This window comes from Sapajus apella, unplaced genomic scaffold (genome assembly GCF_009761245.1).
Source record: "Sapajus apella isolate SASKATOON/1434 unplaced genomic scaffold, GSC_monkey_1.0 scaffold32, whole genome shotgun sequence".
NCBI lineage: Eukaryota > Metazoa > Chordata > Mammalia > Primates > Cebidae > Sapajus > Sapajus apella.
Window position 1 is genome coordinate 10,253,378 of NW_022436972.1, and position 68,230 is coordinate 10,321,607.

The window sequence follows — 68,230 nt, forward strand, 5'->3', positions numbered from 1 at the left end:
GACCCTTGGTATGGAAGGATCTTGAAATCAAATAAATTTCAACCCCTACAAAACCTAGATCTGCCGCTGTCCAACAGCAACAAGGATTTCTTTGGAAGGAAAATCTGTTTCAAAGAATCTTTTTAATTGAAAAGTTCTGAGTTTCATTAGCTTCACCAAAGCCCATTGATGTAATTTGTGTATATGTGGGCAAATGATCTGCATAAATCATCATTTGTATATTGGGGTTTAATGAAGTGAACACTAAGCTTTAGAGGCAAAGGAGGGCCCGAATTTAGATGCAGCATCATGGACCCTCATAACAACAGGTGGATCATTGTAATATAAATGGCCAAGCAGATGTGAATTCCCGTTTCATTACCAGGCAGGCTACTCCTACCAGGTCTACATGAGGTTTTGCATCAGCAAGTAAAAGTCAGGGCAAAAGGCATGATCTATCCCCAAATCTCTCAGCAAAAGCTGTGTTCAGCGTGTCTGAGAAAATTTGGCAGCCAGTGCACAGCACGATGAATATGTGGCACAAAGATTCAAACCAGCTTAAGAAAAAAAAAAATCAAAGAATTGCAGGGAGTTCTTTACACTAGGTTTCCTACTGACTCTATTCTGCTGAGATAATGCTTCACAACTTTAACATAGGCCTGGTTCTGATTCACTGAAACTTGTAAAACAAACAACAGGAAGGGGGACAATTGAACAACAACATTTCTTTAACTTATAATTTCATGACTTATGAACATGCCCTGTGTTGTAGAAAATTCACCTTTAACAACAAGGGCACAGCAATCTACCAGTGTTGTTAGATTGGAGTATGTGGTTCTTAAAAATTATTTTAAACTAAGTTCTATCTTCTGCATGAATTATATTTAAATACTTTAAATATTTTTATAAAATTATTCACATAATTTAATAAGTCAGAAGACAATCTCTTCTTTTTTTTTTTTTTTCCAGACTGGAGTGCAGTGGCGCAATCTCGGCTCACTGCAACCTCCGCCTCTGGGGTTCAAGCAATTCTCCTGCCTCAGCCTCCCGGATAGCTGGGACTACAGGTGCACGCCACCACACCCAGCTAATTTTTTTGTATTTTTAGTAGAGACGGGGCTTCACCATGTTGGCCAGGATGATCTCGATCTCTTGACCTCATTATCCGCCTGCCTCAGCGTCCCAAAGTGCTGGGATTACAGGCTTGAGCCACCGCGCCTGGTCGACAATCTCTTCTTAAAAAAGAAGAAAGCCTAGTTACACGCCACAAGATAGATGAACTTGGAGGACATTATGCCAAGCGAAATTAGCCAGTCACAGAAGGACAAATAGTACTCCATGATTCCACTTACATGAGGCTTCAAACATAGTCTAACTCATAGAAACAAAGAATAGAATCTTGGTTGCCAGGGATGCAGGAAGGGAGAAAGAAAGAGTTGCTTATCAACACGTATAAAATTTCATTGACACAAGATGATCGTTCTAGAGACCAGCTGTCTCATACTGTACCTATAATGATACTGCAGTGTACACTTAAAATCTGCTAAGAGGGCAGATCTCATCCTAGATGTTCTTTCCACAATAAAATAAAACAAAATGAAGAAGGAGAAGGAGGAGTGGGAGGAGGAGTTGGCAGTGACAATCACTTCCAAGAAAGAGTACAATTAGTTGTTCAGTCTGACAAATAAAGGCATTGGTAATTGGTGGAGGGCAGGTAGGGGCTGGAGGGTGACGAAGATAAAGATCAATGGTAAAGCTTGTGACAGATTAATTGACCTTCTCAGGAAAAATTGGCTAAGAGCCAATACCTTAGGACAGTGGTTAGTTACTCCAAGTATGGGCCATGAATCTCTGAAGGTCCCTGAGACACAATGGGATTATTAAAACTCGGAAGTATTTTCATAATAATTCTAAGACATTATTTGCCTTTTTCATTGTGTTGACATGTGAATTGACAGTGCAAAAGCAATGATGGGGAAAACCCTTGGTGGCTCAGCACATTTCACGGCAGAGGTCCCAACTATACTAGTGATCAGCAACCTAGTACAATGAATACTGCACTTCACTGTCTCTCACTTGAAGGGGGGAAAAGCCAGAGAAGAGCTGCACTTTAGAATGTCCTTGATGAACCAATATAAATTGTTGATTTTTTAAAATATCAGCTCTTGCGTATACATCTTTTTTATATTTTGTTTGACAAAACGGAACTAGGCAAAAAAGCACTTCTACTTCAAACTCAAGTATGATGGTTATCTCAAGGAAAAGTGCTTGTAAGATTGAGTTGTGGGCTGACCAGCCATTTTATTCAGAGAATAACACTTTTACTTGAATCAATGAAGAACCAACTTTATTTAGACTTGGGGATTTGGCAGACATTTTTTCCACAATGAACCAAGTGAGACTGACTATCACTTCAAGGAAAACAACTGACAGTACTTGCTGCCAATGATAAAATTCAAGCCTTCAAGTGAAAATTAGAATTTTAGAAAAATTGTATCTGCCGCTCTAAGCTTGATACCTGTCCAATACTCAAAATTTTTCCGATGAAATTAGTAGTAGTATTAACAAATATAATATTTTGTATTGTATAACGAAATGTGCCAACATTTAGAACATCTACACAGTTCAGTAAATCAATATTCCAAGTGACCAATACATGATGCTGTGAAAACATACATGGGTGAAACCTCCATTCAAAGTACAAGATAGGCTAATAAATTCTAATGTAACCAAATTTGAAAAGTTCACTGGTATGGTTTCAGATTTCGCAATGCAACTCACCTTTTAAAAACACCATTTGGTATAGTTCCTAAAAATAGCCATACTTTTCTGAAAAGGTTATTAAGATATTCCTCTTTCCAACAGTGTGAGGCTGGTATTTCTCAATATACGTCAATCAAAATGACATGTCACAGAAGATTGGTGGCTTTAAATTTTGCCCACAGGTTCTTTGACAATCCTCAAAAAGTAGAATCCAATTTCTTGACTTTGAGTGCAGGCCAAAATTAATGACTCACTTCCAGTGAATATAATGTGGTAGAAGTAACCATGTGTCATTTAAAAATAGGTCACTAAAGGTATTGTGACTTCTTGTGTTCCTTCTCTTGGAGAGCTCTAGAGAAAACCACTGCCATGTTATGGGAGAAAGTTGAGAACCATAGCCTTAGGAAAAAGGTCAAAAGAACAGGCCAAATGTCTGGATTCTGACAATATGAGGTAAAGGTTCCCTTTAGATACCATCAAGATTCAACTACTGTCCAACCAACATCAGGCTTCTCAGGGGTCATGGATTATGTATTACATCAGGAGTTGGCTAAATCTGGCCCACCATCTGCTTTTGTAAATAAAGTTTTATCGGAACAAAGCCAGGTCCATCTGCTTACAAAATGTTTATGGCTGCTTTTGACTATAATAGCAGAGCTGAAGACTTGTCACAGAAATTATATGGCATATGATTTGCAAAGCCTAAAGTATATATTATCTGGCCATTTACAGGTTAAGTTTGCTTACCCCTGTATTATATCAATGGTCTTCAATTTGCACTGTTTCTATTATTTTTTCCCAATAAAATTCCAAGGGTTGGCTTTTTTCAGGGATAAGACACTTTCCTTTCACTCCCTCTTATTTTCCCCCAATCAACACCATGTATATGTAATCAATGCCAGAAGGGCGGCAGGATAATATTTTGGGATATTAATTTGAATGGTTTTCCTTCCATTTTACTTCTTTACTCTTTTCCCTCTTTCTAGCAGGCATAAGGTCATGGCCTCGTGAGAAAGGTATTAAGGAACATTGCAGAGGTACCTACAGCATTCTGTGTGCTAAATGCCTGCATATTTAGAGAAGAAACTTTCATAACCACTTGGAGAGGCAGAGAGGGAAGGGTGTGTCATTGCCCAATCCTACACCTCTGCCTAGACTAATTTTCTCATAACCTATAGAAAGAGCTCTGTGCACAGAGTTGAAGACAGCAAATATGTCCCAAGCACAGAAATGAAATAGCCCAAGACCCAGACCTGAAGAAGGTGAGCAAGCAGAGATAATGACATATGGTGGGCATCCTATTAGGATAAGTCATGAGGACCAGATGGGCATTCTTAGCACTATGTAAGATGTAGGAATTTGTGCAATCTCCAAGAAGTGGTGGGGAAGAGGGAAGAGAATCCCTAGAAAGACTGAAGTTAATTGACTGAAAGAGGACTCAGAGTCAGAAATTAAGTAGAATTATAAAAAATAAAGAATGTATTTTCTGCTTATTCCAGTTTACAGTCTGAGATGTTTATTATATAAGCATCACTGGCCAGCTGAAGGCCTTCATTCATTTCTTTATCCATTTAGTTAATAATTATTGACCATCTACTACATGCTAGGCACTGGAGATATAGACATGCTCCCTGTTCTCATGAAATTTATGGTTGATATAGATAAGACAGGTTAAACAAACACAATATGAAGATCTAATCATGGTAAGTACTATTCCAAAACATACCTAAGTGTGCATGTACACGCACACACATGCACGTGCATGCGTGCGCGCACACACACATGCACAACTAGAGAGGTAACCAAGTTCTGAAGCTAGAGCCTATCCCAAGAATAGTCCCTGACAGCTGCTAGTTTCACTCTATGCAGAGACAGAGCAGGTTTGGGGTCTGTTAGAAGTGAAGAATCACAACTGAAACTCTACTCATAAACTCTCTACTGTCCCAGTAAAAGGCCAGTCAGTAAAATTCTACCTGTGGCAAAAGGGAGACTGCAAGGAAATGTGTCTGTTTCCACTACCTCTCTGGGTGGGGAAAAGAACAATCCTCCCTGAAAACTCCTAAGTACAAAATTGCCCTTGCAGGTTTGGGGTAGGGATCTACACAATCGATTGTAACACAGGAAACAATAATTTAACAAGTTAGTTTAGAGTGACTCTAATCTGGAAGAAATAAAATCAAACCCTCTCTCGAGGAATGAACTCTCAACCAAATCCTTTAGGTTTCCCTAAAAGGAAGTAAGGCTCTGTGAGTAAAATTCAGCATGAATGAGAAAAAGTTAAAGTATACCCTCAAGTAATTTGGATGTTGAAATTATCTCATATATGTGGAAAATAAGTGTGCTTAAAATGCTTACAGATTGATACATGATGCAGCAATTTCATTTCTTGGCATATATCCAAAAGTCTTGAAAGCCAAGACCTGAACAGTATTTGTACACCCATTTTCATAGTATCGTTACCCACAGTAGTTAAAACATGGAAGCAAACCAAGAGTCTACCAACAGATGAATATATAAGCAAAATGTGCTAGATACACACAGTGAAATATTATTCATCCTTAAAAAGAAAGGAAATTCTGACACATACTATAACATCATGAACCTTGAGAACATTGTGCTAAGTGAAATTAGCCAGTCACAAAAAGACAAGGATTGTGTGATTCCATTTACATGAGGTAGTTAGAGTGGTCAAAATCATTCAGAAAATAGAATCATGGTGGCCAAAAGCTAAGGATGAGTGGGGAATGGAGTATTATTGTTTAATGAATATTGTTTAATGTTTCCAGTTTGTAAAATTTAAAAAGCGGTAGATAGACGGTGGGAATGACAGCACAACAATGTGAATATATTCATTTTTTAAATTATTTTTATTTTTGACACATTATTGTACATATTTATGGGTAAAATGTGACATTTTGACACATGTATACATTGTGTAATGGTCATATCAGGATAATTAGCATATCCATCACCTCAAACATTTCACATTCCTTTGTGGTGGTAACATCCAAAATTCTAGCTTCTAGCTATTTTGAGATACACAATACCTTACTGTTAAGTATAGTTACCCTGCTGTGTAATTGAACACCAGAACTCATTCTTTCTTTCTAATTGTAACTTTGTACCCACAACAATGTGGATGAACTTAAAGGACCTTAAGCTAAGTGAAATAAGCCAGACACAGAAAGTACTGCATGTTATCACTTACATGTGTAGTTAATATGTATTTAATACCACTGAAGTGTTAACTTAAAAATGGTTTAGATGGTAAGTGTTATGTTACGTGTATTTTAACACAAAAAAAAAACTTTTTAATATATTATTAAGCTTTAATGACATTTAAAAATGATTAGATAATGCAAAAGCAGGGTGGTCTTTAATTAATTGCCTCTTTTTTCTATAAATGTTTAATTCATTTTTTTCCCTTTTTTTTAAAATTATACTTTAAGTTCTGGGGTACATGTGCAGATCTTGCAGGATTGTTACACAGGTACACTCATGCCATGGTGGTTTGCTGCCTCCATCCCCCCGTCACCTACATCAGGCATTTCTTCCAATGTTATCCCTCCCCAACCCCCCTACCTCCTGCTGCCCCTACAGTAGCTCCCCAGCCCCCAACAAGCCCCAGTGTGTGACGTTCCCCTCCCTGTGTTCATGTGTTCTCACTATTGTTTAACACCACTTATGAGTGAGAACATGCAGTGATTGGTTTTTGTTCTTGTGTCAGTTTGCTGAGAATGATGGTTTCCAAATTCATCCATGTTCCTACAAAGGACATAAACTCATCAATTTTTATGGCTGCATAGTATTCCATGTTGTATATGTGCCACATTTTCTTTATTCACTCTATGATTGATGGGCATTTGGGTTGGCTCCAGGTCTTCACTATTGTAAACAGTGCCATAATGAACATACACACACATGTGTCTTTATAATAGAATGATTTATAATCCTTTGGGTATATACCTAGTAATGGGATTTCTGGGTCAAATGGAATTTCTATTTCTAGATCCTTGAGGAATTGCCATACTGCCTTCCACAATGGTTGAACTAATGTACACTCCCAGGAACAGTGTGAAAGTGTTCCTATTTCCCCACATCCTCTCCAGCATCTGTTGTCTGCAGACTTTTTAATGATCACCATTCTAACCGGCATGAGATAGTATCTTAATGTGATTTTGATTTGCATTTCTCTAATGACCAGTGATGATGAGCATTTCTTCATATGTTTGTTGGCCTCATAAATGTCTTCTTTTGAAAAGTATCTGTTCATATCCTTTGCCCACTTTTGGATGGGATTGTTTGTTTTTTTCTTGTAAATCTGCTTTAGTTCTTTGTAGATTCTAGCTATTAGCCCTTTGTCAGATGAGTAGATTGCAAAAAATTTTTCTCAATCTGTTGGTTGCCAGTTCATGCTAATGATTGTTTCCTTTGCTGTGCAGAAGCTCTGGAATTTAATTAGAGCCCATTTGTCTATTTTGGCTTCTGCTGCCATTACTTTAGGTGTTTTAGTCATGAAGTCCCTGCCTACACCTACATCCTGAATGGTGGTATTGCCTAGGTTTTCTTCTAGTGTTTTTATGGTGTTAGGTCTTATGTTTAAATCTTTAATCCACCTGAAGTTAAGTTTTGTGTAAGGTGAAAGGAAGGGGTCCAGTTTCAGCTTTCTGCAAATGGCTAGCCAGTTTTCCCAACACCATTTATTAAACAGGGAATTATTTCCCCATTGCTTGTTTTTATCAGGTTTGTCAAAGATCAGATGGTTGTAGATGTGTGGTATTAGTTCCGAGGCCTCAGCTCTGTTCCATTGGTCTATATCTCTGTTTTGGTACCAGTACCATGCTGTTTTGATTACTGTAGCCTTGTAGTATAATTTGAACTCAAGTAGCATGATGCCTCCAGCTTTGTTCTTTTTGCGTAGGATTGTCTTGGCTATGTGGGCTCTCTTTTGGTCCCATATGAAGTTTAAGGTGTTTTTTTCCAGTTCTCTGAAGAAGGTCAATGTTAGCTTGATGGGGATAACATTGAATCTATAAATTACTCTGTGCAGTATGGCTATTTTCACAATATTGAATATTGAACCTTCCTAACTATGAGCATGGAATGTTTTTCCATCTGTTTGTGTCCTGTCTTATTTCCTTGAGCAGTGATGTGTAGTTCTCCTTGAAGAGGTCCTTCACATCCTTTGTTAGTTGTATTCCTAGATATTTTATTCTCTTTGTGGCAATTGTGAATGGGAGTTCACTCATGATTTGGCTCTCTGTTTTTCTGTTATTGGTGTATAGGAATGCTTGTGATTTTTGCACATTGATTTTGTATCCTGAGACTTTGCTGAAGTTGCTTATCAGTTTCAGGAGATTTTGGGCTGAGACAATGGGGTCTTCTAAAAAAACAATCATGTCATCTGCAAATAGAGACAATTTGACTTCCTCTTTTCCTAATTGAATACCCTTTATTTCTTTTTCTTGCCTGATTGCTCTGGCTAGAACTTCCAGGACTATGTTGAATAGGAATCGCGAGAGAGAGCCTCCTTTTCTAGTGCCAAATTTCAAAGGGAATGCTTCCAGTTTTTGCCCATTCAGTATGATATTGGCTGTGGATTTGTTGTAAATAGCCTTTATTATTTTCAGATATGGTCCATTGATACCTAGTTTATTGAGAGTTTTTAGCATAAAGGGCTGTTGAATTTTGTCAAAGGCCTTCTCTGCATCTGTTGAGATGATCATGTGGTTTTTGTCTTTGGTTCTGTTTATATGATGGGTTACGTTTATAGATATGCATATGTTGGACCAGCGTTGCATCCCTGGATGACGCCTACTTGATCATGATGGACAGCTTTTTCATGTGCTGTTGCATTTGGTTTGCCAGTATTTTACTGAAGTTTTTGCATCAATGTTCATTATGGATATTGGCCTGAAGTTTTCTTTTTAGTTGTGTCTCTGCCAGGTTTTGGTATCAAGATGATGTTGGTGTCATAAAATGAGTTAGGGAGGATTCCCTCTTTTTGTATTGTTTGGAATAGTTTTAGAAGGAGTGGTACCAGCTTATCTTTGTACATCTAGTAGAATTCAGGTGTGAACTCATCTGGACCTGGACTTTTGGTTGGTAGGCTATTAATTGCTGCCTCAGCTTCAGACCTTGTTATTGATCTATTCAGGGATTCATCTTCTTCCTGGTTTAGTCTTGGGAGGGGGTAAGTGTCCAGGAATTTATCCATTTCTTCTAGATGTACTGGTTTATTTGTAAAGATACTGAAGAATTTTAGACCTTTGGTCAAGTGTATAGTTTAAAAATTTAAGAGCAATCACAAAAATAATAGAAATTGAGAGTAGTATCATATCTTTCACATAGTAGTAGAGAAAAAAAATCATTTAAAAATCTCATTCCAAAAGAAGTCAAGAAAGGAGAAAAAAAACAAGTAACATTAAGTATGCACATGATAAAATAGTAGAAATTATTCCAGATATACCAATTATCATGTTAAATGTAAGTACATCAAACTCTCCAATTTAAAAGGCAAACAATGTCAACTAGACAAGAGTGTTACAAGAGAAATACCCAAAACATAAGGATGCAGAAACGCTCAAAGTAAAGGAGTGGAAATCATTGTATTAAATAAACAATAGCCCAGATAAGAAAATAGACTTTAAGACAAAATCATTATTAGAAATTAAAGAGTAATTATACAATAATTAAAAGTGAAAATTCGCCAAGGTGATAGCCAATTCTAAATTTATTTGTGACCTAACGGCATGGTCACAAATATACAAAAGCTAAATTTCCCAGATTTACCACAAGAAATTGGCAATATACTATTATCACAGAGGATGACTCCTTTCTCAAAAATTGATCAAGGCAGAAAATTAGTAAGTATACAGAAGATCTTATTTTAAAATGCAATTAACAAGTTTGCTTAAATTCATGGACATCCTACCAATGAGAACACACATTCTTCTTATCTATGAAACATTTTCAAAAATTGGCCAGTTATTAGGTCACAAAACAGCACGTGAAACATTCAAGGAATCAGTATCCAAAAGGCCATTTCTCTCCCTGTAATTTGGAAATCAATAATAAAATAACTTTTAAAAAATTATTTATTTGGAAATTTTAAAAAATATCTTTCTAAAAAAATCAAAGTTATAATAATGAATGTTTTAATAGCTGGAACTACACAATAATAAGAATTAAAAGAGGACAATGTGAATTCTGCTTCTGGGTTGACGTTGTAGATGTACTCTTCCCTAATTCTGCTAAGGACAGTTGAAATTCCTCGCCAGGTCCATGGCTCAAGCCTGTAATCCCAGCACTTTGGGAGGCCAAGGTGGGAAGATCACCTAAGGTCAGGATTTTGAGACCAGCCTGACCAACATGGTAAAACCCCATCTCTACTAAAAATACAAAATTAGCTAGGCATGGTGGCAATGCCTATAATCCCAGCTACTTGGGAGTCTGAGGCAGAAGAATCTCTTGAACCTGAGGGGTGGAGGTTGCAGTGAGTGGCAATTGCACCATTGCACTTTAGCCTGGGCACCAAGAGCAAAACTCCATCTCAAAAAAAAAAAAAAAAAAGATCTTGGACATTATGTATAAAACAACAGACACATGAAGCGACCGTGAAATAGAAAATGGTGAAACAACTAGGGAATCTCAGAACTCAAGGAACAACATTGTCATGTACTCCCTGGCTTTTCTTTTGCTTCATAAACCTTAAACTGTGTACTGGAGAAGCCAAACACATGGAAATGCTGTGGGGCACATAAGCAAACAAATAATTAAGACCTATTTTCTCCAGCCACAGGACTGGGAAAAGGAGCAACCCAGCAAGATGAAAACTTTTAGACAAAAACCACTCTATGTGAACCAAACACCACAAGAACAACCTCTCTGTGTGATTTTTCAACTTATGAATCTATAGTTACTTTAAAATGAAAAGGTTTTTTTTAAATGATGATGATGTAATAGTAAGTAGCTGAGTGGCTAATTTATTTTAGAGGTCAGAGAAGCACTCTCTGAGAAGATGGCATTTTGGTTGAGACGTGAATATCAAAAATTGAGGCAGAGGAAACATTGAGAGAAAAGTCCTAAAGGTGGAAGTGAGTTTGGTGTGTTCTTGAAAAAGAAAAGTGAATTTGGTCTGTTCTAGGTTGAAAAGTACAGGAAGAGTGGGAATGTGATACAAGACAGGTAGAGACGTAAGAAAGAGACCAAGTCATAGAGTGATTTATGTATCTAATTAAAAGCCATTTAAGCAATTGAATGATATATTCTGATTTAAGTTATTAAAAGGTTTTAATAACTTAATCATGCAAATAACTTTAATTTTTTAATCCTGCAAATTTTTATTGGAAAAGAATTGTTGTCCAGCCAAGCTGCAAGCGGCGGAACTAAGGAGTCCCATGAGTTGGTGAGAGATGGTGGTAGCTTAACATATGAGGTAACCATGGAAAAATTATGAATATGTTTTGAAGATAGAATAGATTTCTAAAAATACAAATTAGATGTAAGAAATTTAAAAAAAAAAAAAAGAGCAGACAGAGGGGAAACTGCTCAGTTGTAGTTTAAGAACTGGGTAGATGATCATGCATTACCTGAGACTGTGAATACAGGACAGTATACAGACCTGGGCTTGGGAGTGGGCAATGGAAGTTCAGAGATCTGTGCTGACCAAGTTAGATTTAAGATTGGATATATAAATGGAGGTGCTGGGTAGGGCCTTCTGGGGAGGAGTCCTATTTGATATATAGATTAGAGACTTATTAGCATAAAAATGGTATTTCAATCACAGGATAAATTCTCCCAAAGCAGAAGTCCGTTGACAGAAAAGAAAGAGGAATTAAGACTGAACCAGGGAGAATTCCTAACTTAGAGGTCAAGATGAGCAGAAGAAACACAAAGGAGATTGAGAAAAAGTGGCCAGCAAAGTGGAAGAAAAACCAGGAGACTGTAGTGTCACCTCTTCTAAAAGGAAGAGGTGATCAATGGGTCATGAGTGAAAAACAGAGAAGCGGTCATTGGATTTGGCGATATGGAAGCTATCATTGTCCTTCAGGAAAGGAGTCTCCATGGAGTGGTATGAAGGAAGTCTATTTGGAGTGGACTGGGTCAACAATGTAAGGTAAGGAAATAAAGCCATGAGTATAGAAAACCCATTTTTGAAGTTTAGCCATGAAGGAAAGTGGAGAGATGGGAAGGGCAAGATATGGAAATGAGAATAAGAATTTTTTTTAGATAGAATACACAAAAGCAGGCTAATTAAGCTAATGAGAATGGTACTATATAAAGAGATACTGGCGATGATCCAGGTGAGAGGGGATTACTGCAAAGACAATGTTTTTAAGAAGCTGAGAGAGAATGAGACCCAGAGCATAAGAGGAAGTGTTGGACTTCAACCATAGTAACAAGAGGGAAGGAAGACTACGGCTGCAAGTGCAGGCTGCTAGAGGGAAGATGAGACAGTTCTTATTTTATCTCAACCGCTTTCTCAAGGAAGTATGAGGTAAGGTTGTAAGTTACAAGTTGAGACATGGAAGAAGTGGCATAGGAGTTTTGAGGGGGAGAAAAGAAAGTGTGAAGTAGTTGTTTAGAAGTGAGAACTTGAACATTGCAGAGAAGACCAGAGGATTGCTAGGCAGCATGGTGCACCCTTCCAAGTGCTGTGATCATGGACCCAACATGAAACCGGTCAGCCTGGCCTCCTGTTCCTTTCTAGCAATACGCAGCTACCTGAGTGCAGGCATGATGCCGGCAGGTGTATGGGTTTAAGTGGAGTTGAACTGATGAGCTGGTTGCCAGATGAGTATGATGACAGGAGAGAAGAACGAAGGACTCAAAGGTGTTTGGAAGAGAGTGACTACAGCGTTGCGTGGTCTTCAAACTCTTGCTTGCATAGCTCCTAAAAATAGTTTTGAAAAACTATGTACCCACACATTTTAAGATAACATCTAAATTTTTCATTGTAAGTCTAAATGTGATATATTTTTGACACACAGTACACTTTTATATCTCACTTTTTAAAAAATGTAACCAATGAATTTAAATACCATATAATTTTGGTACCTACCATCATCCATTTAAAAATACATTTAGAAGTGCTTCTTAAATTGAAATTTTACATCTTTTCTTTCTATTTGAACCTGTACTTTCCACCCCCACAACTAAATTCTACAATATATTTTTGTACTCATAAGATTTTTATTTATCATTCTCACACATTCCTCTGCAACAAAAATATGTATATAAACTAAAGTTCAATGTAATTTTTATATTTTCCATGAGCATAAGCCTCTAAGTGTTGAAAATTGTATTCTAGACTGACTTACTATTGCAATTATGATTGATATACAAGTGACTAAAATAAACTTTATACATCCAAACTTTTATCAAAACAAATATATTAAATATTTTTGATAAGTAACTATTAAACATAAAAATAAACATTTTATTGTAAGTTTTTCTCTTAATACATATGAACAGTTAAGATAAGTGAGGATACCTTTTGCCAGTTAATTATTTCATCCATGGGAAAAGTTACTTATTTCTAGATTAAGTCATAGAAAATATAGACCATCAGTTATATATTTTTATTGTAACATATGTGCTGAGAAGCCTTTTTCTCATACCTATGTAGATAAAAGTAGAAAAACATTTTAGAGCAATGTCACTCAACTCCTTAAATTTCTCTCGAGCTGAAAGCCAATAAAAGTCATATAAGGATCTATCATCCTTATGTTATATGAAATATGTTAATAATCTGTCAGCTGATAACTCAATGTATTGACAGTAAAGAATTAGAAATCTCCTAATTTGCAAATGTACTTGTTATCCAGTTATTGAAATTATTTCTTTTCTGAAGGAATATATGCCAAAAAAGCTTTGCCAAGACTTATCTGAATGTAAATTATAACTTGCTACTCTTTCACTCAGAGATACTTTGCTTAATTCAATATATTCAGATAGAAATTGGGAAAAGTAAATAATGTTAATTTGATTACGTTTTGGTCAATACAATATGTTTGATACAATACTTAAATCACATTTTGTTTTAATTAAACTTCTTTTTGTAATTTTTGTGGGTACATAGTAGTTGTATATACTTATGGGATACATGAGATGTTTTGATCCAGGCATGCAATGCATAATAATCACATCATGGAAAATGGAGTATCCACCCCCTCATGCATTTATCCTTTGTGTTACAAACAGTCTAACTACACTCTTTGTTATTTTAAAATGTACAATTAAATTATTACTGACTACAGTCACCCTGTTATGCTAGTTCTAATTCATTTTTTCTGTTTTTTCATACCCATTAACTTCGTATTTTGAGATAATTGTAGATTTATGTGCAGTTATAAAAAACAATACAGGGAGATCTTGTGTACTCTTTATCTGGATATCCCCCCTCATCACGTTCTTCATACGTTTTCTTTTTGAGACAGAAGCTCGCTTTGTCACCCAGGTTGGAGTGCAGTGGCACAATCTTGGCTCCCTGCAACTTCCACTTCCAAGATTCGAGCGACTCTCAAGCCTTAGACTCTTGAGTAACTGGGATTACAGATGCCCACCACCACACCCAGCTAATTTTTGTATTTTTAATAGAGGCGGAGTTTTGCCATGCTGGCCAAGCTAATCTCTAACTCCCGACCTCAGGTGTTCTGCCTGCATCAGCCTCCCAAACTACTGGGATTACAGGCATCAGCCACTGCGCCTGACCTATACATTTTCATCAGTACTTCAAAGCTGCAGATTTGGTTCATTCAATATAAGGAAAATGCCTTCCATGCAATCCAACTGGCAAAGCCAATATCAGTGCCAAATCAGCAGCAACATCAGACTTTATTGCATTCAGAAAGAGACTGACTTTTTAAAATTGTATCTTCACGTGTTTTATGGACATTATTAAAATACTGAGATAGAAACTACTGAATATATTTTGCAAACTAGATTACTTGCATCTGCAGCCAAGATCAAACTGATGTAGAATTCATCTAATTATTTTGCATGTCTTACAATCAGCTATTATAAAAACAAGACCACAATAATACATTATTTCTCAACGGTTATTTGGTATAGTATAATGTAATGTGCAATGAGATGGTAATTTTTTATAAAATGAGAAGTATTATGATAACAACATGAATGACCTTCCTCTGGTAAGTGAATTGTGTACATGAATCAAGCTTTGTTTTTCATCCATTTGAAATGAGTAAATAAGAATTAATATGAAATTAGAAATTTTCTCTTTTTCTTTTCTCCTTTTGCAACTATGTTGCTGGAAGAGGTGAATAAAACATTTTTTAATTGTTTTTAACTTTTATTTAAGTTCGAGAGTACACGTGCAGGTTTGCTACATAGGTAAACTTGTGTCATGGAGGTTTGTAGTACAGATTATTCATCACGCAGGTATTAAGCCTAGTACCCATTTCCTATTAGGTTTCTTGGATACAGAATTCTTCAATAATAAATTTAGACTTTTCCTCTGAATTGATTAAAGGAAAAATGTACATATTGCTAAAAACTCACTAACCCAGCAGCAAACACATAATATTATTTATTATTGTTAATAGGAGGTATAAATTATTAAACATTTTACAAGGTAAAATCTTAAATTTGTTAAAAGTAAATTTTAGCTATCTTATTGAATGATGAACATGAACTTAAATCATAAATTTTTTACTTTATATATCTTGAAAAATTGCTAGTTTTGAAAAGCATTCCATTGATAGTCGTAAGAATCAGTATCATAAACCTCTTCTACTTGGACAGTTCAAAGGTTCTTTACATGTCGGCTGATAAAATGTCCTAGGAACGGGGGCAAAGAGTAACTCTGTGGGGAAGAACCCTGCCAAACACTACCTCAGCCAGGGGATCAAGGCTAGCATCAGCAGTGATAAGTCATGTTGATAGTGTCCACCCTGGATCTGATGTGAAGAAAATGTCACTCTACCTCTGAGATTTTTCTCCCAAAACTTAGAAGCCCAGTCTAATCATAAGAAAAACATTAGATGAATCCCAGTTGAGGGACATTCTACAAAATACTTGGCCAGTACCCCTCAAAATTATAAAGGTCATTAAAAACAAGAAAGACTGAGAAACAGTCTCAGGCAAGAGTAGACTAATGAGATATCAGTGCAGTATGCTGAATAGGACACAGGCATAGAAAAAAGATATTAGGTAAAAAATAAGAAAATCTAAATAAAGTATGGCCCTTGGTTAATAAAAACATCATTATTGAAACATTGATTTCTTTGTTAATTATGATGTATACCATAATAATGTAAGATATTACTAACAGGGTGTGCAGTAGATGGGAATTCTATACCATCTTTGCAAATCTTTGTAAATCTAAAATTGTTCTAAAATTTTTAAATTTAATTTGAAAAATAGTCCTATGGATAAATATCTTGAATAAATAAAGTTAAAAAATAGTTCAGGTATATTTTTAACATGCTGTTTTTAATTCTCAGCATTTTTGAATAATATCCTCTTTGCTTTGCCTCCATAGGACTCTACTTTCAGAGCTGTAGTTTCATCAGTAACAGACCAAAGATAAAAGAGTCAAAGTAATTCAACAGCAATTATAATTACTCTCTCCATACATTCTATCCCATATCTGAATCCAGAACATCCCAACCTGGGAAAGATACACTGTTTATAAGACCAAATACATAGAAGACAGGAAAACCAGGAAAGTCCTAAGTGTTTCAATTAATTATTAAGAAAATGTTCCTAAACATAATATTTTGACATATCACTTTATTCAGGACTCTGGAGGTTTTTTGGCTCAGTTGCATACACAATAGTAAGATTCGGGATGGGTGAGATATGTGTCTTTCTCATGTAGAGTAGGTGAAGGAGCTCCATACGCACCTGTGAGTTCTCAGGTGGATCACCTTAAGAAAAATAATCTATATGATTGAGAGTTTCCTTAAACCTCTCTTTGCACAAGTCCTCCCTTGGAAAGTCTTCCTGTACCTGATGGGCGTGTAGTTTGCAGACCACTGGAATGATGAATTATGGTGTCTAAGCTGGACAAGAAGGGAAGTGAGGACAGAGGGGCGTGAATGACGGAGAAACGCAGCGGGCACCGGATTGGAGGGTCCGGTGAAGGTGGAGAAATACCTGGAGAAGAAGGAAAAGAAAAGAGAAAACAAGCACAATAAGATGGGAAATGCGATTTCTTTAAGAAGAAATAGAAAAAACACACACACAAAAGGCAAGACTGGGGTGTGCATGCCGTTGGGGCAGGACAGTACTAGGACCTACAGTATTTTCAGGCAGGCCTGTCGTCTCACACATGTTCATGGCAACATCCTCATGGCGACCTCGGCTACCCGCCCTCAAGTCTGTCTTCTTCACAACTGTGTTTCACAAACCCAGAACAGTTCCTGGCACAAGGGAGGTGCTTGATAAATATTTGTCAAATAAATGAAAGTATTTTGACATTTAAACTGCAAGGCACTATTCAGGGAAACTTTTCTCCACCTACCTGCCTGCATATCAAAGCAAGAAGTGGAAATTCTGTTGCTTACTGGCTCTGTTTTTATGGCACCATTTCCCAAAACACTTTCATTACAGGTACTTTGCATAGAAATATCTCCTTGAGCTCTTTTCAAAAACATTTTTAACATATGAAAAAAATAGTTCAATATCCAATAGTAAGTCTATTGAGTCTCCTGTTCTTTCCTCTCTCCCTCCCGCAGTGTCTGGTTAAGTATTATGCTTTCTTATTCTGCACACATAATACTCTGCTAATATTTACTGTACTGAAAGAATCAGGATCCAGTCCTGCTTTCTTCTTTTCTTTTCTTTTTTTTTTTTTTTTTTTTTTTTTTGTGACGAGGTTTCACTCATGTTACCCAGGCTGGAGTGCAATGGCGCGATCTCGGCTCACCGCAACCTCCGCCTCCTGGGTTCAGGCAATTCTCCTGCCTCAGCCTCCTGAGTAGCTGGGATTACAGGCACGCACCACCATGCCCAGCTAATTTTTTTGTATTTTTAGTACAGACGGGGTTTCACCATGTTGACCAGGATGGTCTCGATCTCTTGACCTCGTGATCCACCCGCCTCAGCCTCCCAAAGTGCTGGGATTACAGGCTTGAGCCACCGCACCCGGCTGCTTTCTTCTTTTCTTGACTTGAGAGCACATTTGCTCAAGATGCGCATTTTCCCAGGGTGCCAATGGTTAATTCATTTTCACCTGAGCGTCCGGGAGCAGCTGCCCGCACCCCAACTGTCCGCTTGACAGTCAGTGCCATTCACATACCACATTTGTGCTGAGGATCCCTTTGAGAAAAACTGCAAAATAAGGCAAAGAATATAGCAGATGGGTTTGGCTCACAACTATCTCAATAACAATCTTCCATTTTCTTCAAGATCATCAATACTAGTATTGTTAAATCATATTGCTGGGGTTTTAACTATTTTTTCCACAAGAGAAAGCATATTTTGGTCATGCTGATGGCTGGAAGTAGACTTTCCCAGTACATTTGAGGGTTAAACTGAGGAAAGGATGGCCGCGCTTTTGCCAGACAATGGAAGTTCCCAGTGCCAGACATTTTGGGCTCCAATATCTCAAACCTGTTTAGCTCTCCTCCCCTCCACTTCATATTTCTTACGAATTCCTTCAAAGTTAGTTTTCTGTCCTAACACCCCAAGTTGCCCTTTGGCTGTTATAAATCGTAAACCACGTCAAGGAAAAGCGATCTTTGAGAAGTCCCTAAGTGGCACATTGTGAACTGCAAAGCTCCCACAGAGCAATTTAAAATGATGAATATCCTTTTTAAACATCCTCTTCAAAATTGCACATGGACCTGAGCCAGTCACAAGACAGAGCTGTGGAGGATGCACGAAGCTCCCCGTCTGCTCTTCACGTTGCTCATCATTGATTTATAACCCGCGGTGCGTCATCCAGCCACACAGACATAGCCGGGACTCCTACCCCATGAAAAGATGAATCCTGGAATTAATGTTTTTCTTCTACCTGCACCCTGATGTGACTCACTGCTATTCCAAGAGCATTTCCACCCACTCTTCTAAAAAAGAAAAACAAAAAACAAAACAAGAAACCTGTGTTATATTTTAGACTTTGAAGAAATAAAGCTTTTTGAGGCTGACTTCTGCTTTCTTTAAAGAAGCTTCGATGTGTTTTCTCTCCCTTCAAACACAGCAGCATGAGTAAATCCACTCCTTCCTGCTTTGAGTCTCATAAACAGAATCACTTTTTTTTTTCTGGAGTGTGTACCATTCACTGCCTGGGTGAGACTTACAGATCTTCCTTTCAAACAAGCCATGAGAGGGCACTGTATGTTGCAGGAGATGAAAATGAAGGCCTCAGGCTGGGTGCAGTGGTTCAGGCAGGTAATCCCAGCACTTTGGGAGGCCAAGTTGGGATGACTGCTTGAGTCCAGGAGTTTGAGACCAGCCTGGGCAACGTAGTGAGACCCTCTCTTTACCAAAAATTTAAAAATTAGCCACGTACAGTAGGGTATGCATGTAGTCCCAGTATCTAGGGAGGCTGAGGCAAGAGGATTGCCTGAGCCCAGGGGGCCGAGGCTGCCGTAACTCTGATCACACCACTGCACTCCAGCCTAGGCCATAAAGTGAGAGCCTGTCTCAAAAACAAAATGAAAACAGCAGCAACAAAACACAATGGCTGCAGATTCCTATAAGTAACGTAAAGGCATAACTAACGCTGCTGTAACTTTTAAGCAGAACCTGAAATCGGGCAGGTGTGATTCCCGTCTTCCTCGGCCCACGTTAGCCCAGCCCCATTTCCTGGAGGAGCCAAAGGGTAAAGGAAATATTGCAAGCTCACACTCTGTGGCTGGTGCAAGGCAGGCTGGAAATTGGGGCTGTTTGTTGTTGGTGTTCATCTCAATAGAACAGCCACCCTTCTGGCCCGGCTGCTCCCTGGCCCTCTTCACACAAGGCAGCCCGCCGAGACCTTCCCTTTTGGGAAAGTTCCATAACACATTCTCTTAGAATGTCCTGGGACCTCTCATTGCCATTTTCCATTATCTACTCTCCAACCTCCCCCTGCCCAATGCCCACTTCTTCTGCCCTCTGATTGGCTCATTCGCTAAGCATCAGACCCCTGAAAGTTCACATTTGAGAGTAAAGTCATACAATCTGCTTGGGTGCTAATGGCCAGTGCACAGAGAAATGCCGCTGGCTTTTCATTCCCTTCAAGGAATAGAACACATTTTAAACGGGGGCTCTTATAAAACATTAATTTCCCAGCCCAGAGGAGGAGGTCTCCTGCTGGGAATTTCATGTAAGATAAGAAGAGAAAGGAACATCTTGGGAAAGGCAGATCAGTGACTTTTGAGTGACACTATTTGACAGCCATTTACTGGGTCCCAGTCAGAACATCACTGCAATTTTTGGAACCTTTTGGCCACAAAAAAATAGAGTTTTGCCAGGTTACCTCAGATAATAGGGGAGCTATGGTAAGGATACACATCAAAATAAAAGTAACAGGAATTTCTGGGGAACACATGAGTATATTTCTGTAAAGTATATTTATATTTCTATAAAGTAGGGTTATTCAACTTTATAGAAATGGAAATATAGTTTAGAAATTGGTCAATAGTTCAGGATTCAACAGAGATCTAGTGAATAGGTTAGCATGGAGTCCCCTGGAGAGAGGGATTCATTCATTCCCTTGCCTTCATATTCCTCTTGGCTTCAACTTGCCTGCCACTGTCAGCCAACCACCACTCCCTCTCCTCTGCATGTATTTTGATTTCTGCTAACTCATAACTTTTGCTTACTCATATTTTAATCTACACATCTCTTCTCCTTTCCCATAGTTTCTGGGTGTATGTTTTTTGCTTCTGTTATGGATTCTAATTGACCCACTCTAATATTCCAGTTCAAATGCCCTAGATGGAGAAGTTACCTGGATTAGTTAATTTGCATTCTTCTTGTCAAAGTACAGCCTTTATATGAGGCCTCAGCCAAAGTATTCTTAGTTATTGTATTCATTTGTATTAAAGTATTCATTTGTTATTGTAAGCAATAACAAATGCTTTGACTGGTTTAAACAATTAAAAAATGAATTTTTTAAAGGATCGAAGAGATGCTCAGAAAATGAGCAGTTATTTTCTTAGAGTTCCTTTACAGAACACAGGTCTCTGAAATTGTGGCTGGTGGAATAAGAGGCTTGCTTGAAAGAAAAGATACTGAGCATGAGAGAGAAGATAAAGTTTATAAAGGGAGCATCAAAAGGAGGCTGAGATGAAGGAATAAAGGAAAGTGAGAGACAAGTTAGTTCAGGCAGTAACCATGGTAGAACATTTTTTTCCTAATAACCTAGAAGAAAGTTACCACAAGTACTTCTGAATGTTGCTTTCAGAGCATGACTGCAAGGAAGGAAAGATGGAGCTAGTATTTTTTAGCACTTACCAGATAGCAGTAGCAGACAACTGTTAGGAATTCATGTGTGTGTGTGGGGGGGGGCACTCAACAATCACTTAATAAAGCAGACACTATTTTCATTTTATAGATCAGGAAAATGAGGCTGAGAGGTTGATTGGCTTAATTCACACAGATAGTAAATGATAGCATCAGAATGTAATGACACTCCGTCTGATTCCAAATTCCACACTTTTTTCAACAACCCACTTCTCCCAGAATAAGACCAAAGGGGAGGAGAAAAATCATTGTGCTCCCTAAAAGTTTTGTCTTTAAATCTTGCCTGTAAAGCCCCAGGCCTTTGAGTGCTACCTGTCCTACCTATGAAGACATCCTATGGAAGTAAATTTGGTAATTAAAATGTTCTAGATATCTTATATGGGAAATTTTTTTAAATAAAAAGAACAAAAGCTTTGCTTCCCATATCAGGCTGGCTTCCCCAATTCTTCACTGTACTTGGAGGCTGATATGGCTTTACTGTGTCCCCACCCAAATCTGACCTTGAATTGTGATAATCTCCACATGTCAAGGCCAGGTGGAGACAATTAAGTCATGGGGGTGGTTTCCCCCATACTTTTCTCTACATGGTAGTGAATAAGTCCCATAAGATCTGATAGTTTTAAAAATGGCAGTTCCCCTGCACAAGCTCTCTCTTGCCTGCTATCAAGTAAGATGTGACTTTGCTCCTCCTTGCCTTCCACCATGATGTGAGGCCCCAGCCATGTGAAATTATAAGTCAACTAAGCCTCTTTCCTTTGTAAATTACCAAGTCTTGGGTATGTCTTTATCAGCGGCATGAGAACAGGCTAATACAGAGGCAATAAAGGAGTTTTATATCAGATCAAACAGAGGACATTATCAAGGCACCCCAAGCCAAAAAGATAAGGAGAAAGAAGAATTAGATAGAATCACTGAGTTTACAAAGCAAGACCACGAAACACATTTACATGCTTTCCCTGTGTCATATTTAAGTGGCCGTCATTTGTTTTTTTTTTTTGAGAATTGCAAAGTGGCCCTGTTGACTTTGGCAGCTACCCAAAAGCCTAAAATCTCTAGAGTTTACCCAATGTCACCCTGAGGAGGTAGGATGCCCTCACACAAAAGCAGAGGGTTTGGGCAATCACTGACACTAACTGTAGTGAGTTGAATGGTGCCTCCCCGCCAAAATATATGAACCTATAGATGTGATCTTATTTGGGGGGAAAAAAAAAGTCTTTGAAGACTTAGTTTAATTAAGAATCTCAAGATAAGATCATTCTGGATTACGGTGGACCCTAAATCCAGTGAAAGTGTCCTAGGGGAAAAGGGAAGAAGGAACACATAGGAGATGATTTGAAGTCAGAGGCAGGGATTGGGGCGATGCATCTACCTACAAGCCAAGGAACACCAAGGATTGCTGAACCCTGGGAAAAAGGCATTCCCAGTAGTCCCCCTCTTATCTGAGATTTCACTTTCCACAGTTTGAGTTACCTGAGGTCTATGATTTGAAAATATTCAATGGAAAATTCCAGAAATAAACAATTCATAAGTTTTAAGTTGTGCCATTCTGAGTAGTGTAATGAAACCTCACACTGTCCTGTTTTCATCCCGCTCAAAATATAAATCATCCCTTTGTCTAGTATAGATACCTCCTGTGGATACAGTGGTGTATCCAATGTGTCTGAGCTCCCTACCCATTAACCACTTAGAAGCCTTCTTGGTTATCAAATCGACTGTGATTGACTTACGGTGTTTGTCTTCAAGAAACATTTCTTTGACTTCACAATGGCCTCAAAATACAAGAGTAGTGATACTGGCAAGTTGGGTCTGCCAAAGAAAAACTGTGAGGTCCTTCCTTCGAGTGAAAAGATGAAAGTTCTTAACAAGGAAAGAAAAAACACACAGATTGAGGTTGCTTAGATCTACAGTACGAAGGAAACTTCTGTCTGTGAAATTGCAAAGAAGGTAAAAGAAAGTTGGGCAGTTTTGCTGTTGCACTTCAAACTGCAAAAGTTGCAGCCGTAGCACAGGATAAGAGCTTAGTTAAGATGAAAGGGGCATTAAGCTTGTGGGTGGAAGACAAGAACAGAAATGTGTTCTGATGAACAGACTTGGGCTCACTACTATCTGTGGTTGTAGGCATCTACTGGGGATGTTGGAACACATCTCCCATGAACAAGGGAGGGACTTGTGTAATGAGTCTCACAGAGCCTCCAGAAAGAACCAACTGACAATTTCATTTCTGGACCAGATCTGAAAGAGAATCTATTTCCATTGCTTTAAGCCATCCAGTTTCTGGGTCGCTTATCCCAGGAAAATAAGGTAGAAGCCCTAGGAAACTAAGTTTAGAAAATGTCAAGAAAAGCCTTATAAAATGGACACTGAGGGAAAAAAAAGTTACCTTACCTTGTCACCAAAGGTAAGACAAGGAAAAGAAAACTGATATATACCAGCCTGAATAAAAAGCTTGCAGCACTTTGGGAGGCCGAGGCGGGTGGATCACGAGGTCAAGAGATCAAGACCATCCTGGTCAACATGGTGAAACCCCGTCTCTACTAAAAATACAAAAAATTAGTTGGGCATGGTGGTGCGTGCCTGTAATCCCAGCTACTCAGGAGGCTGAGGCAGGAGAATTGCCTGAACCCAGGAGGCAGAGGTTGTGGTGAGCCGAGATCGCGCCATTGCACTCCAGCCTGGGTAACATGAGTGAAACTCCGTCTCAGACAAAAATCCTGCCTCAGCCTCCTAAAAAAAATTATCACGAGAATGCTCCTCTCTGACAATTTCATGACGTTGGCAGAGTTTCACAATGGACAAACTTCATTAGTATAATGTAGAGTATGGGCCAGGCAGGGTGGCTCCCACCTGTAATCCCAGCACTTTGGGAGGCCAAGGCCAGTGGATCACCTTAGGTCAGGAGTTCGAGACCAGCCTGGCCAATATGGAGAAAACTCATTTCTACTTAAAATTCAAAAATTAGCTGGGCGTGATGGTGGGCACCTGTAATGCCAGCTACTTGGGAGGCTGAGGTAAGAGAACTGCTTGAACAAGGGAGGCGGAGGTTGCAGTCATCCAAGGTCATACCACTGCAATCCAGCCTGGGTGACAGAATGAGATTCCATCTCATTTCCTCCCAAGTAGCAAAAAAAAAGAATTCTGCAGACTACGAATGAACCAGACAATAGGGTTGGGGCCTAGGAATCTTATGAAAAAAAAAATTTGAGGACAAATGAAGGTCAACAGTTCTAACTGCTCTCTCATACACCTTAGTGTTTCACAAAATTAGTTGTGAGAACAACCAATATTTGGGATGATTTTAGCATAGAAGTCTTATCCCTCTGTTTTATTGTGCATTGAAATACTAAATACAACTGGTATCTCACACACCAATCATTTCATAGATATTATTACTTACAATGAAGCCAAGTAAAAATCTAAGGTAAAATTTACTAAGTTCATCATGGAGCAGACTGTAGATGGATGTAAGGTAACTCAGGAGAGTGCCACATGAACAGGTGAAATTCAGGAAGCCAATCCAAGAGTGCCGGGAGGGAAGTGGTTCTCCGAATCTGCCCTCTTGACAACACAGCTCATTCCATCCTCCTGCATTTTACATCAGGCACAGAAGGATCTACATAGAAAAGATTCACACCCACCCACAATTGCCCTGGAGAAGGAAGGGAAGAGACAGAGAGCCTTTACTTTGTTACCACAGAGCCTCTGAGTTAAGCCAGATGCCCCTGCCTGTCTCTACCTAGAGAACAATTGAAAATGGGTGGAGGTAGCAGGCTCCTAGAAGCTGGGCCCTAGTGGGTGGAAGCAACGTGCATGTGTTAGTGATCAATGAGACTTGGGTGGCCTGATTCTGTATTGTGCATGATTTGCTTTTCTGGCCATAAATAGGTCTCACGGTGAGACAGCAGAACCAAAAAGAGTAGGGGCTCCTGAACAGGTAGCCACTCCAACACTTCTCAGGGACTCAGCCCTTTGCAGGCCACAGAGCAAAGGGATTGTTGAATGTCAGAGTGAAAGAGACCTACAGGTGATCCAAGTCTCTCATTTTCCAGTTGAAAAACAGGAATACAAAGGGAGAGTTGTCTGGTCAAGTTCGCAGCACTGATCGGTAACTGAAGTTGGTCGGATCAATTAAAGCTTCCTTTTCCGCAGCTCTGGTATGATAAATGACTCTCTACGCCAGTTCCCTAGTAGGGACTCATGACTGCCTGTCTCCCTGGCAGTGACAGAAACTGCAATCCTATTCAACTCATTTGATGATTTGGTATAGGATTCAGAGGGGCACGCGGCGAAGGCTGAGCGAGCGCTGTCTGTGGTGAAGCTCATCACAGGATAAGGCCATGCCCCACGCAGCTCCGTCGGAGCTGGGCTTGCGATGATGCACCCAGAGTAGTTGTTTAGGGCGGGGGCTGCGCAGAACTCATAAAAGATGTAAGAGGGGGAGAAAGTTGGCAAGAAGTGGATGCTTTCATCTACAGAGAGGTCCCTGAGCCCTAAAGAAACTGCACCCACCCCCCCACCCCACTCCTCCACACACACAAAAGTTCACCCACTACACCTGCCTTCCCCAGATGGGGCTCCCTGCGCAACGCCTTCTCGTCCTCCAGGATTTTCCAACGGTGGCGCAAGCTCCTCCCTCAACCGAGCTGGGCGCCGTCCTAGAGCCAAGCGCCCGCCAGAGCGGAGACTGGGGGGCGGCGAGGAGTGGGCTCAGCTTGCGGCCATTGGTTGTGCGGCCCGGAGGGGCGGGGGGACGACGCGCGGGCTGTGCAGAGCCTGCAGCCCCGGTCCATTCCGGCTGCGCCCGCTGCTAGCCGTGCGCCCAGGCTGCGCGCCGCGCCCCTGCGCCCGACATTCCCGAGGAGTGCTTCGCGGGTGCGGATCGTCCAGCTCGGAGCATCGCCCCACCGCGAACGCAGGAGCCGGGCCCGGGAAGTCGCGTGTCCTGACCTGCAGGTCGGTGAGGGAGACTTGCAGGGTTCCGAGCTCTGGGGGTGAACTTGCCCAACGCGGGGGCGCCCCGACTCCTTGCCTGGGGCGGCCTTGGGTCCTGGAGGAGAGCGGCCTCCCAGACTCTTTCCGGGCTCCCGGAGATCTGGCTCCTTGCTGTGGACCACCCCCAAATCTATCCCTTTCGCGTTGTCCTTACTGTCCCGAGCAGCACCTGCAGCCCGGTCTCCGAGTCTCGGGGTGACTCCATGGGCTGCAGTAGGAGCCGCTAGGGGCCCTGAGCGCAATGTCCTTGGCCCCGGGATGACCTGCCTCAGTCCCCGACACGGGGAGCCGGAAAGGTCTACCCTCGCGTCAGCCGCTCTGCAAAGGTGGATTCCTCCAGACAGGCGTAGACAGTTCTACACTTTGCAGAGTGTTGTCTAGGTACATTCTGTTTGCTTTTGCCTTTGTAGTGTGTGGAGGGTCATTCTTGGGTTTGTTTTGCTCCTGTCTGATTTTCTAGGGTCATTTGCGTCCCTTCCCGGGAACGGGAACCCGCCACGAGCACACTGACAGCTGGCTTTGCACCTTAAGGCGCTAGCGAGTCTTTTCGCCTGTCTTCGGGTGGCCCTAAATCCGGGGAAGTTTTATGTGGCGCTGAACACTTGCGTTTCCCAGGAGTGTTTTCCCTAGCTCCCGGAAACCCAGTAGGTAACTGCGCCAGCGCCCCTTCCCCTTTTCCCAGGTCTGATGAGACCCTGGAATCCTGCCTTTCCCTGTCAAGGTGTGCAAATGATGAGCAAATTGCTTAAGTTCCGATTTAGGAAAGGGATCTGTAATGTGCCCTCCACCAGGGAGCAGAGGGACCCATTCATTCACAGAAATACCTTGCTGGGGACCAGGATTAGGGCTATGCCTGCCCGCTTTCCTCCACCAGATGCCTGGGCTCCTTCGGTCTCGGGTTTGATCTCAGACTCTAGAGACGGGGTCTGTTTCTTAATGTCCTTCATTTCCTCTCCCCGATAATTTTCATTCGGAAACTGTTCTGCTAAAGTAAGTACTTCGGTGGTTCTTTGTGGTAGATGACGGGCTCCCATGGCTAGAGGATGTCTCAAAGCGTCGCATTTGATACAACCCGTACTACAGGTGCAAAGGACGGGGAAACTGACAGCCTTATTGTCCTGGGGCGGACCCGCGGGACTACTCCCTAAGACGTTTCTCCTAGGTGCTTTCTCCTAGGTGCTTCCAGGATTCATTGTTCAGACAACAGCCTGTCAACAGGAAAAGAGGCTCGACAAGTGATGGTCTTTCTTAAAGGGTTTGTCTCTTCATGCAGTCTTGCGGAGCGCATGCACCCTCTGGGGGGAAAACATTATATATATATATATATATTTAATTTGCTGAATTATACAACTAGACTGGGTGTCTCAGCTTATTTGTGATCCTGCCCATAGAGGTTCTTAAGTATCTTTTTGTAACTAAATACTCTTCATTTACTAAGTAGAGTGATGTCTTTTCCCCTCTACCACCACACACAGGACACTGTTTTTAGTTGATCTGTAATGTAAATTGCCTTTTGGAGGGCTTGTAAGTGAGGCTGCCTGGTCTCGGAGCCTCCCTCAGCCCATGCCCTAGTCACCTTCAAATGCTGGACATCGTAGGGCCCCCGAACAATCTGCCAACCTCAAAAGTAATCTGGAAATATTGAGAGCCAGCAAGTGGGTGGGATATTCCATTTTTGTGTTTTGGCTTTGAGGGGCTTACTTATTATTTTTTATTCTTCCATGTAAGCCAAAGTGCTTTGAAGAGCTTAACACACACATTTATTGTTCTCATTAAAGAAACCTGTTGTAAGGCAAGATCGAGTTTATACTCCTTGTTGATTCGTTCCGTTCAACAGATTTTACTATATGTCTACGATGTGAACAAGCACGTCAGAGGTTAAGAGCCAAATAACTGTGTGATCGTGTGTGGCATCAAATCCCTGAGAGTTTATTTGCAGGTTTCCTGGGTTTCTCTTCCTTTTTCTTTTTTTTCTTAATGAGGGCAGATGAATAATGACAGAGCTGATTTGTAAGAATGACCAACCATACTAACCTTTAAGCAAACTTGGAGTTATCCATTCATTATAAAAAAGAAAGACTAACTCATCACAGCAAAAATTCTGATTCAGCCTCTGCTAGATCAAGTCTGAGCTCATTTGATAATTGTTCTTCTCTGGCTTACTCTTCTCCCTCTACTTATATGACAACATTGGGGGGGGTGTCCTTATTTAAAAACGTTTGTACAGTTTGTATGAGCATTTTTTTTACTTAATTAGTTATGATGGAGAAGTGAAAAAATTATGGCCGAATTTGTGTTTTGTTTAATCTGAGTTTTTTAAGTAGTAATTTAAGAATCTGAAAAAATACATTTCTGAATGGCCCTGGGTGCCAGGCACTATGTAGGTCCCACTTTGCCTGGCTTCTGGTACCCATGAGCCACTCAGTAAAAATTAGTTAAATGGAAGTAAAAGCCAAAAAGTAGTGCTGCAGAAGAATGTTGTTTTCTTCAAATATCTACCTGTGGAACATATATTAGTATCTTAATATAAAGTATTATAGGCCTAATATTTATAAACTTTAATGATTGTTTGTAATAAGAGCTAAAAAGAATAATAATAAAACCTTTAACTTAATTAATATAATAGGGAACCCAACAAGGAAAAAGTTCAAGCTTAGTGCATGAGTTGACAGAATTCCTTTTAGCCAACATACGTGCCTAGGGGATTCAAGCCAGAGGCTTAGATGAAGAAGCTCTTGGTATGCGTATGTGGCCCAATGCATTCACTGGCCATTTCAAGGGCCGGTCAACAGTCTACTGGGCCAAATTTTGTGGTCCCTTCTGTTCTGATTCTGATTTGTGGCAGATGTGTCTCTAGGATACAATGTCTTCATGCTCAGTCTCATGCTCAGTCTAATAAAATGCTTCCTTCAAGAGTTCCTTACAAATATAGGAAATAATCATTATTTCACCTTTACTAAGTTTGGAAATTTTTTTTGAAAAAATAGATAAAGATATTTGAGCCATCAAGCAACCATACACACTTTAACATATGTCTAAGAGGAAGTAGCATAATCCAACCAAAACAGTGCCAGTCGGACAAACCTCCACATTGCCATCAAGAATGGGGTACGTCACTAATAACCTCTGAGTTCCTAACTTTCAAATTCCCATCTGTTAAGGTGTATTAATATGGGGAGTTAGTCTAGCTCTACAATTTGTACTTTGATTCTTGATGCTGATATTGTTAACAGTGAAAGGGTCTGGAAAATGTACGCCTCTGATAATTGTTAAAAGGGTCACTTAAGAAGGTAACAGACCTGAATCCAACTCCTGATCAGAAGCAGAATGATAGGTTGCAATAAGAATCAGTTTCAAATTAAGAGAGACTGGAAGATGACTGAAACCAGAGTTAAAACACTAACTAAATTCATTCAGGAAACATTCAACGTATAGATTCACTTCCCAAGGGAAGCCAATATGGAGCTTTCCCGGTTAATTTGCCAGGGTTGTCTGGTAGTGATTAGAAGTACCTGTTAATCTATCAACTGTTGTTACTCGTTAAACTGGTTTGGTCCTTATTCACCTTTGATTTCCTTGTGACCAGGATTATATCAGAGGGATATACTATTCTCATTTCTTAAATAGAACACTGACATCCTGTAAAATGCAATGCTACCTCAAAGTACATTTAAGCCCTATTAGGAAGATTTACTCTCTGGCATCAGCCTGAGAGTCAAACTTCAAAAAATATGGTAGAAATGAACCATTTCAAAGGTTTGTGTTAAGTATAGATGGTACAGAAAAAGAGGGGAGAAGGAGGAGGGGGAAGAGAAAAAACAAGTTCTGAGCTTAAAAACCAGGAGTATTTTTATGGCATATGTTATAATCAAATTTTATTTCTATTTCTTAATGAAAATACCTTTATTGTTTTTTTCTGATGTTAATACACATTCTTTTTGTCAAAATATAAATACAGAAATGCACAAAATAGAATGTTAACATGCCCCATAATATTAGCCTCTAACAAAAACGTATGTTAACAGTTTGGTATATAACCTCTTGTTTTGCTTCATTGTTTTTGCATCTAAAATATATGTGTGAATAATAGTAGTAACAGCAGCAGTAGTAGTAGAAGTTATTTTACAAAAATGGAATCATACTATATACTATTCTGAAGGTTACTTTCTTAACTTAGCTATAAATGTTCAGCATCTTTTCATGTTAGAAAATATGGTCCTTTTTCACAGGGAGGGGAACACCACACACTGGGGCCTGCCGCAGGGGTGGTAGGAGGGAGAGCATCCTACCACCCCAGCGTGGTAATGCGTGTGGGGCTTAATACCTATGTGATGTGTTGATAGGTGCAACAAACCACCATGGTACACATATACCTATGTAACAAATTACACGTCCTGCGCATGTATCTGGAACTTGAGATAAAATTTTATACAGCCCTTTTTAATATAATAGGATCAGGAGACTTTGGTGTGACTCTTCTGTCATTTTCTCTCTTTCTTTCTTTCTTTCTTTCTTTCTTTCTTTCTTTCTTTCTTTCTTTCTTTCTTTCTTTCTTTCCTTTCTTTCTTTCTTTCTCTTTCTTTCTTTCTTTCTTTCTTTCTTTCTTTCTTTCTTTCTTTCTTTCTTTCTTTCTCTTTCTTTCTTTCTTTTTCTTTCTTTCTTTCTTTCTTTCTTCTCTCTCAGATGGAGTCTCACTCTGTTGCTCAGGCTGGAGTGCAATGGCTTAATCTCGGCTCACTGCAACCTCTGCCTCCTGGGTTCAAGCAATTCTCCTGCCTCAGCCTCCCAGGTAGCTGAGATACAAGCACTTGCCACCATGCCCAGCTAATTTTTATATTTTTAGTAGAGACAGGATGTCACCATGTTGGTTAGGCTGGTCTTGAACTCCTGACCTCAGGTGATCCATCACCTTGGCCTCCCAAAGTGCTGGGATTACAGGCATGAACCATCGCACCGGGCCCTCTTCTGTAATTTATTTAACCAATCCTTAAGTCACGGACATTTTAGTAGCTTCGATGTTTTGCCACAGAATACATCTTTGTGCATGTACTTTTAAGCTTGCTGATTTTTTTCTCCATAGGATACATTCTTAAAATGTATCATTTACACTGTTATCCTGTAATGCCACCTAGTTTGTGTGAAAAGGGAAGCATTCAAATAGTTCATGCAACAAGCAGTAGACCTTCCTCACTATGACGTGGCACGTATTACTCTTTTCCTTTAAAAAAATATATTAGCTCATAGGCGGGTGTTGAACAGTGAGAACACATGGACACAGGGAGGGGAGCACTATACACTGGGGTCTGTTGGGGGGAAATGGGGGAGGGACGGGAGTGGGGAGGTGGGGAGAGATAGTATGGGGAGAAATGCCACATATAGGTGAAGGGGAGGAAGGCAGCAAATCACACTGCCATGTGTGTACCTATGCAACAATCTTGCATGTTCTTCACATGTACCCCAAAACCTAAAATGCAATAAATAAATATATATATATATATATACATATATACACATATATATTAGCAGTTAACATTCATGTAGAAAAGTATACAGATCATAAAGACATAATTTATGATTTATGTGTTCAATATGACACACTCATATAAACGATACCAGGCCCAAAAAAAACTAACTAATGCAGGTTGAGCATCCTTAATCCAAAAATCTGAAGTCTGAATGTCCCAAAATCTTAAACTTTTTGAGCACTGGCATGACGCCACAGTGCATGGTACCCTTTTCATCAAAAGGCAGCATGGCAGGTTGAGACTGAAAGCCTGCTGTTTGTTGTTACTGTTGTTGAACAGCTGATACAAGTATTCTTGTGATGCAACTGTACTGCTTAATTACTTTTTTTCTTTTTGAGATGGAGTCTCGGTCTGTCACTCAGGCTGAGGTGCAGTGGTTCAATCTTGGCTTATTGCAACACCTGTCTCCCAGGTTCAAGCAATTATCCTGCTTCAGCCTCCCAAGTAGCTGGGAGATTCTCCTGCCCCAGTCTCCCGAGTAGCTGGGATTACAGGCACCTGCCACCATGCCCAGCTAATTTTTGTATTTTTAGTAGAAACGAGGTTTCACCATGTTGGCTAAGTTTGTCTCGAACTCCTGACTTCAAGTGATCCACCCATCTCAGCCTCCTGAAGTGCTGGGATTACAGGCGTAAACCACCGCACCTGGCCTGCTTAGTTACCCTTGAACACATTTTTTTCTCTGTGTTAATGATGTCATATCTGTTAGTGTTAAGTATTTATGTATGAATAAGTGTAAGAAAATAATTGCTATGAGTAGCATATAAATTTAGTCAGGAATAATGGTGATACCAAATAACCACACATTGTCCACATGGGTGGCTAAGAAAGTGACGCTTTTGCTTTCTGATGGTTCAATGCACACAACTTTCATGCAAAAAATTTTACACATATTGTATAAAATTAGCTTCAGGTTATGTGTATAAGGTGTATATGAAACATAAATGAATTTTGTGTTTAGACTTGGGTCTCATCCCTAAGATATCTCATGTATATTCAAATATTCCAAAATCCAAACAAAAAAAAAATCCCCAATCAGAAACACTACTGGTCCAGAGCATTTTGGATAAGGAATACTCAATCTGTACCCTCTGCCATTCCCCTCAAGTAACCTATCCTTCTAACATTTCCTCATGGGAAAGTCCTTGGTGAGCTTGGATGCTAGTCTCAGACCGTCAGAAAGACTCCTTGCCAACAAAGTGGGTCTAGTTGAATGGGATGAGTTTCCAAGATTCTTCAGTGTGTTCAAGTGTCACCCTATTATCCCTGTTGGTTTTGGTCTTACATTTTTCCACTGGACTCCCTGCTTGGCACATATTTTGATTCATATGATGAAAAAAAGCCTCTGGATTAAAAAAATTTAACTTCTTTTTTGTCTGCCTTCCTCTTGTTAGCCACTCAGCTCAGTTCTGAGTGTGGAGTGGATTTTGGGTTGCAAAAGGGGTCTTGGGCCCTCAATGTGTGTTTTTTGTCACTAGCTGGAGTTCCTACTGCACATCCTTTTTCAAAAATAAGTGACATATAAACAATGACCTTCAAATTTCACTTAACTTTTGGAGGCCTCATTTTCCTGATTGCTAAAGACTTTTCGCTTTCTGTTTCTATGAAATTTTTTTTCTTTTGTTATTATTAATGCTTGTTTGGATTTTGGTTTTCCATGGTTTTACTTGGTTGTTTCTTGGTTGGTTTATTTGTTTGTTTTGAGACGGAGTCTCACTCTGTTACTAGGCTGGAGTGCAGTGGCGAGATCTCGGCTCCTGCAACCTCCGCCTCCCAGGTTCAAGTGATTTTTCTCTCTTTTAATAGGGGAAAGTTAAGATTGAGAGGGATTATAAAGGAAAACAAAAGAATACATTAGGTACTTGATACATATTTGCAGTTAGTTGTACGATGAATGAAATAAGAGAATATTCGCTTCTCTTGTGCTCATCTGCTCATATGTTTTCATTCCTCTTATTATTTTCCTAAGAAGCTGAGGTTTTTGGATTAATTCCCTGGCATAGTGCTGCTAAGGAGACTGCTGCTCACATCACCATGGCTATGATCTGCGTCCAGAACTGCTAGAAGTACCGTCCGTGCACCAGCGCCCATTTGAATTATTACTTATTCGTCATGAGATACAGAACTCATGCCAGAATACAAATCAAATAAGGCACTAGGCATACTTTTTAGTTTAGCTATTTCCTTTTTTTTTCTTCTTTTGTAACAAGACTTTCTTGATGAAGGAAGCACTGTATTTGTTGCAAGTTCCTCATCTCACAGGGACCTGTAACCAACATGTCAGTCAGGGAGGGAGCCAGGTGGCTGCTTTGAGTAGCCTTGATCTCCAAAGTAGCACTTCATAGTTAAATTGAAAAATTTCTAAACATGTAAGCCTTTTTTTTCTGTGCTGATTTGCTATTGAATTTTGAGCTGTTTTGGTTTCACTTGTTTGGTTTGGTTTGGTTTGGTTTAGCGTTCAAATGGAGTAGCTAACAGTCCTATGCTATGTGATACTCCTGAAGCTAGTGAATTATAATAAGCTTCCCCTACAATGATCATGAAGTGGGTATTTTCCTTGACCCTTTTTATTTCCACAGATGAGCACAGCGTCATAGGTTGTGATGATAAAGGACTTGTAATTTTCAAAGGATGGGATTATCATGGAGTGTAACTTAAGGAATTCTTTCAAAAATGCATTTGGTTCATATTCAGCCAGAGCTTCATCATCTCACTATGGTGATTTTTATTGTGCCCTTCAGAATACATTTGTTATGACCCTCCAGCTTGTTCACAAGAATGTATTTTAGTATTTCCAGCACATTCCTCCACCCTTTCCTCAGTTATCCTGGTGAACACTTGACCAAATAAAATCTTAGCTTTGTTAGACATTGTTGAAAGACACAAATGGTTTATTTTTAAAAATATGGGCAGAGTTTGCCCTGGAACCAGAAACTATTAATTTTATTGCCATAACTAAAACATTTCTAAAATTTAGAGAGGGTTCATCATTATTATTCTTTACTGCTGATGCTTACCCCCTTTGAGTAATATTTACAATTTTACACAAGATCATTTATTCGTTCGTTAAATATTCTTTTACCTGTAAAAACAGAGTAAACATGAGCTCTCTCTCCAAGAAGCTTCAAGTTTCTTTATTCCCTTATTCTTTCATTCATGCAGCCATCTAGCAAATGCTGATTGATCATCTTTATGCCACATTCTGTACTGGTCTGTGGATATAAAATAAGTGAATTTTTAGTTCTTTATTTTAGGACTTCTCAGTCTGTTAAAGAAGATAGGTAAATAAATATAGTAAGTATAGTAAAATGTGAGAAATGCTAGTGTAGAAAGTTACAGAAAATATGCTGAGAATGCAGAGAAGGGGGCCAGAAATTTGCATAAAGAAAGTACATAGGTGAATAATAAACAGATGACACAGGGGATGGATGGATGACTTGAGTAAAGGCTTGGAGTGAATAAATTGGATTTGGGTTTAAGTTAGGGAGAGGACATGTACACATATTAGGATTCAACGTAAGTATTTTTTAATTGGGGAACTGAAAATAGTAATGGTAAAAATGAGACTGGAAAAGTAGCCTGTGGCCAGATCATAAGAGACAGCTCATATAAGAGAAGTCTTTTATATTTCTTCCTCAAGCTGGCTACTATACAAATTATAGATGCATTAGACTCATGCACATAATGGTAAAATTCTATCCCTTCCTGTACATTGTTAAGAAGTATTCGTTCAATGTATGATTGCAGCAAAGAATATAGTTTTCTTAACCAAAGATGATACATGGACCCTTACTTGTACGATGAGTTTTTTTTTCCACTAGGAGTCATGAGTTAGTCTGATAGCCTCATTGCCTCTCACTGGTTCTCATTTGAAACCATTCGTGCCTGCTAAGTGACAGCTGGTCAGGATTATCCTTATACAGGAGCAGCTCATCATATTCCAGCTTGTTAAGGAACATGTCTTTGCCTCTACCCGTGGCTAAATCTCATGCCCTTAAATCTAACACTTCTATGAAATTAAAGCTAACCAAAACAGCCTTTAAAACCTTCTTTCTCACCAATACCAAAAGAGAGTTTTAACATATTACATACACAATTCATACAACTCTCAGATAGTCATCATTTGACTTATTTATGGTCAAATTCTTAGAGACCCATAATAAACTCAGCCATCAAAGTATAGTGAGACCTTATGTTGGTCCATAGAAGGAGAATAATGCTACAGTAACAAACCCCAAATCTCAGTGATTTAAAACAATTAAAGTTTATTCATGTTGCATAAGTGTCAATGGGGCCAGCAAGGAGTGAAGAGACTCACTGTAGTCACACAAGGATGCAGACTGATTTGACGTTGGCAGGTACTTACACCATGACACAGTAACTGCAGCAGAGGGAAGGGGCTGGCAAATCTCAAGCCAGATCTTACATTTTCTATCTAGAAGTGACATGTCACCTTTCATACACTTCATTGGTCAAAACAAGTCATATGGCCACCCTAAATTCAGAGGGAGTTAGAACATGCAATCCTACAACAGGCCTAGGAGAAGGGACATCAGAAACATTTCGTGAACGCCAGTGACTGCAAGTCTCAAATACATTCCTCCTCAACCCACAGCCTCCCCAGAGAGAAGGAATGGAAGGACTATACAATTGGAGATGGAGAGCTGTAGATTTGAATTCCAGACCTGCCTCTTAGTGGTGGGGTGAGCTTGGACCAGGCTTTAAATTCTCTGAGCTTGCCAGATGCAGTGGCTCATGCCTGTAATCCCAGCCCTTTGAGGGGCTGAGGCGGGCAGATTGGCTGAGGAGACAGGCAGTGGTCTCAGGAGTTTGAGGTCATCCTGGGCAACATGGTGAAACCTCGTCTCCACCAAAATACAAAAATTACTCAGGCGTGGTGGTGGGAGCCTGCAATCCCAGCTACTGGAGAGGCTGAGGCATGAGAATCACTTGAACCCAGGAGGTGGAGGTTGCAGTGAGCTGAGATCATGCCCCTGCACTCCAGACTGGGTGGCAGAGCAGGACTCTGCATATTTAAATTAAAAAAAAAATTCTCTGAGCTTTGATTTTCTCGTCTGCTAAAAAAATATAGTGGGAGATAATAACAACTATCTTAGTGAGTTGTGGTAATTAAAGAAAATACACATACATATACAGACACACATGCAAAGTTGGTGCATGCTTTTATTTGGTAAATACTAGCAGCCATCATTTATGCTGCCCTTGTTCTTGTTTCTCAAACTGATTCTGCACATTCTTTCACCCCCATAAGCGTCCTGGGTTTGCCTTCGTGTGCAAATCATGCTCTGAAGACAGACTGCTACTTCTCAATGAGTTGGGGATGCCCTTACCCACCCCCTCCCCTCCCGTGTACCTTTCATCATTCTTCTGCCATAATGTGTCCCTACGTCCCAGCTCACACCATTGAAACAAAAAAGAACTAATACTAGATGTAAGAATAGTGAATAATGGGTGAAAGCGTAGGCTATTTCTACAAGTGAATTTAAAATGCAGAGCTCATAGCCTCTGAAAGTGAGGAGAAGAGCTCAGCCTTGATAAAGAACAAAGTCTGTTAAATCGTGTATTAAAGGTTATCCATAATTTCCTCGAGTAAAAAGATATTTACTTATATGTTTAAAAGAATGTGGAACTATTTTCTGTAGGTCACTACTTTGGAGTCTGTTTTCTACAAATAATTCCTAATTATTTTTCAGTTTCACCTTCTTACATTTTCAAGTTGAAATATGCTCTGGGAGAATGCGAGCCTACCCTTGTCTGTTGCTTCTGTATCGTCTTTGACAGGTTCTGGTCTTGAATCGTTATCTAAAATGACAACGGGCTTCCGAGGACTTGATTTCCACCCACACTTGATAGCCTGCCATCTCATTTTGTTCCATGTTATGAGGAACATGTGGACATTTTCTTTGTTTACCAGACTTTTTAGTTCATGGTGCCACCTGTGAGAGAAAGAGAGAGCATTGGCAGACTCGGCCGCTGTGTTCACACTGAGGATTAGCAAGACCAAGGGAAACCCCACCTAGGAAGGTGCTTTCCTAATGAAGGACACAACACCCTCTTTCTGTTGTCTCCCTTCTCAGGTGTCCTTGGAAATCCAGGTAGATGAGTAATTTTGCAGCCATGAGAGAGCACTTAGTCTCCTTGTAGAGATCATGTTTTATGTAACCTCTGTCTAATATCAGACTTATCTGGTACTATTTCAGGTCCCTACCTGTATCCTCGGTCATATGATCGGTGACGACTGGGAAAAACACTATTCGTAGCGATGTTTCCTATGTTTTTTAAATTGCAACTGCATTTTGCCATGACTAGATTCAATTTCTAAACTGTTCATTGGCCCCTATTGCAAGAGTCTGCCCTGGACTGTACGTGAGTTCATGGGGTCAAGTTTAGACTCTTGCTACACTAGAGAACTCACCCAAAGCAAGTTAATTAGGGAGGTGGTTGCTAGTTATAAGAGTTGTAAGGAGTGTGAGCATTTTTGTCTGTGGAACTTGCTGTTTGCAGCCTCTTTGACTTAGCCGCCTAGTAAAGTCTCTACTTGTGTTTAGCTTATCTGCTGCTTTTGAAGTCCCTGCTTTGAACCTGGACCACATTGGCTGTTGTGGGTTCTCCCTGATCTTCTCACAGATCACCTACTCATTAGTTTTTATTAGACAACTGCTAGTCCCAAGCTTTGACTGGGTATTTAAACTGCAGGAGAGATATCCTTGGCTGCCTCTGAAGATGACTGATGATGTAAGATGCACATAACAGGATTATTTGCTCTTGGAGGCCCAGATGAGATTCAGTCCAGTGGGTGGTGGCAGGAGTAGAGTTGTGAATAAGGCTTACTGGTGAGTCACCGTTCCTGGTCTTCAGGCAGCCTCTCCCACCAACATGGATGCAGTTCCCTGGTCGTATTAAACTTCCTCTAGTTCATCCTCTGATGCTTCACTGTAAGTTTTTGTGGCTTACTGGGCATCATGAGCTGATGGTAGCAGCAAGTCGTTGAGCTTTTCTAATGCCCACAGAAGAATCTGGCTTCCATCACTGTATTTCCTTAGAAGCGTCTAACATTTTGGCTGACTTACTGCATATTTTTCTAAGCATATTTTCTTGAGTTCCTTGGGATAAATTATTTTCTTCCTCAACTTGTATGTTGAAAACTTCTAAACCTGTTGAAAAGTTGCAAGAATAATAACAATAAATACCTATAAATCTGTCAACTAGATTAACCAGTTGTTAACATTTTGACACATTTGTTTTATGTATATATGTATATGTGTATGTGTGGGTACTTTTTTGCTATTTTGGCTGAACCACTTGAGGGTTAGTTGATGATATGACACTTTATGGCTAGATACTTTTAATATGCATTTCCTAAGAACAAGAACATTCTCCTATATTACCACTAGGAAATTTAATATTGATATGATAATTATCTAATGTACAGTCCATATTCAAATTTCCCTAGTGGTCCTAATAATGTGCTTTATAACAAAGACTTTTTTTTCTTTTAATTGATCCAAGATCCATCAAGGATCTTACATTGAGGATCCTTGTAAGGGGAGAAATCTTGAGGTCTGAATTCTACTTTTTTTCTCTGAGTATTCAGCTGACTACTAAGTAATATCATATGGCCAAAACTGAATGTATTCAAAACTTAGCCTGCCTAAGCTGCCAATTACCAAGCATTATTCTTTTTAAATACCCATTTTACTCTTGAAAGCATTATCATACTTTGACTGTCAGCCTTGGAGAACTGGAAGAATGAGATCATTTATCTGGCAAAATTCATATGTATATGTTATGCCAAACACTTGGCTAATATCTGGATGAAATGAGCAATTTACAGACTATGTAATCAACTAGGGTTCTATCTGTAGTTGTATTATGAGAAACAATGGTTCATTAATTCAAGGAAATGCTATGCCTTGATTAAAAATGTCATTAAGTAAAAGACTCTGTTAGCTTGAATTCCTATTGGGAAATGCAAGACACATAACATTCATGCATATTTGTGATGTTCTAATCCATTTTTAGGGAATAGGTTATTATATAAAGTACCCTAGTTTAAACAAATACATGACTGCAGTTGTCAATAGAGATAGATATAAATAGTGACCTGTGTAATTATTTTGCTAATGCTGAAGTTTTGTTTTTGTGGTTTTTTTTCAGACAAGTGGATCTGAAATCTACCAGTGATCTTGCATTACATTAAGGGAAGAATATCTCCTTAATGGGGAATCTTTACTTTTTTTTTCACATTGTGTCTATACATGTGATCTTATGGATAGATAATGGTTGTGATTCCTTGTTGTATTCTTATGTGCAAAAATAGAGAACTGGTTACGTTGGTTAGTTTACATTGCTCTCTTTCTGTGAATCAAGCCTCAACTATCAAGATATTTTAAGTGGCAATGAAGTTTTGGGTCTATGTTATGGAGTGGATGAAATATTTACTGCATATCTATTATTATAAATTAAACACACACACACACACACACACACACACACACAAAATAATAGACATTTACAGGAACATAGACCAACAAAAAGGTTCTTATTAAACTCATTAGCCTGGATGCCTATGGGAGACAGAATTTCAAGTTCTTCTCTGATCTCTTAGGACAGTTTTAGAGGCACACAAAGGCCTCTGAAGCCTGAGGATACCTAGTAGTTTACATGCAAAGGACTTAAAAAAAAGCTCTAGCTGACTCATTCCCAGGGATTTATGACAATCACATATTTATTTTACAAGCATAAAATCGTTCTAAATATCACTCTATATATGGAGACAGTTATGAACATTTTCTGATTGGACAAAAAATATATATTGGATACAAATTATTTTACAATAGAGACAAAATGAAACACAAAAGAAAAGGAACAAGCACCATTCCATTATCCTAGCACAGCATGTTTCATGAGAATTCTATTTTATTTCACTTATTTTTTTGGGGGACAGGGTCTCACTCTGTCACCTTGGCTGGAGTGCAGTGGCACAATCATGGCTCACTATAGCCTTGACCTTCCAGGCTCAAGTGATGTTCCCACCTCAGCCTCCGAGTAACTGAAACTACAGGTGCATGCCACCATGTCTGGCTATGGTTTGGATTTTTGGTAGAGACAGGTTTTCGCCATATTGCCCAGGCTGGTTTTAAACTCCTGGGCTCAAGCGATCCTCCTGCCTCAGCCTCCAAAAGTGCTGGGATTACAGGCGTAAGTCACCATGTCCAGTTAGAGAATTTTTTGAAAGGTTGTCTAGTTTTGCTAAGAATAAGCAAGACTTTTTGTTTACTAATGCCATGATTTAACCAATTTTAGCTACTCTGAGATTAAAAGATGTCTTTCTTAATATACTTCTAAAATATTGGAAATGATCAGAGCTGGTAGGGGGGAAGAATTGATCCCCAAAGCTCTCATTTAAAATGAGGTAGGAGAATCACTTGAACCCAGGAGGTGAGGTTGTAGTGAGCTGAGATTGCGCCACTACACTCCAGCCTGGGCAACAGAGCAAGACTCTGCCTCAAAAAAAAAAAAAAATACTGTAACATCTTGAAAAACCAATATTGTTTTTACCTTCTTTCTTCCCATAGATTCCTTATAATCTTGCTTATGATCTTCAAGTCATTATTTCTCCGGCTGTTGGCTTTTTCTGTCAATCAAGTGTTTAGCCAATGACCTTTTCTCCTGCTCTCTAAAAGTGACTTGCATCATTCTGCTACTTCTTAGCCATCATTCTGCTACTTCTTTCCTTTAACCTTCAGATTACTCCTTTTCTTGTTTTGATTTAGGTTAATTATGTTAGCCAAGATGGGTCCAGTCTCTGTGAAGTACAGAAAATCTACTCTTTGGTCTTTTCTAAACACTGTAAAAGAATCATGAAAATGCTACGCCTGGACCTGGTTTTGTACTTGACCTTTTTATCTAGAAAATTACCCATTTAACTATCTATTTTATTCTAAGACACTATGTTTTTAAATGCTTATTCTTGCTAAGGCAGTGATTTGGATATAAAATCCTCCCATGGATGTAAACATACTAAAAAATTTATTAAGAATAATAGTTTCAGCTGGGCGTGGTGGCTCATGCCTGTAAATCCCAGCACTTTGGGAGGCTGAGATGGGCAGATCACCTGAGGTCAGGAGTTCGAGACCAGCCTGGTCTACACAGCGAAACCACACCTCTACTAAAAATACAAAAATTAGCTGGGCATTGTGGCAGGTGCCTGTAATCCCAGCTACTAGGGAGGCTGAGGCAAGAGAATTGCTTAAATCTGGGAGGCAGAGGTTGCAGTGAGCTGATATTGTGCCACTGCACTCCAGCCTCAGTGATAGAGTGAGACTCTGTCTCAAAAAGAAGAAGAAGGAGAAAGAAGAAGGAGGAGGAGGAGGAGGAGGAGGAGGAGAAGGAGAAGGAGGTTTGATTTCCCCCAGAAACACAAAGTTAAATAAATGCAAGGGACTTATGCTTAATTACTTTTGAGACTGTATGAGGTAGATGATCAAAACAGTTAAGTTCATATCCTTTTTTGAAAAATTTTCCTGTGTTCTTTTTTAGCTTCCCTCTATCAATTCTGTTTTACATATCAAGAAAAATATATTGTGAATATTCTGAGAATTATACCTTATGTAGCTAACTAATTTTTAAAGTAGTGCAAAATAAGTTCTCTACAGTAAAAATATTCCTAGTAAAATTTACATTTATTTTTACTTCTTGCTGAGGAAATATTTTACAAAGCCTAGGAGTAATCCAGGCAGACAAACGCCATCACTGAGGGAGAGATGGAGGAGACGGGACTGAAACCAAAGCAACCTAATGGCCTGCCCTGGAATTGATTTTTCAAATACCTCACTGATACCAAGCTATTAGTTTGTCATTTCTATCATTTTTATCCACCAAAGTACTATGAAAACATTCTGATTGTATTTTCTGATCATTCATTTAAGCTGTAGATTAAAAGGACTGTTCATTTTCATCTTTTGTCTCACGTCAACCAGTCCAGATCCATGAATTCCAATGGACAATTCAGAATCTTCATCTCCCCACCCTTCTTCACATAACATGGCCCTCTAATTCAATGTTCTCAATGTGCAATAACAGATAGATGCAGTTTATTTCCTTAACCTGGCTTTGGTTTTTATTGTGCCGATTGAAGGACTCATAATGAGAGTCCACACGAAACTCTGCTCTCCCATAGCGCTGTACTGATAAGTAAAGGCGGTTCTCAAACAGGTAATTCTATGGATGGCTGAGTCAGTTTTGAGTAAGGGTAGCACAGAAGATAATAAACTTTATTTCTGTTACTGCAAGTCCAGGGGTAAATGTTTGCCATTGAATGCAAGTGAAGATTTACATTTAGAGAAGGATGGTGGGAAGTGTGTATTGTCAGCAGTAATCTTCTCTCAGCTAGCATGACCTAAAAGGCCACTAAGCAGAGAGAAAGCATTAAGAGGGAAGATAATCATGCAAAGGGTAAAGGAATGGCTGCAATGTCTTATATAAAACATGCATTTTCTAAATAGAATGAGAAACAGCTTTGCTCAGATGTGATAAGTTCCCTTCTGGATTCTGGAAATATTCATTTTTATGTGTTCTACAGAGGAAAAGATCTAATACATCATCTAAAAGCATTAATTCCATTCAACTATCAAATCTTCCTTTTGTGTACTGGAAAAAGCATTTTATTATATTGCGTTAATACTTTATGCCACTTTCCTCATGGTTTTGAGAGGATCACCTTTTGAAATATGACAGCAGAACTTGATAATGATGGAACATTGATGTGGCATCTAACAGCAAGGCAAGGGAACAAAGCAGCTTGCCCCAGTTTTCCACAACAACAACAAAAACCTTTCAAGTAGTCAAGGCTGACTGGTAGGCTGAGTTTTACAAACCATCGTGTCATAGAAGTCAAGGCCATGGCACAGGCTGTGCCCACACGCTGACTGCCATGTGTCCTGCCATGCTTATGTGAGAGCACTCAGAGATGAGAGCTGGTCAACTCTTCATTTATGGAGAATGGAGGTACGTGCTAGAGAGTACGCTTTTCTTCCAAAACATTGCCAGTACCTGTAATTCTTCTGCGAGAAGGAAAGCTTCCGTTCTTTAGAAGGGGTCCCAGGGCCATGGTGCTAAATAACTTGGAATCAGAGACCCCAGGTCTGTGCTGTCTATGTGGTTTCCCATTTTCCCCAACCCACTGAGCACATGGTGAGAGACTGTGCATCCCTCCTTCCCCACTTCACTAGGGGACTGCTTTTTTGTAGATTTCTTCCCAGATCAGGCTTTTATTACAAGAGAAAAACAGAAAGCTGGCTGACCACGAGCTAACACATTTCCACAGGTCTTCATTTATAATGTTTTGATCCAGCTGTCTCATTTTCCTTTCTCAAAAATCACCTTCTGAGGACAGTGATTCTGAGGGGAAAAAAAGCATCAAAATCCCCGTGTGGCTTTAGGTGTCACCTGAAATGAGAGTCTGCTGGTGCTGCCCCGAGACGGGTCAAGGCTATGCATTTAAGATGAAGTCTCTTTCTTCTTTTCCTCAAACCTTATCTGTTTGGGAGCAACAGCCCAAGAAGCATCATCTTGAAATACACTCATTTGATTTCATTTCCGCAGCGCCAACTCCAGCCTCATTCCACAATGTCACAATGCCTAAACACATACAGCCTGGGTCATCCTGAGAATTATACAGCTACTATTAAATAAAACCCGAGAGAAAGAAGATATTCCCATTTTGGAAACCTCAATAAGGAAATGAGAATTAACAGCCAAATTAAAATCCTTTCTAACAGTGCACACACTCTGTTGTTTCACAGCAGATGAAATAGTGAAATGAAATCTGTGTGGCTGTGATTTTAAATTAAGAAGTACCCTGGAAATGATATTAAATCTATAATATTTGGGGGGAATATTTACGGAAGATGATATTTAGTTGTGAAATGTCAAATAAGGGCACAAGTTTTCATTTCCTCGTTTTTTCCTATTTTTCCAAGGCCACTTAAAAGATCAGATGCTTTACCCAAACCTTCTGAGCCCCATTTCCTATAAACCACCCTGTCGACAGTTGAGGCTCATGGAGTTTTGGCTGAAAGGAGGCAATCTTCAGGAAGTTAAAACCTACTCTGGGAATATTTACCCTATAAAATGATATTAACAAGATTTCTGGTAGCCAGATGTGAGCTTTACCCCCTGAATTGCTGATATCAGAGCGACATTGTCTGTGCGTCCAGCCCCACCTCTAGCAAATGGTACCAATTTGGGTAGTAGAGAAGGTGGCTTTAGAAAAATCGGCCAACTTCAGCTGAATCTTTGACCTATAACTGTCTAAACTGTAGGACTAAGACAGACTCTGAAAGTCCCTCTAGACTTTCTAGAAGGAACTATCTAACTACTGGCACTTTATTTGGGATGGCCTTTTATTATTCTCTAAGGATGATTATGGAAAATGTTATCACGTCTTAACTCAAGACCTCCTGGGGAAGTAGGAAAGGTAAGCATCACTGTTGTGCAAATGAGAAAAATGAAAGTTCAGGACTAAACTGTGGACTTGCCCAAAGCAAGTGGCAGATAGAAACTAATTACCCAAAGCATAATTTTTCTTTTCCTACCACAGTTGAGAAAACCAAGAACACAGTTCAGGCATGGATTCTAGTCACTTTTCCGTCACTGTCCAGCTGTGTACCCTGAGTAAATCACGATGTCTTTGCATGTCAGTTTTCTCATCTGCAAAATGGGAATGATTCCTGCTCTACCTGCCCTGCAAAGTAGTCATAAGGAACACACAAGATGCATAGTCTTTACCTTATCCGCCCATGATAGAAAAGAAATGATGTTTACATTTGATCCTTCCTACTGAAACGTCAGGGAAATTGAAACCAGATGGTGTAAGGGGTGAGGGTGAGGAGAAGCCAAAAGCCCTTGCTTGTCTTCTAATTAGAGATGTGACTTTTGTCAAATAAATTAGCTTCTTTATTTTTCTGTTGCCTCTGCTACACTTAGGAGGTTGTACTGGAATATCTTAAATAGTTTTTCCCATCCAATCTGTGACGTTTCTATCCTAGTTTTCTTTTCTATGCTGCCTCTGCGACTCTTTGCTATATTCCCCAAAGATAAACGGCTGGAACATTTACGTGCTGTAAAAAGGCTAGGTATTGCCAAATCAGTGTAACACATTTGCAGTCCCACTGCGATTCTTCTTTTTTTTTTTTTTTTTTTTTCTCAAGAATGGTTAAGAACCTGTAGCAGCCTAATGGAATTAAAATCACCAGGCAATGCAAAATGAGGAGTAGGAGTCAAATTATTTTAAGAACTACTAAGACACCATCCCTAGCCTACTCAAGAACTCACTAGGACTCATTAGACTGCGTGTCACCCAACAGGGACAGCCCTCTTTGAAGTGTCCCCACTTTGACAAGGATCATTAGTGCTGTTCAGCTCCAGCCACAGTGGCAAATGTCAACCTCTACAGGAGTTAGTGCTTAATTAGATTTGAAGAACAGAAAGAAAAGGCAAGTTCTCCAGGTAAAATGCAGGGCAGAGTTTAGAAAGAGAAAGCTAGAGGCAGAGTGAATGTTTTCTTGTTAGTATTGCACCACAATGGAAGCAAGATTTAGAAATGTACAACTAGAGCTATACAGAGGTAGGAAGAACATCTTTTCTGGACTAGAAGAGACGTATCTATCAGACAGGAGGGATCTTCTTGTCTCGCAGCCTGAACACAGTGAAGTGCTTTTCTTTGCACCTAAGAAGAAATGGTTCCCCCTCCACACCCCTTAAAACACAATACCCTACACTCACTCATCCATCCCCCTTTGTCCCCCACCACACACTAAACTCATTTTTTCTCAAACACTTTACAGTTCAGCATACTTCCATGTCTATTACATTGGTCCATGCATAACACCATGAGAAGATGAAGCAGGTGCAGACCATTTTACAGATAAGAAAAGTGATGCTCAGAAAACATAGGTAATTTGCCCAGTTTCCCAAAGATAATGGAAAACTCAGGACTCAAACCTAAGTCTCTTTAACAGCAAACCTGAAGTTAGATTCTCTCTCTATCATTCAGAGAGAATCTAACCTTTGTTCTTCTCCTTAACAAACCTAAAGTTTTTAAATTAACTGCCTAAAGTATGTAAAACAAAGTACCTAGGTGCATTTAAGAAAAAGAGTTACACAGAAATGGCACCTGATTTCAAGGAGATAGAATTTTTATAAACAAATCAGCATCTTATAAACATTCAGTAAAATGCAAACTCACATGTGCAGTGATTTTCCAAAGTGTGCTAGAGGGATTTACTGGTCAGGAATTATGATAATGAGCTGGAGAATGTATGGAATTAATTTTCTTGGGGAGGGAGGTTTGGAGCTAACTTTTGGTGTTCTCATCTCAGAGTATATACTTGGAGCATCTATTGAAATCGCAGCAGATGGAGCACATCATAAATGTATTTTTTCTTTTATTTTATCTTCAGTTCCTTGGAGAAACATGGTACCTAGGGTACTGTAGAACAGAAAATAAAAGTTTATTTTTATACGATCATTTGTAATATAAAGATACAAACATGAGTGGCTCCTAAGAGAGTTATTTCATCTTGTTTCCTCCTTGGTGAGTTTTCTAATTAATCCCTAGTGAAATAAAAACCAAAAATGCAATTCAAATGTGATATTTTCTGAAGAATGCACTGAGTTGCTTTTTTTGTTTTTTTCAGTGTCAATGCACACCTGATCCCCTGCTGCCTTTGAGAAAGAAGAAGTTTTGTTGTGCTGATTTAACAGCCTGTGATTTCTGCAAACACGACCGTGAAAAAAAATGCCAATCTGTCCTGTGTAATCCCTGTGTGAAGTTTTGACTTTAATCTAACAGTTCATTCCTTCACCCTCCATAAAGATGTCTGAACCTGACACTTCCTCGGGGTTTTCAGGAAGTGTGGAGAATGGAACTTTTCTTGAGCTGTTTCCCACATCCCTGTCCACATCAGTGGACCCATCCTCAGGCCACCTGTCAAATGTCTACATCTATGTGTCCATATTCCTCAGCCTTTTAGCATTTTTGCTTTTGCTTTTAATCATTGCCCTCCAGAGGCTCAAAAATATCATCTCCTCCAGTTCCTCCTACCCAGAGTATCCAAGCGACGCTGGAAGTTCTTTCACCAATTTGGAAGTCTGCAGCATTTCCTCTCAGAGGTCCACTTTTTCAAACCTTTCATCCTGAGAAAAATGGAAGAGTCCTTGAGTGTGGTAGCAGCTTTGGCGTCCCCTTATGGAACTGTCGTGTGAAGCGTTGCCTGATGAAAGAAATGACCCTTTTGATGTAGATCTGCTTCTTCTTCTCCTTTATCTTGATTTCTTTTCTATTCATGATGCTTTTCATTTGGGGATGGAGATGCTGATGCTGGTGGAAATGTGTGCAAAACCGAAGGTGCAGAGTTTCACACAAACGGCTTGCTGAATCTGGGGTGGTCTTCTTCGTGTAGGTCAGTTCATTCCACTTTGTTGGGTGCCGTAGATTCATCTGAGGTGGCCTCTCCGAGGATGCTGGACATGGACTCTTGCATTTCATTTCTTTTACAAAACCATGAAATCAACTGAGCCTGCAGAAACTGGAAAATCAAGTCTGACCTATGTAGAAGATATTTTCCATATTTAAAAGATAAAGTGGAGACACCAAATTTAAAAAGGAAGAGAGTCAATTTAGATTTACTGTATAGCATTTCTAAAACTGAGGGTAAATATATGCTAAACATTTTCTTTAATTTCACTTTAACAAGTGAAAATCACACTTATTGATAAATGTAAGTCATTTGGAAAAGTTTTGGAAAAGTTTACATTTTAATAGCAAGACACACATGTATTATGATGCAGTCTGTAATGTACTTCTGCCTCCTGGAGTTTTATTTTGTTTTTCTGCTTATGTTTTAGTCATAATTCCTTAAAGTTGTGGAATTCTTTGTGATTAATTGCTGTTACTAGTACTAAGAGGAGCACCAGAAGAGATGCCAAGAAGTTTTTATATGAATAATTTCTATCAGTGAGAATTAAGCATATGGAAAATATTCATTTAGTTGTATTTTATACAGTAATAACTCTTAGCTGTCATGTAAGTTCCTTGATTCAGTTTCATAGTCTTTATAATTTTAGTGCAGAATTATATTAGGGCTCCAAGATGTCTGATATTTGTTCACTCACATTAGGTTGCCAAACTTAGAGACTAAATTAGAAATATATGTGTTATTATATACTCCACGAATGTCTCGTCTCTGATAATTAGTTGTTGTATGTTAAAATAATACTCTACATTAGGATTTCAGGATGTAAGTTTGTATTAAAAATTGTAGGCACTCAAGTTGTGTAGCTTCCGGGAGGGTTAGGGATCCTAGGAGCTGCTGTGCTGCAGGCAGCCAGTTATGTCTGAACTTGGCTGGGGGGTGGGAGGGGCGGTCTGTGAAATTAGGCACACACGTGAGCTCTGACATTGAATGTGGGAGAACTCAAGCTGCCCCTAAAAACAAAACAAACTGCAGCTCCTTACGAGTAAGAATTTTAATTTAATTTTAAGAATAAATGGCCCACAGGGTAAACACTGAACTTAACCTACAGAAGGCCACTGCATCAACATGCCACCATCTTCCCATAGCAACTGAATCATTCCTTGTTCAAAACATTTAATAATCTTAAGCAGTGAGGCTTCCACACATTCTTTGGTTGGATTGTGCAGTCAGCACTCTCCAGTGATTAGAATGGGGGAAAGAATACACTATTTGTACAGGGTTTATCTTTATCAGTCTAAAATGCTGAGAGAGTGGAGGTCTGGGAATGAAAATTAGAAGGCTGCTTCTTCTTTTATTCATAAGCCTCACTTAAATCAGACCACATTTAACTATTTATATATCAAAAATGTCCCCAAACATCGTAAGACCAGAACAGAGTTGCTGCCCTAAAATGTATAATTAGTGAAAAATTTGCCTCTGTTACTGTTTAAAGCATGGCAGTAGGTTGGGTGTTATTACATAGTATAAAAACTGGACTAGATAAACTGCTATTTTAGCACATTATTAGCCTTCTCTGAGTGTATATATATATATATATGTGTGTATATACACACACACACACACGCACATATACACTCATATACTCCCAATTAAAAGTAGCGTGAAAGCTACACAGAATTACAGAGACATCTATATTATCACTTTTGCTCTTCGACTAATCCTGTGCTGTTTTGGTTATAGAGAGAAAAAAGGACATGGGTGGAGTGATTTTTTTTAAATAAAAGGACAAATTTGCCACACAACAGAACAATCTGAGTATGATCTGTCCTCAGGGTACCTTTTTATCCTTTCCTTGTGAAAGAGATACAAAGATATCTGACAACAAAACTACTTTAAAAATCAGATTAAATTGAATCCACAAGCACACTCCCATTCCTCCCCTGCTGTAATGGTTCTTGCTCTCAGCGTTAAGTAGGGAAATTAAGAGCCACATTCAAAGATGTAAAACAGGATTTGTCATTAGAAGCTTGCCAAGGTAACAGATTGTACAAGTTGAGATGAATTCATGTTGTTTAAGAAGTTCAGAAAGGTTGGAAGATGGGTTTATAAATAAAGAAGTGGAGTCCATTGAAAGCCTGGTTCTTTGATTTTTTTTCAGTGAGGTAATTTATAATCTCTTCTAGAGAAGAAGCTTTCCCTAGGAGTTTTAAGCACAAACCACACACACACAGACACACACACACACACACACACACAGGTATAGAGAGACATATATTTACATATGAATATATCACTCCTTTTCTGTACGTTCTCTCAGAAGCAGGGTCAGTAATGTGTGACCCAAATGTCAGCGTCTCTCCAGCCCTGCAAGAGTCACCTCCCTCTGGGACAGTGAGTCCCACATTTCTCTGATGAAAAGAATAATCTGGGTGCTTTGACAATATAGAGGATCCCACACCACACCCCAGACCTTCAGGAGTGGAACCAGGGTGTTTCTGGATATTTTTAACAAGGACTCCAGTGGATACTGATGATCAGCGGGACACACTGTGGCTAAGAAAGGATCACATGTATTGTGCTTATGTATTTGCAGAGAACAGGGGTCTTACCTCTCAGCCACTGCCCTTGTAACTGCAGTTGCTCCAAGCTGAGCATCCCCCGCACAGCTCAAAACCCTCACTGGGACCTACTTTCCTGCTTGAGTCTGAATCCAGCCACCCTCCTCCTTAATGGAAAGATGCTGCTATTGGAATAAACTTAGTGAAAGAGGGAAATGCAAAAAGCCACATCTCTCGTGCCATTTCTGAATTGCCCGCAAGATGATATGCATGTAACAGACTAGGTTTGAGGACTGGGGGTAGCTGATGGGATTTATAAGATGAGAGAAAATATTTTACATTGAGTACTAAGTAAGACTATTTCCACAGTCCAAAGGAAAACAACAGCAACGAAGAAAACATTATCTAGGAGAAGTGCCAGTTCCTTAACTTGCTCCCCTGTCTTGAAGTCTGCTTCCCACCCCTCTGAGAGAGGCTCCCACTTCAACCCAATGCCAGGTCCCACTCTCTCACTCTCTGTTAGAAATTCCCCTGGTATACGTTCCTATCAGTCCAACACCCTGGACCTAAGACTTCCGAGACCCTTAGTTATTCAAGAGAGAATACTCCCAGGCCGCAAGTGGGTGGGTATGGTATGGGCGAGGTCCATGTAGCAGAGGAGTTCAGGTAGGCTCTGGATCTCCGGGACCAGCTCTCTGCAGTATCTCTCCATCACTGAGGCAACAACTGTGCTTCTCCTGCTTCCTGGTTATCCAGCCAGACCCAGCATGCATCTGTGTGCACGAACACACATACACATACACACAGAAACTCACAGACATACACTCTCCTTCACCCACACATGCACCATCCAAGAACAAATAATAATCCCCAGCGTTCGAAGACAGCACCTCAGCTTTCAAAGTCTGCTTACTTCAGTTTCACCCTGCCTTCAACAGTGAGCTAAGCACAGTGATTCCTTCTCACTCATCCTTCTCCTTCAAAGCAATGCCTAAACATCTGCAGAGACCTCATCAAACCATTGCAAGTACTGTATAGCTTTTCTTTATCTTGGATTGGGTCCACTCTGAGTTAGGGTGTTTGGACACCCTGGACACTATAATAAGACATTATTATCAATGGGAATTTATTAAATAAATGAATACATGTGGTGTTTGGTTTTCTGTTCCTGTGTTAGTTACTGAGGATAATGGCTTCCAGCTCCATCCATGTCCAGGCAGAGGACATGATCTCATTCTTTTTGTAGCTGCATAGTATTCCATGGTGTATATGTAGCACATTTTCTTTACCCAGTCCATCATTGATGGGCATTTGGGTTGATTCATTACCTATGTAACAAACCTGCACATCCTCCACATGCACCCCAGAACTTAAAATAAAAATTAAAATTTTAAAAATAAAATAAATGAATACATCCTTTGTCACTAGATAAAACAGAGAGACATAGTTCTTGCCCTCATGGAGCTTATAATCTAGTAAGGAAGGTACAAAAAGAAATGAATAAACAATATGTATAACTGCTATTGCAATTAGCACTATGAAGAGAATAAAATTGTAAAATAATAAACAACAAGGGAAACTCACCAGACGTGGTGGTCAAAGAGGGCCTTCCAGATGAGATCATAGTATTTGAAGGGTATTGGGGAGAGTCTTCTCCACAAAGGGATAGAGTCTACAAAGACCTATGGCAGGAAAGGGCTAGGCTTGTGAACTAAAATGTCAGAGTGCTGGGGCGCAGAGTGTCATGTTGGAGGGGGGGCAGGATAGGTTATGCAGGAACTGGTAGATTAGAGTAGTAACTTGGATTTTATTTGGAGTATGACAAGAATCCATTGAAGGATTTTGAACAGGTAAGTTATATAATTGAATTTTTGCTTCAGAAACATGACTGTAGATGCTTTGTAGAAAATAAACCAGCGATGGACAAAAAGTCCTATTCAGATCCACCCTGGGTGGGGTATGGGAGTGGGTGGAGAGTTGTTCTCCCAGCTACAAATATCTGTTCATCTTCTAGCCATGGAAACGGCCTGAGCTGAGAATGAGTATTGCCACACACCCTCCTCCTTCCTCCTCCCATTTCCACCACGCACTCACCTCCCTCTCTCTCTCTCTCTCTTTCTCTCTCTCTCTCTCTCTCTCTCTCTCTCTCTCACACACACACACACACACACACACACACGCAGTCCTTCTCAGATTCTTCCCTCCTTACCTAATATGCCTCCATTTGGCCCTTGTTTAAAGTATTTCAATCATGTTTTAGTCCATGTAACTATTACTCCAGTATTTTTAACACGATGTGTGACTAATGTTGCAATGAAACTCTAATACTGCAGCAAAGTTGAAGCGTTTAAAATTGTTGCTCCTTTTTAAATTCCATTCTGAAAACAGCTATTATTCTTAATGCTCTATACGGCTCATTCCTATGATTCCAGGCTCTTGTGGAGAGTTGGCATTTTGGAGTGGTTTCTCCTTGGTTATCTATCTGCCCTGCTTAGCTAACGCTACATGCCATAGGACACAGAATTTGGATTCAGACCAGTCCTAAATGTTAACTCTATGACCTTAAGCAACCTCTCTGAGACTCCAGATCTTGGTAACTAGAAGAGAATAATAACCTCCTTACAACGTTGTGAGAATTAAGAAACGATACGTGTTAAGCATGGAGGGTGTCCAGTTTCCTGGAGTCTTGAACAAAGAATTGGACAAAATGCTCAAACAAAGCAAGGAAGAAATGGAGGGTTTTATTGAAAAGGAAAGTACCCTCCACAGTGTGAGAGCAGGCCTGAGCATAAGGGCTGCAAGGCCCCATTACTCAGAATTTTGGGGAGTTTAAATACCCTTTAGAGGACTCCATTGTTTACTTGGGGTACACCCTATATAAAGGAAGAGGATGAAGTTACAAAGTTATGTACTTGGCCTATGCCCTATGGAGGATATTTCCTGTCATAGCTGACGTGTGAATCAGCCTTAGGTTTCCTGCCTCCAGACCGTATTTTCCTGCCTCATTTCCTCCCTAAGAGATGTGATCCCCATACATCTTTATGGGAGGCAGAGGGACTGATGGTCTTTTTTTTTTGGTAACTGCTTCATGCTGGCTTGGGGCATAGTCCCTACTTACTGGGGAATCACAGAACTCTCCCTGCTCTATCTAGTGGAGGTCAGGTAGCTTCTTGATGTCTAAGGGTGGTGTCTTCACCTGGAACTGGCGGAAACCTTTGTTGCATCATCTCCTGAAGCTTGATGGTCTCTAGGTGAGAGGAAATGAATTTGGTTAAAAGATTTAATGGGAACTTCAGGGGGTGAATACCTATGCTGTCAGAAATGCCTGTTATAGAGATTTGCAGAAGAAAAGAAAACAAAACCTGGTCTCTTCTAGAATCCGTGCATTTCCTTAAAGTCTTAGCACAAACGACTCCGTTTTGGTTTGGATTGCTCTTTTGGGGCCTAGTGCATGAGTGCATGAGCTTAGCCCAAAACAATGACTTCCCAGAATTTTGTTTTTAAAATTCCCCCTTTTTGGTCAGGTTCTCACTTAGGTGAGAGTGTGACCAAAACTTATGGCCTTGGTGCCACTCTCAGTTACCATAATTTTGGGTTGTACGTTATGGTGTCCTCGTGGTTGCATGTTTCTTTCAGCTCCTGCCATTGCAGTTGAAGAAAGACCATATGACAGTCTAGAGATGGCTGCGTGCAAGCAATTAAAACTTCTGAGAGAATACAACGTACCAGGGAGACTATTATTATGACTATCGGAAAGAAAATGCCAAGTTCAGAGTATGCTCCTTTTCCAGGGTCCCTAGAAACCAAACCACCTAAAATTAAATAGATTAAAGAATGAGCTAGATGAAGAGTCTACTCGCTTGACCAAGTGGTCTTTTCATTAATCCCCTACAAGTGAATTATCGTAATCTGCATTTGACGTGTTTCTCCATAGCTCACAAGTGTCAGCAGCCACACAGGTACCTCTTTGTTTAGCCAATTCTATTATTTAGCATAACTTTCACAAGAGAATTTAAACTCTGTTGTGAATTTGCTATAGAGCCTATCGTGAGGGATATATTTTTAATCATTGCTTCTTCTACTTTAAACTATGAAAAAAGAACACAACAATCCCATGATGCCCTTCTAGAGGAGTGAAGACCTCCTGGCAATGTTCTCTTTAACTCATGATGTGGGTCAAGAGGAGTGAACCAATGTTTTGTTTTTGACTGATGATGAGGCAACGTATGTACCATTAAAATTTCTTACCTACATCGGGCTTTCATCTTTTATCTATCAAAGTAGAAGGTTATCCATGTAAAAGGCTGGCTGCAAACTCCTTCACAAATAAAAGTATACCCCATAAGTGCAAATAACAGATCCGTTTTCCACTTCTGTTGTTTGTAGAGGGATAAGCAAGAAAAAATATTCAAAGATAAGAGTTTCATGGCAGTAGAAGTCTTGATCTGTGAACTTGGGAAAAACTGTTCATTTCAAGGATGCCATCTTCTTGGGAGAAATTTCTCTGGTTAGCTTTACCCCAAGGATTCCAATGGGTGCACAGTTCCAAAAGTGTGGAGGACCCTTCTCAGTTGTGAGACCATGGACCCAAAGCCCAAGGTCCCCAAGTTTTTTTGTAGTGTGGATGAGGACAGTCTTTCTCTGATGTTCTCGAAAGATTCAAACTACAAGAAGCTTTTTTAGCTGATATAAACACATTGTAGCATAGTAGTCTACTGTTATAACAGCAGCCCTCTCACATGGGAAAGCTTATATACAACCAGAAAACATGTATTAAAAATAACAATTGAATGAAATTCCTTTATAAAATGTTTACATAGCCCACAAGGTGACCCAATGTAGATGAAGCTTTAATTGTCTTCCCAGGAATATGGGACCAAGCATTGGTTATAAACTATTTTAAAAATTTCAGTATCAGCTGGTTTAACATGAATGTCTGAATCTGACAAAGTATATTCTTGGTATTTAATTAATTTTTGTTCTACTTGGGTTAGTAGCTTTATACAGGGAATTTGGTTATTTCTGTGCTTTTACAATAACTTAACATAATAATCATAATTATAATTGATAGCATATACTATTTTAGAAATCCCATATAATTTTAGAACATACATTAGTATTATTCAAAAATATATAACCTAAAGAAGACTGAACATCATTTTGGCAATCCCACGTTCCTAAACACGTCAAATAATTTTGTTTACCTCCTTTCTGGATGTTTTAAGGGATCCGCTGATCCATCCAGAAAGTCAGGCATTAGGAAAGGCAATTTTGAAACTGAAGTTTGATTTCGGAATTTCAGATTATTTATTTTGCCAAAATAATGACCCAGAAATAAAGAAGTAAAAACCTTTTACAGACACACACACACACACACACACACACACACACACACACACACATTCTACTGTTCTTACACACCTTGCATGTAAAACTCTTTCTAGTAGTCTTAATTGCATGTTACAATGGTGATTCTTAGCTATTTAAACTTTATTGTAAAACCTGGTAAACAAACCTAATATATCAACATAATTTAGAACACGTTTACAGTTTGAAGACACCGTATTTTACCAGTAATCTTTAAAACCTTTTGTATTTCCCAAAGATTGCTAAAGTCACGTGAACTAAAAGGCATTACACTTTCTACTTTCCTGACAAAATATTTGATTTAAGCTCTTATTATTATTAAACCAATTAATTTACAACTTTACTGAGGAGATTAACCAGTTTGCACAAAGAGAAAGAGGCCAGAGATTGGCTGGTAGGAAATTCTTACCCTTTTGCCTCCATGCCAGGTTTCTGGGTTCTCTCTCCTTGAGCGGCCCTGGCGACTACGCCCTATGGAGAGGACATGTGCTGTCATAGCTGAAGTGTGAATTGGCCTTATGTTCCCTCCCTCCATACCCTATTTTTCTGCCTCATCTGTAAACTGCCTAATTCACATACTTGGGTAGTAATACCATATATGCAAATGTTAAGCAAACATCACTAACTTTTGACTTCTGAAGATTCCCTTTTTCCCATTATTTCTGCCTACCATTATCTCTGCCTATCACCTGCTTTCTCTGCTTTCATGCATCTAATTCCTCTTCCATCCTCCCTTTCTTCACACACCTGCCCTAGTCTCTTGTTTGCTGAGCCTTTACTGTTCCACTGTCATCTTCCTGCTTTCACCTACCCTCTATCTTTGTCTCGCCATGACCTCAGCAAGAATACATCGGGGGAGAACTCATGGAAGCTGTTTCTCCCAACAGCGATATCTACTTATTTCAACCTATCCCCTTCCCAAGGACTGAGGGTGTTGGGGACAGAGTCATGTGCCATAATGCAAGTAACAGTGGTGGAGAAATAGATCAGAAACAAGGACTGTGTGCGAGCACCCTGTGGCTTATGAGGCATTACGAAGGTGCTGAGGGATGTGGGGTTATGATCAAACTTGAAGTGATCCTAGGAAAGTCAGACTGGGATGCAACAGTGCCTGGAGAAGTCAGACATCATGACCTCTGTCGATATGTTCAAATTCTCCAGAGCTGGCCAGCACCTCTGTGCTTCCAGTTCAGCTGCACAGCATATTGCTGATTCTCAAACTGGCCTTTTTTTCTTAATTTAAAGTAGCTGTTACACTACTTATCCCTAGCGTTCAATGGCACTTCTTGAAGGATTTTTGCATAGTGTTACTTAAGGATTACCGATTTTTTTTAAGAAAAAGTTTTTTTTGTAATAAAATTCACTCACCCCCAAAGATAGAGTAACTTTGATGATTCAGAAGCTCATTCAAGGTCTTCCAGTGCCTCAAACGTATTATTATAAACATCGTTTTTTGCTTTATATGCATAGATGCAAGTCTAGAGGGAATTCTGCTTAATAAAATTCCAGATTAGTCTACTATAATACCAGTTAGAATAACATTAAAAGTATTTGAACACGCTTATTGCTAGCAGTAAAAACAAACTAGTTTAGCTCAAAGTGATTATTCAAGCAAGAATAATAAATCATATTAACTGCTGGCACTTATGTAGTCATTACCGGGTGTCATGTAATTTTTTATATTCACTCTTGGCATCCATGAGGTGGATACTATTATTATTCCCATTTTACAGATTAGGAAACTGAAGAAGTTCACAAAACTAATGAGTGGTAGAATCAAAGATCCAGCCAAAAAAATCAGGCTCTGAGTTCTGCAAATTAACTACTAGGCTTCACTCCTCCTCTTCCTTTCCTTCAAACATTGTCACTTTTAAAATAGACATGTTTTAGAAAATGTTTATTCACAAAGGTAGTTGAGAAATCAATGTATAATCAAACATTAAACCCTGTGGTAGAAACGCATACTTGCTGAAAATGAAAGGGGCACTAGGCTATTGCTTTCTTATGTAAATATGGACACAGTCCCACACAGCCTCTTTACTCACTGACGTGCCCAAGGCCAAAACAGTATTAACAAGGGTCCTACTTCCCAGGTGTGGGTACAAACATGACTCAGCTCCACAGCAGCCTGGGCACATGGAGATGCATATGCACAAGATGCACCCGGGAGCCCCTTCTTGAGGAAGATTCATTTCTCATAAAACAAAGAGGTGTTCGTCCATTTTGCAAATGTTTCTTGAACACCTACTAAGTGCTAGGCATTTTTCTTTGCTTTTGGGATTCGACAGTGAGTGAAACAGACAAAAATACTGCAAGAAGTTTACGTTTTAGTGGAGGAAACAGACGATAATCGACAAGTATAAAATATATAGTAAGTTGGATAATTATAGGTGCTTAGGATAAACTATATAGCAAGGAATGGGAATAGAAAGAGTTTAATTCAGTTGTAAGTTAAGAAAGAAGTGAAAAGAGAGACCTTTCTCAGAAGATGCTATTTGAGCTGTAAAAAGCATCTTTTTGCTCCTCCTCACCATGAAATTACAACCCAAAGGATGAACTTCTGAAGATTACAGTGTGAAAATGGTTTTTGGACCTCCACTATTTCAACCACATGGAGTCAGCCAACATAAAACACAAAACATGTAAAACAAATAATTTAAAACAAATCCAAACAGAGCTTTCACATATTTACCTGGTGGGGGGAGAAGAAGAACAGCTCTCTCATACATTGAACCGACATCTCATTTATTCTGTCTTCCATTGCTGATGTGATCTATATGGGCAATTCCAAGTCCAAAGGTTTTCATGAGTTTTTTCACCTAATTGGAATGAAAACATACTTCAGTGTCCTGCCAACTCAGGCTCAGCTAAATGGCTAGAAGCAGGAATAAACATTTTCTAGCTGGAAAACTAGCTCTACTGGAAGTAAGCATAAGGTATGGCAGAGACAGAGGAAGAAGCTTGCTTCCAAGTTGGGGATGCTTGAGCCAGCTCTTGACCATGCAGATGAGTGCCAAAGAAGGCATTCCAGTAGCAATAGCAGTCCAAAGGCATGCAGGCTGAGAGTGCTTAGGATGTGCAAGGAGTTACTGGGCGTTCAATATTCTCAGCACACAGTGCAAAAGCAGCGAGTCAGATTAGTGCAGAACCACCTTCAAAGTGCCCCTGCCTTTCACTCCTAGTGTGGCATCTTAATTTCCAGTGTTCCGGTGGCTGAACATCATCTCAAAGCTCATAGCTAGATACCATATGTAGCACTTTAACGGGGTGGGGAGGGGGAACTGGAAACCCAGGTTGAAGGACAGCAGCCCTGCATGAGTAGGCTGCACCTCCATCCCTGCAGATCTGAGGGTGTGTTTCCTGCTGATGGTGCCACGATGACAAAACACTCACTAAGGCTCTTCCAGGAAGTGGTGAGAGTCAGGGTGAGCCAGGATCCAGCCTTCCAGGACCCCCTTTTAGGCCACATTAGGTTTGAGCGTTATCGTGTGGCTGGGGCTTGCTGCTGAGCCCTCTTAAGCAAGGGAATGACACGATTTTCTGCTTCATATGTATATTTTAAAGTAGAAGGCATAATATTTGTTATTATTTTTGTTATTTAAATTTCAACAGCTTTACAAGTGGCTTTTGGTTCCACGGATGAATTGTTTAGCAGTGAAGTCTGGGCTTTGGGTGTACCCTTCGCCCGAATAGTGTACATTGTACCCAATGGGTGATGTTTTATCCCTCGCCGCCCATCCTTCCCCCTTCTGAGTCTCCAACGTGCATTAACACCCTCTGCATGCCTTTGGAGACCCATTTGTAAGTGAGGACATGTGGTATTTGGTTTTCCATTCCTGAGTTACATTTCTTAGGATAATGGCCCCCAGTTCCAACCAAGTCACTGCACCAAGTTACTGCAAAAGATATTATTTCATTCTTTATGGCTGAGTAGCAGCATTACATGGTGTATATACACCCCCTTTTCTTTATCCACTCATCAACTGATGGATATTTAGGTTTACTCGATATCTTTGAAATTGTAAATTGTGCTGCAATACACATACAAGTACAGTTGTCTTTTTTGTATAATGACTTATTTTCCATTAGGTAAGATGCCCAGTAATGGGATTGCTGGATAGAATGGTATCTATCTAAAGAACTACTGGTTCGAACTAATGGTATCGAACTAAAAGAACTACTTTTAGTTCTTTGAGAAATCTCCGTAGAGTTTTCCATAGAGGTTGTGCTAATTTACATTCCCACCAGCTCGTAGAAGTGGCCCCTTTGAAGTACTGTTTTTCCAGCTCTTGAAACATACGACGGCTCTTTAATGTTTGTAGGATGAATGAGGGAGTAAAAGACAGACCAACCAGGCAGGAACAAATTCCCTCCACTCCCAGAGAAGAACAGCATTGGAATCCTTAAACCTGAGAGGAGAACTGACTCACAGTGATTTTACTGGCACCATCGGAAAAATCAACACAAGCAACTTGACTTTCTCAGGATCCTCTGAGAATCTCCATGTGTCTGTTGCATCATGCCAGCTTTAGCAAATATTCTTTTGCTTAGAAAAGTCAGTGGAAAGATGTGACATTGCAAGGCATGTAATGCAGCTTGGGTCACTGAGTTTTTGAATTGAGTAGTAGTTTGGTAAAGCAAGGTATACTACATGCCATGAAAATATTCATGGGGACATGAGGAAAGCGGTAATAAGCCAAAGAACACAAAAAATTGCTGAACAGGAAAAAGGATCTTATTTGGTTCAGTGAACTCAGCCTCTTTGAAACTTTAAACCTCTCTCTGACTATGCTCTTGCAGCTCTCAATCAGCTGTTCTATATAAATATGGAAGTATTTCAAGCTTGTTTATACTCTCTGCTTCAGTGACCCTGCAGACAATTTATCCCACACTGTTTACAAGGCTTTATGAAATCCACAGTTCTGCCTGAATTCTTTTACCCCCTTTAAAGGTTTTGCTGTCTCTTGGTTTGGGCTCCCTTTGACTTGTGAGAATAATTTGTTCCTTCCTGCTGATGCTATCCTTCATCAGCCCCAAAGCCCCAAAGTTCCTCTTCTCTAGGATTTCCCCTGGTCTCTTCAACTTCTCCCAGGAACAAATAGCCCTCTCACTTAGGGACTCATCTGAGGCTGTAGGCTGTGTAGAGAGTCAGCAATTTTGCTGGCTTATTCCTCAGCACCCTGGGCTACTTCAAACTGTCTTGACTGGCAATCCCAGCAAAGCTAAGGCCTTAGAGACATCCAATACTCCAATATAAAAGTCTCTCCATAGGATTTGATTTTCAATTACATTGCCATGAGAAAGTGCTGAAGGAGGAAATTCATTTATGAAATCAATATGCATGTTGTAATGATTTGTGACAGAGCTAAATATCAGATATAAATTTTTCAGAAGGCATTTAGAGTGATCAGCTTTGCATTGGTGATGGAATAGCTTTTTCTTACTCTTAGTACTACCTCTGTTCCAAAATATAACCACAATATCTGGGATTATTTTACTGTAATCTTGACACCATTCTTTTTTCCTATATGAATGCCACATTTAGTATCTCAAATTTGATGCAATAATTTAGATGAGGAATGTGGTCATTGTGTATGAAGAATAGCATTTTTTTGCGGGGGGGGGGGAATTGAGTCTCCCTCTATCACCCAGGCTGAAGTGCAGTGATGTGATCATGACTCACTGAGCCTCGATCTCCTGGGCTCAAGCAATCCTCCTGCCTCAGCCTCCCAAGTAACTGAGACCACAGGCGTGTGTCACCACTCATGTCTAATTTTGTATTTTTTGTAGCGATGAGAACTCACTGTGTTGTCCAGCCTGGTTTTGAACTCCTGGGCTCAAGCAATCCTCCTGCCTTGGCCTCCCAAAGTGCTGTGATTACAGGCATGAGCCACTGCACCCGGCCAAAGAATAGCATTTTTACAGGTGTTTATTTCCTCATAATACACTTTTTTTTTTCTACACAAACCTCCATGGTTCTAACTTGAGTTGGGGGAAGAGACAGCAAGTAGGGAGAATGTCAAGACCTTAGGTAGTGGGAAGAGGTCAAGGTCACCAAAAGAGGCAGAGCAGTTATGGGGGGAAATAGTCTCATAAAGACGGGTCTTTAGGAGGGCACTTGAGTGAGCCAGTGCCAATGTCCAAAGCAGTGGGACCCTCAGCCGTAGCTCTCTCCTTCCTTGTCATGTCAACTTTTTGAATGAGTTGCCTCCACTCCCGCAGTCTCTGTTTTCTTCTTAACTACTTACTGCAGCCCGGTGTCTGCTATGCACACACACACACTGGCACACACAGACATTCTCACGCATAGAACCATGACTGAAATTGCTGTGCTCTTGGATGTCACTTCTGTCCTTTGCTTGTTGAACTCCCTACAACACTCAACGTACTGTTGAATATTCCCTCCTCAAAACGTGCTCTTCCCCTAGATTTCAAAGTCCCCATACTTCTCTGGCATTCCTCTGGCCACTCCTTTTCAATACCTTTCCCTGCATTTTTTTTCTCTTCTTTTATTATTATTATCATTTTGAGATGGAGTCTTGCTCTGTTGCCCAGGCTGAAGTGCAGTGGCATGAAATCAGCTCACTGCAACCTCCGCTTCCCAGGTTCAGGTGATTGTCCTGTCTCAGTATCCCAAGCGGCTGGGATTACAGGTGCCACCACCGTGCCCTTTTTTTTTTTTTTTTTTTTTTTTGTATTTTTAGTAGAGACAGAGTTTCACCATGTTGGCCAGGCTGGTCTCGAACTCCTGACCTCAGGTGATCCACCTACCTTGGCCTCCCAAAGTGTTGGGAGTATAGGCCTGAGCTACCATGCCTGGCCTACAGCTCCTCTTTCAAATGTCAGTGTTCCCCAGATACTTGTCCTTGGCTATCTTCCACTCCACACAATCACGCCCACTCCCACGGCCTCATTTCCATCCACATGCTGTTGACTCTCTGCTGACTTACAATCTAACTACCTTCTGCCCCAAACTCAGCACATCCAAAACTAAGTTCCTCATCTTCCTGTCATGATGCCCCCAACCTTCTCCATCTCTTGCCGACTCTGCCGACACTTGCCTCCACCCACTGCCTCACCTCCATTCAGACAATCACAAAACCCTCACCTTCAGGCCTTCCTAGAGTTCTTGAATTCACCCACCTCTCCCTAATAGCATTGCCCTGTTTCGGGCCACATAGCTAGGTTCCTTAACTGGTTTTTTTTGGCTTCTAAGCTCATCTTCCTTCAATCCAATCTCCAATCTACAGCCAGAGAAGTTTTTCTAAAAAGAAAATCTGACCCATCACGTACCATCCTTTGATGGCTTTCCATTGAGCTAAAATAAAGATGTAATTTCTCCAGTGGGTCAAAGGCCTTTGGGCACTGCCCTGCAATCCTTCATCTCCTACCACCCTCCTAACTTCCTTCAGCGCAGCCCCGCCCATCTTTATACATGCTGCTCTCTTTGTCTGGGACACCTATTCGTCCCTCAACCTTAACGCCCAGCTAGATCATACACATCCTTGCTTTTCACTTAGATACTGATTTCTCCAGGGAATCTTCTATGACACTTCCAGGCAGGGTATCTCCTACAGGTTTCCTATCACCTGCGGTTAAGGGAACATGCGGCACTCACCCCTGGGGTGACTCATCTGTCTCCGCTCCTGCATGATACTCTGAGCTCCTGCAGGCAAGGGTGGAGGCTATCCTCACAACCCAGAGGGTGCAGCACATAAAACCCCCTCAATCAAGAGTCCACAATTGATTGTGGAATGAGTGATAACCTAGGAAAACTAGAAGTCAAATTTCCTTGTGTCCATCAATGTTTCCATATAGAATCCAGTTAAAGTAACCAAAACATTTTCACTTTTAAATGTTTGTTTATAAGCTACATAATGCCCCATAAAAGAAACGAAAACAGAAAAAAAAAAAAAAGTAGTTTAAATGTTTTTTCTAAGTCATTTACTGCATAAAGCTCAGCACAGCCTCTTTGAGTGTTTGCAGTTCCCGATCTATGGCTGCCCAGGCTTTGGACCGGTTCCTTTCAGCTTCTTGTGAGGCAGGAGTGGGAATACCATGCACTCCACCCCATGCCCTTGCTGTGGACTGTGCAGCCCCAAGCTGTTACTAATTCTTTTCTGGAGCTACTTTCTCCTTGTTGAAGGAGCCCCTGTGACTCAGCAGCTTGTAAATGAGTTAGACCTTTTTGCTCAAAGCAGACTGAACACAGTGAACTACTGCATACTACATGACAATTAAATTAGAGAAACATTGAACAGATCTCTGCATAATCAGAAGGTACCTGCTTATAAACTGCAGATAGCTAGAATCTTTTTTTTTTTTAAGGCAAGATCACAATTCAGCCATGCTCAGCCACGTTGTCATACTGAATGGTAACTACAAGTAATTTCTCATGAAGGAAGGGTGCTCCAGTTCCTCAGTGCTCTAGTTCCCCACCGCCACACACACACACACAGAATAAAGATGTATTTTACCAAAAATTACTTATACATTGGCATCCAGTGTAATGAAAATTTGATTAAAATATAAAACTCTGTTAAAATTAGGGACATGAAAACACCAGAACTTCTTCTTCCTGTTTAACTGTAACTTTGTACCCATTGACCAAACTCCTCTGGTTCCCTCTCTCCATCCTCCCCTGCCTCTGTTAACCACTATAGCAAATAACAATGCAACGTATATTTTAAGATAGCTAGAAGAAATGATAAATGTTTAAAGTGATGGATACGGTCATTTGATCATTATATTTTACATACACACATCAAAATATCACATTGTATCCTGTAAATATGTACCATTATTGTGCCCGTTATACATTTTTAAAATTAAGCAAAAGAAAAAAAACTAAGAACATGAAATCCCTTGGCTCACACAATATGCAGACTGAGGACTTTGGTGAATTTTAGAAGTGTAGGCTTCAGATTGTGCCGTGAATGCGATCATATAGGGTGTATAGATGATCTGTTCCTAACACGTGTGAAGACACACTTTTTTGTAAATAGGTTAATGAATATTTATTGTAATCACAGTGTAGAGTTTATCCTAAATTTGTACTTCTTTGTACCTCCTCACAGACTGAATTAGCAGCCTCAAGGAATTTTAAATACATATCTGGAATGTCTGCTATTATAGGTCCTATAATTTTATAGGTTCTGTGATTCACTAAACTATTACTCAGTATTGGGTATTAAGAAAGCACAGACTCTGTCCCCAGGTTACTCATGGCCTGTGGGGGGGCAGAAGAGAAGAAGTAGGAAAAAGAAGAAGAAACAGACATGTGCTGGATGTCTGCTGTGTGGGAGACACTACATGAGATGATATATAATTTCACTGAATCTTCATGATAATCCCATGTGGTCGGGATTATTATCTCTGTCTTACAGAGAAAGAAACAGGTTCAGAGAGATCCATTCTCCAAGATTACACAGCTTGTAACTTGCTGCAGAGCAGTGTGGTAAGAGCTGTACCAGCCAGAGAAGGAGGTCGCCCAGGTAACAAGTGGAGTGAGGACAAATAGACAGGTGAGAAGGGGCTTTGCTTGGCTGCACAGCATAAGTTTAAAGATTCTGATTTTGACATCTAAGTTATTCCTGAGAAGACGTGATTTAGACAGCTGGATAAATGGGTCTGGAGGTTAGAAGACAGCCAAAGCTGAAGGCATGAATAAGACCCTTTGGGATTATGTACAAATCCAAAAGAGAAAAGGCTGAGGATTGAACTTTGTGGCTTTTAAGAAAAGAGTACTTAAGTGGTACACAGGCTGAACACAATGGCTCACACCTGTAATCCCTGCACTTTGGAAGGCCAAGGCAGGAGGATGGCTTCAGGCCAGGAATTGGATACCAGCCTGGGCAACATAGCAAGACCCTGTCTTTACAGAAAAATACAAAAATTAGTCAGGCATGGTGGCATGTGCATGTAGTCCTAGCTACCTTGAGAGGATGAGATGGAAGGATAGCTTGAGTCCAGGGAATTGAGGCTGCAGGGAGCCAAGATCATGCCTCTGCACTCCAGCCTAGGTGACAGAGTGAGACCCTGTCTCAAAAAAAAAAAAAAAAAAAAAAAAGCACATAAAAGAAGAAGAATACACCAAAAAGACTAAAAAGAAGCAGGAGAACATAGTGCCATGGAGTAAAAGCAGGCGTCAAAGGAGGGCTGCATTTAATTATTGAATTTTGCTATTAATATGGGAGGGTCTGGGTTGCATTGAGACCTAGGAGGTAGCCCACGGCATGCAGAGGTGGGAGATGAACAGGAAGGGGGCCATCTTCTCCCTCTAGACAGCAAGCTCTACCTAGCACATCAGGCCAGGCTTGTCTTTTCACCCCTTCACCTCTAGATCTAGAATAGGGCTATCCACTATTTCGGAAATACTTTTTGAATGACTGAATGAATGATTTAATGAACTAACGATTAAAATATGAAGTCCTAGAGAAGAAGGGAGAAAATGAAATCCAGAGTGAAGATAGTGAGCTCAGCGCTGGACAAAAGGAGGTCCACCTCTTCCTTTGAAACTAGCATCACCAACACCAAGCGTTCTGCTCAGAATAGTGGAGACACTCATGTTTGTGAACCAAATCAATGAATTCTGTTCAGAGTGTTATTAACTCATCCATGTTCCCTGATTTCACAAATAGAAGGTTCTATTGAAAAAATTCAGTCCAGTAAACTGTGTTGGACTTTGGCCACCAACAATGATTCAATGATTTTTAGTAGACATGCTACTCTTGATTTTTAATTATGAATGGCATGAGCGCTTTGCTGTTGATAGTTTAATATTATGTTTGACAAAGGAAACTGGTTATTGAGCATTGCGGAAATTAGGTTATTTTCAAATATGATGAAGATTCTCATGCTACTATAATATAGGATATATTCATGGCTAAATAAAATATGAGATGCATAAAAATAAGAATGAAGTGTAGAAATTTACTTTTCTAACTTGGTGCTAATCCAATGGATAAGGAAAGAGACCATAGGAGAAAAAGAGATAAAATGTTGAGAAACTCTTTTAGAAAGATAATCAGACAGGCCTAGAATCTCAAGGGCTAGGTCAAAAGAAATGTAAATGTGTGGAGAATTCAGAAATGGCTCCAGAGGGTTTATCTTTTCCATTTGTGTTCTCCAATGCCATCCGAGGCAGCACTGTGACCCTGGCCCCCAGATAAGAGTCGGTGACCTGTGTCACAGAAATGCCAACTGTCTCAGTTCCCTCTGCATTTGCATTTTCTTCCCTGACTTGGAAAGTCTGCATTTCCATATGCAGGCTTCCATACTCCAGCTGAAAGACCACGTGGCTGCCTGTCTAGTCTTCCACTGACAGGAATACAAAGCCAGCCATTTTCAAATAGTGTGACTGCCCCCATAGGTTACGGAACAGCAGAGAATCATGGTAGCTTCCCGCACTGTTCAATGGGTAAACTTGTGTGGCTCTTGTCCTAGATTCCTAAGAGGACACCAGTTTTCTCCAGACTCCCCCCAACCCCAGTGTTTTCCTCAAGGAATGATGTTTGGATAATAAAAGATGATAAAGTAATTTCCTTTCCTCCCCATTACCATTGTTACCACGTGGACAACTAGGATTGAATGACTGAAACAACTTGGAAAACTGCTACAATCTCCACACTGCTGTCTTCCATATTTGATCCATCCTGAGCCACGCTGGCAGATAAATCTTCTGAGCACATAAGTTATTTTCCACTTTGAAGTCCTGTTCCAGAACCTGCAATGGCTCCTGTTGCCTTCCATGTCAAGTCTTCTTTCACGCAGCTTTGAAGACCTTCAGAATTTGGCTCCGTTCCTACCTGTTCACGCTCCTGCCCTTCACGCCTCCCTCCTGGATAGAACCATCTCCTTTCTGCACAGGGCCATTCTCCTCTTTGCCCTACTACTTACCCTGGCCTGTCTCCGTTCCCCCACAGTGGGAGTGCCTCCCCCCACCACCCCTTTCCCAACTACTTGCCCATTTCTCCAAGGGCAGATGAAGCCCTGCTTTCTGGGGGCGTTCTCTGACTCTTCCAGTGTCTGCTGGTGAGACTGACAGAAAGAACGAAAGGAATCTTTCTGCCTGAAGCAGACAGTCAAAACATGGATATACTTAATTGTATTTTGTTGGTTGGGGCTC

General features: G+C 40.0%; 1 protein-coding gene across 1 annotated transcript; it reads left to right on the forward strand.

Moving 5' to 3' along the window:
- The first annotated feature begins 25,806 nt into the window (after positions 1 to 25,806).
- Positions 25,807 to 50,311, forward strand: SERTM1 (serine rich and transmembrane domain containing 1). The gene is made up of 2 exons (XM_032294474.1): positions 25,807 to 26,112; positions 47,399 to 50,311. Exon 2 carries the CDS (start codon positions 47,578 to 47,580, stop codon positions 47,899 to 47,901), a length of 324 nt encoding a protein of 107 aa, XP_032150365.1. The 5' UTR covers positions 25,807 to 26,112; positions 47,399 to 47,577; the 3' UTR covers positions 47,902 to 50,311.
- Positions 50,312 to 68,230: the final 17,919 nt, after the last annotated feature.

Bases quoted from the DNA above. Each gene is read 5' to 3' on its own strand.
- SERTM1 (XM_032294474.1), top strand. From the start codon at position 47,578: ATGTCTGAACCTGACACTTCCTCGGGGTTTTCAGGAAGTGTGGAGAAT.